The following is a 72089-nucleotide window of genomic DNA, read 5'->3' on the forward strand; positions in this document are numbered from 1 at the left end:
ATATCATATCAATATGGCTTCATATTTTTTCTTAATATCTTCATATAATGCAGATGATTGTAGGGTGACACCGTTTTCTTAAGGAGAAATAATTCATTTTTCTAAACAGTTCCAAATAATATTTTGATGCAAGTTTTTAGATGCATACTAGGTATTCATTGATAGAGCTCATTTATGATGACAATAGATCTTTAAACAAAAATTATAGTGAAGATACATATCTCACATTCCAAATTTTATAGGAGGCATCAACCTTCAAACTTGTCTTTCAAAAATCTCACATTCTAGTATGCTTTGCATGGAAACTTTTTTTTAAGCTAGGAGCCCAATAATGTGACTTGAAGAAATGATTCAATCTTAACAACTGCGAAATGTCAATGCTACTTCAAGTACTTTGATAGATTCTTCTTTCTAAGATAAAAAATTACTTTTGTGCAAACAAACTTCAATGGATTTAAACACAAAAGACATATTTCAGAATCCTCCTAAGATTTGGCACTTTTAGAGCTTTGACTAACATCGAGCTTAAATGTCCTACTTTTGAACATTTGATACATTAGCTTCAACCACAAGTTTGTTATGTCATACTTCAAACATGTATATAAATAAGATATTTCTCTTGACTTTCATTATCTTTCTTGGGGCCACAATCTGAACCGAGGTGTTTCCATTACAACATGAATTTCATACTTCATGAGTTCCTTTATTATATTTCCAAGAACAATAGTTTTAGGGAAATGGATCATACCTTTTCCATAGAATTATGATCTAATTTATATTCTAGTCATCAAATAATACTCTTGTAGTTTTATTAGTCTTTTTTTCAAAGTCTAATGCCATGATGTTAGTTCTAGAATAGTTCTTCATAGACAACTAATCATGGGAAACACTTCAACCTTTCCATAGATACTAAAGAATCAACCCTTTTGTTATGAATAGTGTTTTCCACAAAATTTTTTACTAGAGGCATAATCTTCTTGCTTTTATTTTAGGTTGAGGGACATACACTTGAAATTCCAACCTCAAAATAATTTTGATCTCAAAATCATTTATGAAAGCAATAACACATACCTTTCAATGTAAGAATCCTTTAGTATATTACCTTCACTGCCTTTTGATATTCTTTAGTCTTGATATATTTTCTCTGAAGTCTTTTTGACCTTGTAGTAGACCAAAATAAAGTTGGAGTCTAAGAATATTTTTCTCTTTGCAAAGGTCATTATAAACTTCTAATTATATTCGTTTGACAAATAACAGAATTAGATCAGTCTCTCTATCTCTAAGATCTTCAAGATTTAGGTTTTTATCTTTGATCACAAAGCATAACACGGTGGAGTATTTTCATAATTCAATGGGCATGGCACAATGATGTCAAAATGTATCTAATGTTCATTACAGACAATCTTTAAAAAAAAATTCAAGGTTCTTAAGGTCTCCTTTGGCAAAGTCTTGGTCACCTTTTTAACATAGTCTAGAACCCAGACTTTGTCTTCTTTAGCCTTCACAAGCCCTTGGTTTATTGCTTAAATATTTTTTCCATTCTTCTTGATGGAATTCATTATTTAAATTAGGAATTGATGCTTTCTAATACTTTTATCCCCCTGCAACTAGCTCCTAAGGCCCTTGATGGGCCTCCCAAATAGATTAATTTTAAGGCCCATATGACCATTCTTTGGCATGCTTTAACCTCTCCTTCTGCATTTGATAATATCTTTTTCAAGTTATAATGTGTTCTTAGGAAGTGTTGAACCTCCGAATTGTCCTCTTTTTGACAGTCCATATTCCCTTTAACTATTTTGTTATACATTTTCAATTCATCCCATCACTTTCATAAATTAAAAGTCATTTAGGTCATGCAAATTATATTGAGAAGGTAATAATCCATCATTAGATCAAAATATATGTTTTTCTTTATGAAATTGGTTAAACTATACTATAGCTACCGAAATGTTCACTTTTTGCAGCTAACCTAAATTTCCACAGCCAAATCCAAAGTTCTATAGGTTCGCATGTACTAGAGTACAATCAAAGCACATGAGCAGTGCCCAAATGTTATCAACATGGAGGTCTGCCTATTGGTTACAAATGGAAGCTCACAAGATAAGTTTATCTCATTGGTCAAACTCGTGGTTAATGTGGCTATGGCAAACCTATTTTGCATAGAGTATCAAGTGATCAGTTCTACAATCAAGTGAGTGGGGATAATTAGCAAGTGAGAAAGATCTAAAGACATGTTGACCTAATGATGTGTCAAGAAAGCTCTTCTCATGATTCTCTCCTTCAGTAGTGAATCATGAGAAGTGAAACTTCTATTTTGAACCAAAGACTTAAATGTCTATTTTAGTTCTATTTTCTAGGCTATAATTCCTCAAGTTGTTTACTTTAGAAAACATTATAAAAATGCTTCATTTCTAAGTGAAGAAGTAAGTTAAGATCAAAAATCATTATTATTATTTCTTAAAGATCCTATTGTGAAGTCTCAATTTCATAAACTACGAGTAATATAAATTTTGTTCATGGATTCCTTATAAATGTTGTTGGCACTTTTCTTTGTGTGATCTGAGTTCCCAATAACTCGCACTCATGAGGAGGGACCATTGAAGATGTGTGAGAATAGTATAGATGTATCTCCTTTCTTTGATTTAATTTATTTACGCTTTGCATTTAGATTAAACTATGTTTCATTTAGATGTTCATTTCATTTAGATGCTTTGTTTCATTTTATTATTCTATTCTTAAATTCGAATTTCACTTATTTTCCTTTTATTTTCTATAGGTCAAGCACTTCATAAGAAACCTAAATCAACCAAAAATATTTACTTTGATGATCTTCTTTTTAGCTTAGTCTCAAATTTATGTTTGAACAATTATGATCACTTTTTCTTCAGTATGTGCCCACTAGTAATCTCTTAGGCTTCTTGCATTTCGATTCTTGTCATTTATTTTATAATTGTAGCATAATCTTGTTGCTTTCACTAGTCATAGGATATGTTTATTTTCAAGTCTCATAGATCAAATTTTCCTTAATTGACAAATCAGAACATGAATTATCTTTGAGTTTACTAGAGTAAATTCATAGAATATATTTGATTTAAAGTTTCATAGAATATATTTCATTTCCAATTCAAATAGCTTAAGTTTTCCTTTGAAAGTACAATAGAGTAAATTTATCTTTCAAAGTTAAATAGAATAATATTTCGTTTCTTTGTTCAATAAAATAGATTTTTGAAGCTTTCATATTAGTAAGTTTTCTTTGAATTCACTTAAATTTTCAGGTATTGAATTTCGTAATTTATTTAATTTTGGTCTTTGAGAAAGAACATGTGTGAGTGCCTACTAAGATCTTGTCATAAGTAGATTTAAATTTCATCTTGCAAATGAAGTAGTTTTATTTTAAATTTAAAGTTTATAGCCCAGATGATTCGAACTTAAACATGAAAGCAACAACTTACAGATATAATCATAAACACAAAGATGTAGCAGAAAAACACTTCATTTCATTAATAAAACAATACTATGCTTATAAACAAAATGGAAAAAAGATAGCTCTGGCGATGGTAGTTTATCTCTGAGAAGAGATGTGGCAGCTACATGCCTATGAACTGAGTTACAATGAGGCTCAAGGGCCTTTTTATTATTGAATAATAAGAGAAAACTATAAACAACCAAAACCCTAACCCGAGGAGATGTAACCCCAAGAGTTTATGGGCCTCGTTGGGGTTAGTTGGGCAATCAAATTTCTGGGGTTGTAACTTGGTCATATTATATGTCTTTGACGTGTATTATACCTCATTGGAAATATCTCTCTGAGGACTACAGTTGCTGACGTGATTGCTATAGCAATCACTAATTTAAATTTTTCCCAAAAAGCATCGTTTAGGGCCTCAAATGGCTTCGAAAGTTCAGGACCCAAAAAACTACCAAAAATAGTAAATTGTGCTACAATTAAGGAAACAATGAAACTTACTAGGGGGTCTACGTGGAACAGGTGGGTGGCCACCAATATCCACTTGGATCATTCCTCCCCCCTTAGGAAGCAATGGTCCCCATTGCATGTAGAGCCTTCATGAGGTGAGGAAACTTCTGTTGAACTTGGTCGCTGGTGAAGGAGTTGGCCTGCTTTGACCACTCAATATCATTGTATCCTCTGTTGCTCAGTGTTCTTGATCTGTGTGTCCTTGATCTGATTAGTTATGGCCTATTCCATGCAGTCTGGGTTGAGCTCTGTTGGTGTGAGCTTTTCTGTAATGTGAGATGTATCCAACAATGGTGGAAAGTATGGCTAAAGGTGATCTACATTGAACACTGGTTGTAGACCAAGGAACGATGGGATGTTGAGCTCGAAGGCATTGTCACCAACGGCCTTGGTGATAGTGTATGGCCCATATCGAAGCGGGCGAAGCTTGCAGTGGGGTATAGCAAGGTGCTCCTTTTGCAAATGAAGCCAAACTTTGTCACCCACCTGGAACTTATGTGGCACTCGATGATGATCATGGCGTTGCTTGTACATAGCATTGGCTTTGTCCAATATATCATGGACCTCTTGGTGGATGTGTTGAATGTGCTCAATAAAGATGTTATCCCTTTCATTTTCATACTGCACGTGATCCGAATCTACCTGAGTGGCTACAAATAGTATGGCCACATCAATGAGGCATAGAGGCTGAAATCCCATCCCTACCTAAAAGGGGATGTGACCTGTTGAGATGTGGAGAGCTCTGTTGTAGCTGTGTTGGACATAGGGGATACTTTCATCCCATATGTGTGGATGCTTCAATTTGTACATGCACATAATGTGTACAATCATCATGTTGAAAACCTCTGTTTGGTCATTAGTTTGGGGATGGAAATCCGTGGACTTAGTAAGTTTTATATCCAGCATCGACTAGAGACTTGACCAAAATGAACTTAGGAATCTGCTATCCTAATCTGAGATAATGGAATGTGGGATCCCAAATGTACCCATACTCGTTCAAAGAAGAGCTTAGAAGTGGCATCTGCTATGATACTCTTCTTGCAGGCTGCCATGATGGTTATGGTAGAGAATATGTCGACGACCACGAAAACACAGTCATTGTTGTGCTTAGTAGAAGGAAGGCCCGACATATAATCCATGGAGATAGATTGCCAAGGCCAACTAGGAGTAGATAGAGGAGTATACATGCTTTGCTTCTTGATGGTTGGTTTCATAATGGTTTAGGTGATTCAGGATCTAATGTACTTCCCAACATCTTGACAAAGTTTCAGCCAATAAAAATACTTCTACAATACCGCCACTGTTTTCTCTACTCTGAAATGTCCAGAGACCCGACTATAGTGTGCCTCCAAAATCATCTTGGCATTCTCACTTGAAGGAACACATGTGTGTCCCAAGTGGCATAATAGTGCATCATGAAGTTGAAAATTTGGAACTTGCTTCCCTTCCTAGAGTGTCTAGTATATGTTGCCGAATTCTGGATCACTCTTGTAAAGATGCAGCCACCCTGATGTCTCATGCCCACAGGAGTTGAGCACAGTGATTAGTGCCATGATCAGTGGTTGACTGAGGCAATCAGTGACATTATTGGTGTTTCCCTTCTTATACTTAATGTTCAAATGGAACTGTTGTAGATAGGTGGACCATTTCTGATGGAGATCGTTCTGCAACTTCCCTTGTGTCTATATGAACTATAGAGGTCGGTGGTCTATGCGGATGACCGTTTACTTGCACATGATTGTGGGGTTCTTCCTAAACTAGATTTGTCGCAATTACATTCCATTGTATTTTCATTCATTCTTTATATGCATGGTTAAAATTAATATTAAAATCATTTAGGATGCATGTATAGAGGATTTGATTCTAGGGGTAGATTTTTAAGTAGACATAGTTTGATTCCAGCATCACCAACCACCCCCATTAGACGATGTAATTACATACCACCTTTTGATACACACATTCCATGATTTTCAGGTAGATCAATACTTATTGAAGTTCTGTTGTAGCGGTTACAACCACACTCCAAAATTTTGCTTTAGCCTTGTTTTGGAGCCTCCCTACCAACCTTTCATAGCACCTTGTCTTGCTTCTTCAAGTAAACAAGATTTAGTGTTTTTCCTGCACAAATGCAGCCTGTCAATCACAGCTTGATGCATTCCCCTCATAGGCTATTCACCCGGACTTGGTCCAGCTGTAGGCTTAGCAGCTTCCCCAAGAAATTGTGCATTTCTGGAGGGCAACTAGCCTTCCCTCTAGGAATTGCGCAATCCTTCCAGTCAGCACTCCTAGTAAAAATTGCGCAATTTTCCCCAGTAGAGCTACTCAGCCAGAATTTACACAAATCTGGGCAGCGGTAAGTTGTTCTGCCCAGAAATTGCACAAACCTCCTGGGCAGCCAGCCTCAGTTCCCATCCAGAAATTCCCATTTTTCTCAAGCAATTGAGAAACTTCGTGCATGAGCAATCCAGTTGACCAGCTCCACTCAGGACCAAGGAAACTTGACTTGCATGCATGGCTTGCTTTTTCTTGGATTAGAAAAAGGAAACATGTAAAAGGAATCCCATGATTTAGGAAGCTATTTTTAGCAGCTGGAGGTTACATACAAAGTTGTTTTAGAAACTTTTCTCCAAGTGTCGCTTTTTCCTAGATTTGTGGCATGCACCTCATGAGCCCAAACTTATTTATCCGACGCATCAGAGCTCATTCTTTCACATCGATCTTAGAGCTCTGACATCCTACAGTACATCTAGGACTCTTCGACACATCTGGATTAGTTATTCATGGGTAAGTGGCCTCAACTTGTCTTTTTCAATATTTTTGTTGCTTTTTGTGTATTCTCTTGTTTGAGTGTTGTTTTCTTTATTTCTTTCAACGCTTTCTGTCATTTACATGTATACAAGCTTTTTCTGGCTCTGTTTCAGTTTTCGTTGCTATCTCACTGTTGCCGCATGCATGAAACTATTTTTCACGAACATTCGTCAAATCAGTGAATCGCTTCACCCACATGCATGTTGATTTTGTTACTGAGTCTTTCATTCATGTTTTCATGCAATTTCAATCACTTCTGCTTTCACTTAGTGTCACCATGCATTCACTGTCTTATTTTCTTTTAGTTTCTCGCCGGCGAGTCGAGCCAACCTCGGCCCAGACTCTGCCTTCACTAAGAAATCATTGCACAATATGGGGAAGGAAGGCTCTTCCTTCCTCTCCAAAAATGCGCTTTTCTACCCAACACTGTCCTCCAAGACTGTTTTTCACATTTCTGAGGTACAGTGATTGTTGGCCCAGAAAATTGCGGAATGCAGTCCCTGAGCCTGTAGTCACTTCCAGCTAAAATTGTGCATTGTTCAATCCTAGCAGCTAGCAGCCAGTCTGGATTGCACATTGTGAAAATCCAGAAGCCAATCTCACCTCCCAAACAACCTAGACCACCTTTTGCGCAGTTCTAGAAACCAGTCACCCAGCCTCCCAAAAGAAATTGTGAAATCTTGCCCATTAGTTTCTCAGGTATGTGTTGTGTCATTCCCTGAATTTTCTTTGGTTTTCACTAACAGATTTCTTTCCATGAATGTTGCTTGTCTCTAGATATTTCAGGTGTTCATCCATCTCAATGGCCTCCAAGAGAATAGGATCATAGGACATTGATGGAAATGTAGCTGGAGCAGCAGTTGAGCAAGTGTGCTCTAGTTTCTCGATCTATGAAGATACAAACCTGTATCTAGACAAGGACATCAAACTTAAGTGGCAAGAGGTCAATGAAACATTTGCAGGCACTTTTGGGGAATACCTCGAAGACCTTCAGGTGTACATGAACATTCACAGGTCCAGCTTGTACCGAATTGCATGCAAATATCCCGCATTCCCATGCACGTACATGATACACTAGATCGTCTCTCACATTGATCCCGAGACGATGACCTTGAGCAGTGTTAGTGGGATGAAGCTTGCGACCTTCTGGGAACAAGATTATGACGAGATGTATCAGATATTAGAGCCCGTGACTGTCATGAAGACTCCATTCAACTTACCCAACAGTAGTGTTAACTCCAAAGACATTCTAAAGAATTGGGTAAAGGAGCCAACTCGATTCAGGTTGACACCCAACCAAATCTACAAGACAAAGATATTGAGGAAGGCGTACCAATACTTGGTCATATTTTCTTGTCAAATGTATGGCCAAGCAACCACAAAAACATTCCCATAGATTTGGGTGGTTGCACTGGACCAATTGTCTAGAGAAGGAAAACCATGTAACTAGTCCGGCATACTATCTCATCAGCTGAAGGAACAAGTAATGAAGGCTCAACAGTCACCCAAAGGTATGCATGCAGAGATTTACATGTCTACCTACATCTTAGATGTAGTCTGTGCCTGACAGGAGTTCCCGAGTTTGGATTTGGCATGGTCACCAACGGAGACTGCTGTGAACACGTATTTCAAGTTGTTGTCCAAATGCAGCTTCAAAGGAGTAACCACACAGATGTCCGATCATTTTGTAACTCGAGTGTAAAAGATGATATTCGAACAAGATCCACCGTGCATGTTAAAGGACGCAATGGAGGCATTGATAGGCATTGTAGATTGGTATGCCTCACCATCCGACACTTTCATCCGAATGTTCAGTGTGGAGAAACCTCTGCATGTTCTTTCAAAGTTTGCCTTGGGCATACTTGTCATGTAGGAAGTAGCATATCACATATCGGCAGGATTCACAACTAGATTGCATCGGAAGAAGAAGACACCTTGGCCGGCTCTTTCGTTGTGAATTGGGTTATATGAGATCCTGAGTATCAAGCAAGCAGATGTTGAGGTAGAACTAATGAAGAAGTACCCATTCGACCTCCGAAGTTATGTTCTATATGACCCACATTTCGTTGTGAAAGATCATTGCACGAGAGTTTAGTTCAAATAGATCCACAACAAATTTCATTGGGTCGAAGAGGACGCATGGAGATATTGCTACAGTTTCTCTAAACCCAATGAACTAGTCGGATTTGTTGTGGAATGGTTAGCGAAGAAACATGAAGTGGCATCACGAAGAGCACCAGTAGCAGTAGTGGTAGTAGAGGCAAGCATACCAGTGCATGACAAAGGTAAGATGAAGATTGTCAATCGCATGGAGGAGGAGAAAAGTTGCAAGTTTCGAGCAACTCCACTTGTAGAGAAAGAAGCTATGGCTATAGAGGCAGTAGTGCGACAAGCGAATTGCGCATAGGCAGAAGGATAAGAAGATAATGGAAGAAGCAGAGAAGGAGTTGCATGAGATGAGGGAGCAACTCCAAAAGGAACAAGAGATGCACAAATAGGAGAGAGAAGCGCAACAACAGTAGATACAGCAGGGGCGCAACATGTGCAAACAGATGAAGTAGCACCCATAGAATTAGTTGATTCATCAGAACAGCTGGTATCAGGCCAACAGGGTGAACCATCACAGGGGCCAGACTTCACTCATGAGATAGAACAAGCACTTCAATAGTTGGATACAGACATGGAGCAGCAGGAGTTGGAATAGGACACCGACCTCATGCCTCACCACAAAGAGGTTGACTCACCTGCTTCAATGCATCCAGATGATGAGCAAGTCTCGAATGACCAAGGAGGCACTGAGATCCTTGGTGATCAACTGGAAGAAGAGATGCGTAACATCCCATTTGATGAATCCCAACATAGAGTTATGCAGTCTCGTAGAGTGTCAACTCTGGAGGATCATACGTCTCCTACACAAGTTGAGGAATGAGTGATCATGAATGATGTGCACAAACATCCAGCTGCCTTGGCTGATGCAACTAGAGTGTATGCCAAAGCCACTAGCTCAAGTGTTCGCTTGCTAATAGCTAAGAATGAGCGAATGGAAAAGGAACTACAAAAGGCCAAGCAAGGAGGAGACTTGGTGACAATGTCCGCCTCAGTTGAACTGAAGAAGGGAATACTAGATAAAGTATTGTAACTTGACACAGTTATGCGAGCATTGTACTCCAAGGTTGGTACCGTGCACAAGGCAGTCATTCATCACAATTGATGGCAGAAGCGATGTGCTAGAAGAGCATGTATCTTAATGAACTTACATGCTGTTTTTGATGACATGCAAACATGGACGATCAAGTACAAGGAGCCACACTTCACTTGCCTAAGATGATGAAGGCCAATGCGATTGAGCAAAGGTATGTATCCAAATTCAGATCTGGAATTATGAAGAGCTCCTGCAATTTATCACTAGTAAATAGGCTTCCCATGCACGAGTATTCAAGAGTATGGATGTTGTGGTGTGCATACATGCAATCCCATCACTCAGAACTCTCACCTAAGCGAAGACAAAGAAATAGGTCCAGTTGGAGCTTGACTCATACTTTGATGAGTTGATGCACACCGCCAGCAGCCCAAATTTCCCCATCAGTGTAGACATCATGAACAAGTATGTTGCTGGTTCGGCCACCTTGAAGACAATGATGTGCATGATTTCAAATGAGTTGGATAGAGGAGCCCGAGCAGTGTACTCGGATGCTATGGAGGCAAGAGTCATGTTTCAGACGGATGTCACCGTGGAACACACAGACACCATCAAGGACTACAAATATTGGCATCAGTATGTTAATGTCAATCATCATGAAGATGTTGAGGAGTTGGACTTCCATGGTTGTCTAAGTCAGAGTGATTTCTAGTTTGGCTTTCTCAAGCCAATTGTGTTCACATGGGTACATGTGCATTGTAATGTTAAGTCATGTCAAGTGTAAGTCAAGTGTCAATAGTGGATGTAATAGTCATAGAGTAGGTGAAGAGTCGTGAGGGTAGTTGAACAATCACAAAGGGGAATGTCAAGGGCCAACCCACCCTTTGCTATAAATAGTCCCTCATAACTCATTATATAGGCTTTTGCTTAGCCAAGCTTCCGATAAGATTATCGTGGACAGAGCTTGGACACTATTGTAACATGCCTTGGATTCTCCACTGCCCAGAGCTAGTTCATCTCTTTGGAGGAGCAGGCAGATGTGGCTATAACGTTCCACTGTTGGGGCTAGTGGGTTTACATGGAGGTATTGTATGATTGGAACTTACACTTCTTTATATAATAAGAGCCAACACATTTTCATGCATATGTTGTTATTGTAGTTGGACTGTTATGGTTGTTGTAGCAATGTATGTTGTTTAACTTATGTAGCTATGTATGAACTGTTTTGTATGAAATTTTATGAATCTTGTTGCAGATGTGTTATTGGTTTAACCATCAGTTTGGATTTCCGGCTGACTTGCTTTCCATCTTGTCATTCATTTTTTCTCGTGTGTTCCCTTCCCATCCAAGTACTGTTACAGGTTACCAAGGGGCACACTTATCTCAACCCACATGTGTTAGAACCTCTCATGCACATTCCTTGACTCACTGGAGCGGTCACACCCTTTATACCAACAGAGTTATCTTACTTGCCTATGTGCGAAATCACGGTCAAGGCATTACCATACGACCCAATATTGGGACTCCTAGACCAAACGGTCTGGGGTCTAATTCGGACTTCTTACTAGGGAGATCCCCTTAACATGTTGGTAGGTCCAACACCATCAACATTTCTAGTGCTAGAAGGAGGGCCAGATGACAAGTTGTGTCCTATCATCTAGTTTTGAACCTCTACATACCTTTCATGGATTCTTGCACTCTTCTCCCTCCGCGATGTTTTTCGAATCGTGAATATGTCTCCATCACGGGGGAGATTTTCGATCTCTTGTCCACTTACATGTATGATGGTGAAGGTGAAGTGGCTTGGCCTGAGTACTTACATGACTTTCTTTCCATGCTTCATGAGGAAGATGGGTGTTCTGATGAATAGGTCAACTTGCTACTTCCACACACACTTCGCAAATATCCATGTCAATGGTTGCTCAACCTACTGGCTAACAATGTGCACTCACTTGAGAACTTCTGTGATCTCATTCAAAACACTTTCTATCATTTTGATCCAAACTATCTTGACCAAAAACTGTTACAACAATGGAAGGCTTCGCATGAATCAGTTATTGATTTTTGGCAGTGCTTCCGTGACTTGTAGTTTCAAGCTCCGAGGAGCCAGATGAAATTTTCCTATCTTTGGGACCGGTTCGAGTATTTTCTTAAGAATTTTGCCCGTCCCAAGAAGAAGCTTGCAATCAAGCCTTGCTCGACATTCTTCATTGAGAGAGCTGCGCAATCTCATGTAGATGTGGTCACTGTCTCGACTGACTGTCCACCTTCCCCTCATTCAATAGCTCCACCACTGTTGAGTGATGTCGAGGATCATGCTCACATACTTGTTTAGCTTTCACATCCTCCCAACATCACTTCACTCAACTTTTGCACATATTTGGTTGTGATTCCTTCGAGTTCTCATATGCATTCTATTCTATGACCTCCATCTTTGCACTCGGGCGTTCCTCCAGATGATATTGTCTTGTGTTCATCCATTCCAGACTCTTCACTTGTTGTGAACGAGGAAAAACCTATCGACGGAGTTGGTGTTGCACAGCCAACATGCGATGTAATTCATGAAGAGTATGAGTGGGAGCTTGAGCATCAACACTCGACGAAGGAGGACTCCCTTCCATCCAAGCCCCCTTTGTTCTTTCCTAACATCTTTGATGAACCTTCCATCCATGATTTTGCATGTGTGTCTTAATCCATGGATGCACCCATTCTTGATCACTTGCAGGACTCACCAGATGTTGGCCCATCATTCGAAAATGGAGAGTATAAGTTATTCATTTAAAATCCACTTAATCTTTCATATGACTTTTCCAGAAACACGGAGGATGAGTATGTTCACTTTTCATCTACCCCTCTATTTGATTCATCTGATCATGAGGATGCCCATGAAATCATTAGTTTTTTTTATCATGTCGGTTGTGATCCATTTGTTTCCATATTTGATCACAATCATGACTCTATCACAATTGATCTTTCGAAGCCACTGGTTTATGATGATCTATTTGATGATGAATTTGAAACACTCAAGACTGTCAAGGCACTTCAACCCGAGCTAATGGTTATCTCAGGCCCTCGCTCTCTTAGGGCTAGTCTCACTTTTGATCATGAAAATGTTCAATTACCCAAGGCTCCTCATCACTCATCTGTATGCATTGAAGATGCATCTCACACACAGATCACACTTCCTTCGCTCGAACTGCACGATCCCATCGCTCATGCATTGAAGGAATCTTACATTGCAATCACACATTCGCGACATAAGTTATCACTGTCAAGAGTGTGCTTATGCTTCAAATTTTCTCGTAGTGTAACACAACACTATGATAAGTCCACAGACTACTTGTCATGCACTTGTACTCACTTATGTCCCGTGGGCACTTTGAAACACGAAGTGTGGTTTCCTTCATTGTTATATCTTTCTTGCTTCCTGGTTCGCACAACTGGGTTGCTCGCAGACCAAGCCTTCACCAACGTGGGTCAACCAATGCACAGGTGGCTGCATTGGAAATACCACTTCACATGATCAGGCCCATGCATTGTTCGTGTAGGAGTAGGAGTAGTGATTTCTTTCAGTCAGTTTTCTTGCATGCTTATTTGCTTTTTCACTTTGTTTGATTGTTTCTCTGTTTGCTTTTTCTCTTGCTTTACTTTCACTTTCGCTTCTACTCTTGATTTTCTTTGTTGTTTGTTAGTTTGCTTGTTTTGTTCCTATAGTTCGCTTATTTCGTTCGTAGGTTAGTTTTGCATGAAACCATGTATGACTCTTGAAACGGGCTGGGTGAAGTATAAGAGGGCTCGTACAACTATCACTACTTGGTTATCTATCATCTTGCCTTTGTATGAAGATCTTGTTACTTTTAGTCCATGATACGGCGAAGGAAAATACGTACTGTTCGAAGTGAACCCTGGTGAAAAAACAACGCTTGCACGCTAACTAATGTCACCTTCTCTAGTCGGTTTTTTTTGGGTTAACCCTTGTCAGCTCAGTCAAGTAGAGTAAGGTGAGGGGGAAAACCTTAAAAGGCACATCAGAGATACAATAAACTACTTCTCTACTGGAACAACCTCTTCTGCTCTCAACAAGTTGGGATCCCTGTTTCGCCTCTGAAATGAACAAGTGATATGCACAGTGAAAAATGAAAAAAAAAATTAAAAAAAAATTAAAAGTAAAAATAAAATAAAATGAAAAATGAATAAGGCAAAAGAAGAGAGAGGCTTCCTGCATAGGGAGGTGATGCAAGTAACTCCGTTGGGGTACTAACTAGGCTCGTTGCAGCAAAGCCATTCTTGTGTTCCTATGTGACTCCGCTGGGGTATTGTCCAGGCCTGCTGGCAGTGGAGCAACAACAGAGATGAAACTAAGACTTTGATGACTATACTAGTTGTGCACCAATATGTCCCTCAACCCGAATCAAAATAACTTTGTTGCCTTGGCTTGGAATGTGTGTCAATCGACCAAGAGTTTGGCAGATGCTACATCTTACAATCAAGCTAGTATGAAACCAAAATGAGCTGAGAACTGAACAACACTTCCAGAGGTGTTAGAATTTCTTTTCACGAACAAGGTCCATTCAGAGAGCTTGAGTTCGACCAGTGTGTCACCAAGTTTTGTAGCGACTACAACCACCCTCCAAAATTTTGCTTTAGCCTTGTTCTGGAGCCTCCCTACCAACCTTTCACAACACCTTGTCTTGGTTCCTCAAGTACACAAGATTCAGTGTTTTTCTTATGCAAATACAGCCTGTTGATCACAACTTGATGGATTCCCCTCACAGAATGTTCACCTGGACTTGGTCCAGCTGTAGGCTGAGTAGCTTCCCTAAGAAATTGTGCATTTATGGAGGGAAACCAGCCTTCCCTCCAAGAATTGTACAATCCTGTCTAGAAGCCTGTTGGGCTCCAGAATTGTGCAATCCTGCCAGTTAGCACTCCTATTGAAAATTGCACAATTTTCCCCAATAGGGTTGCTCAACCCAGAATTTGCACAAATCTGGACAGCAGTCAGCTGCTCTACCCAAAAATTGCGCAAATCTCCTGGGTATCCAACCTCAGCTCCCAGCCATAAATGTGCATTTTTCTCAAGCAGTTAAGCAGCTTCATGCATGAGCAGTCTGATTAACTTGTTCCACCCGGGAGCAGGGAAACATGTCTTGCATGCATGGCTTGCTTTTTCTCAGAATAGAAAAAGGAAACATGTAAAATGCATCCCATGATTCAGGGAGCTATTTTTAGTAGCAAGAGGTACATGCAAAGATGTTTTAGAAACTTTCCTCCATGTGTCGCTTTTTCCTAGATTTGTGGCATGCGCATCATGAGACCAAAATTATTTAATCGACGCATTAGAGCTCATTCTTTCACATCAATCTTGGAGCTCTGACATCCCATAGCACATCCAGGACTCTTCGATACATACGTCTCATCTATTCATGGGTAAGTGACCTCAACTTATCTTTTTCAGCATTTCTGTCTCTTTTTATGTATTCGCTTGTGTGAATGTTGTTTTCTTGATTTCTTTGAATGCTTCTTGTCATTTACATGTATAATAGCTTGTCCTAGCTATGTTTTAGTTTTCGTTTCTATCTCACTGATGTTGCATGCATGAAAATATTTTGCACGAACGTTCGTGGAATCGGCGAATCGCTTCACCCACATGTGCATTGATCAGTTTTCTGAGTCTTTCATTCATGTTTGCATGCACTATCAATCACTTCTACTTTCACTTAGTGTCACCATGCATTCACTGTCTTATTTGCTTTCAGTTTCCCATCGGTGAGTCGGGCCAACCTCAGCCCAGACTCTGCCTTCATTAAGACAACATTGTGAAATCTAGGGAAGGAAGGCTCTACCTTCCTCTCCAAAAATGCGCATTTCTTCCCAGAACTACCCTCCAAGACTATTTTGTGCATTTCTAAGGGAAAATGATGACTGGTCCAGAAAATTGCACAATGCAGTCCCTGAGCCTGTAGTCACTCAGAGTTGGAATTGCGCATTGTGCAATCCTAGCAGCCAGTAGCCAATTTGGATTGCGCATTGCACAAATCAAGTAGCCAGTCTTGCCTCTTAGACAACCTAGACTTCCTTTTGTACAGTTATGGCAACCAGTCACCTAGCCTCCCAGAAGAAATTGTGAAATCTTGCCCATCAGTTTCCCAGGTATGTGTTGTGTCATTCCCCAAATTTGCTTTGGTTTTCGCTAAAAAATTTATTTCCATGCATGTTGCTTGTCTCCAGATATTTTAGGTGTTCATCCATCTCAATGGCTTATAACAGAACAGGATCACAGGACACTGATTGAAATACAGTTGGAGCAGCAGTTGAGAAAGTGTCCTCTAGTCGGCCAATCTATGAAGATACAAAGTTGTATCTATAAAAGGACATCAAACTGAAGTGGTAGGAGGTCAATGAAACATTTGGAGGCACTTTTAGGGAAGATCTTGAAGACCTTCAGGTGTACGTGAACATTCACAAGTCTGTCTTGTAATGGATTTTATGAAAATATCTCGCATTCCCATGCGCAGACATGATACACTAGATTGTCTCTCACACTAATCTCGAGATGATGACTTTGAGGAGTGTCAGTGGGATGAAGATTTCAACCTTCTGGGAACGAGATTATGATGAGATGTATCAGATGTTAGAGCCCATGACTGTCATGAAGACTCCATTCAGCTTACCCAACAACAATGCTAACTCCAGAGACATTTTGAAGAATTGGGTAAAGGAGCTAGCTCAATTTAGGTTGACACTCAACCAGATCTACAAGACAATGATATTGAGGAAGGCATACCAATACTTGGTCATATTTTCTTGTCGAATGTATGGCCAAGCAAGCACGAAAACCTTCCCACAGAGTTGGGTGGTTGCACTGGACCAATTGGATAGAGAAGGAAAACCATGTAACTGGTCTGGCATACTAGCTCACCAGCTGAAGGAACAAGTAACAAAAGTTTGACAGTTACCCAGAGGTATGAATGTAGAGATTTACATGTCTGCCTACATCGTAGATGTGGTCTGTTCCCAACAGGAGTTCCTGGGTTTGGAGTGGGCATGGTCACCGGTGGAGACTATTGTGAACATGTATTTCAAGTTATTGTCTGAATGTAGCTTCAAAGGAGTAATCACACGGTTTTCTGATCATTTTGTCACCCCAGTGTAAAAGATGATATTTGAACAAGATCCACCCTGCATGTCAAAGGAAGAAATGGAGGCATTGATAGGCATTGCAGATTGGTATGCCTCACCATCCAACACTTTCATCTGAATGTTCAGTGTGGAGAAACCTCTGCATGTTCTTCTGAAGTTTGCCTTGGATGTACTTGTCATGCAGGAAGTAGCATATCACATCTCAGCAGGATTGACAACTAGACTGCATAAGAAGAAGAAGGCACCTTGGCCCACTCTTCCATTGCAGATTGGGTTATATGAGATCTAGAGTATCAAGCAAGCGGATGTCGAAGTAGAACTGATGAAGAAGTACTCATTTGACCTCTGAAGTTACAATACGTATGACCCACATTGCATTGCATGAGAGTTTAGTTCAACTGGATCCACAGGGCATGTAATTGGGCCGAGGAGGACCCATGGAGATATTGCTATAGTTTCTCCATACCCAATGAACCAGTCGACTTCGCTGTGGAATGGTTAGTGAAGCAACATGAAGCAGCATCACGAAGAGCACTAGTAGCAGTAGTGGCAGCAGAGGAAAGCATACCAGTGCGCGACAAAGGTAAGAGGAAGATTGTTGATCACATGGAGGAGGAGCAAAGCTGTAATTTTTTAGCAGAACCACTTGTATAGAAAGTAGCTATGTCTATAAAGGAAAAGAGGCAGCAACGCAACAGGCGAATCACGTGAAGGCAGAGGGATAATAAGAGAATGGAAGAAGTAGAGGAGTTTCATGAGGTGAGGGAGAAACTCCGAAAGGAACAAGAGTTGCTCAAACACAAGAGAGAAGCGCAGTGGCAACAAATATAGCAGGGGGTGCAACATATGCAAATAGATGAAGCAGCACCCATACAAGTAGTTGATTGATCGGAATAGTTGGCATCAAGCAAACAGGGTGAACCATCACAAGGGCTAGACTTCTCTCATGAGATAGAGTAAGCACTTCAACAGTTGGATGTAGACATGGAGCGGAAGGAGTTGGAACAGGACACTGACATCATGCCTCACCACAAAAAGGTCAACTCACCCACTTCAATGCATCTAGATGATGAGCATGTCTCGAATGACTAAGGAGCCACTAAGATCCTTGGTGGTCAGCCAGAAAAAGAGATGCATAACATCTCGTTTGATGAATCCCAACATAGATTTGTGCAGTCTCGCAGAGTGTCAACTCCGGAGGATCATACATCTCCTTCACAACTTGAGGAATGAGTGATCGTGACTAATGTGCACAAACATCCAGCTACCTTAGCCGATGCAACCAGAGTGTATGCCGAAGCCACTAGCTGAAGTGTTCACTTCCTAATAGCCTAGAATGAGCAAATGGCAAAGGAACTAGAAATGGCCAAGCAAGGAGGAGAATTGGTGACAATGCCCACCTGAGTTGAACTGAAGAAGGCAATACTAGATGAAGTATTGTCCCTTGACATAGTTATGCGAGCATTGTACTCCAAGTTTCATACTATGCACAAGGCAGTCGTCCATCTCAATGGATGGCAGTAGCGATGTGCTAGAAGAACACATATCTTAATGAACTTGCATATTGTTGTTGATGACATGCAAACACGGATGATGAAGTACAAGGGAGCCCCACTTCACTTGCCTAAGATGATGAGGGCCAATGTGGTTGAGCTGAAGGCATGTATCCAGAGTCAGATCTAGAATTATGAAGAGCTCCTGCAGTTCATCACTGGCATACAAGCTTCCCATGCATGCTCATTTAAGAGTATAGATGTTGTGGTGCGCACACATGCAATCCCATCACTCGGGACTCTCACCCAAGCGAAGACAAAGAAATAGGTCTGACTAGAGCTTGACTCATACTTCGATGAGTTGATGCGCATCGCCACCAGCCCAGACTTGCCTATCAGTGTAGACATCATGCACAAGTATGTTGCTGGTTTGACCACATTGAAGACAATGATGTGCATGCTTTCAGATGAGTTGGATAGAGGAGCCCAAGTAGTGTACACAGATGTTATGGATGCAAGATTCAGGTTTCAGACAGATGTCACCGTGGAACACACGGACACCATCAAGGACTACAGATCTTGGCATCAGTATGTTACTGTCGATCAACATGAAGATGTTGAGGAGTTGGACTTCCATGGTTGTCTAAGTCAGAGTGATGTCTAGTTTGGCTTTCTCAAGCCAGTTATGTTCACATGGGTACATGTGCATTGTAATGTTAAGTCATGTAAAGTGTAAGTCAAGTGTCAATAGTGGATGTAACAGTCATAGAGTAGGTGAAGAGTCATGAGGGTAGTTGAATGGTCATAAAGGGAAATGTCAAGGGCCACCCCACCCTTTGCTATAAATAGTCCCTCATAACTCATTGTATAGGTTTTTGGTCATCCAAGCTTCCGATAAGACTATCTTGGAGAGATCTTGGACAATATTGTAACGCACCTTGGCTTCTCCACTGCATAGAGCTAGTTCATCTCTTTGGAGGAGCAGGCGGATGTGGCTGTAACGTTCCACTATTGGGGCTAGTCGGTTTACATGGATGTATTACATGATTGGAGCTTACATTCTTTATATAATAAGAGCCAACACGTTTTCATGCATATGTTGTTATTGTAGTTGGACTGTTCTGGTTGTTGTAGCAATGTATGTTGTTTAACTTACGTAGTTTTGTATGAATTATTTTGTATGAAATTGTATGAATATTGTTGTAGATGTGTTGGTGGTTTAATGATCACTTTGGATTGCCAGTTGACTTGCTTTCTAGCTTGTAATGCATTTTCGCTCGTGTGTTCCCTTCCCATTTGAGTACTATTACAGGTTTCCAAGAGGCGCACTCATCTCAACCCACATGTGTTAGAAAATCTCATGCGCATTCCTTGACTCACAACAGAAGTCACACACTTTCTACCAACAGAGTTATCTTACTTGCCTCTATGCGAAATCGCGGTCAAGGCATTACCATACAACCCACTACCAGGACTTCTACACCAAATGGTCTGAGATGTAATTGGGACTTCTTACCAGGGAGATCCCCTTGACATGTTGGTGGGTCCAGCACCATCAACAAGTTCATAGGTCATAAATTCAACTTAGGGAATAAACAACTTCATCTACGAAAGTTGTAGTAGAAAAAGGCTACATCCCTAACTGAAGGAGTCATATTTCTTTCTTCAACAAGTGAACAGCTAGTTGGCTAAGAGTTAGAGGTATGATCCATATTTATGAAGGAATGAAATGAAATAAATATTTAATAATCTAGATTTATGAAGGAAAGAAATGAAACATATATATAAATAGAAACACAGAGATACAATGAAAACATAACCTTAATTCATTAATAACAAGGTAGTTAAAATTGTTTACATGTAGAATGGAAATAAACTAGCTCAGATGATGGTAACTTATCTCTCATAAGAGATGTGGCGGCTACATGCCTTATGAAAATTACAATGAGGCTCAAAGGGCTAATTATTATTGAGAAACAAAGGAAAACCCTAATCATCAAAAAACCTAACCCTAGGAGATGAAGCACCAAAAGTTTGTGGGCCCTGTTGGGGTAACTTTGGTACATCAACTTCCCGGGGTCGTAACTTTGGCATACGATCTTTGTTTGACATGTAAGATACCACGTTATAAATATCTATCTGAGTACTACAACTTTCTATTATAAATCCTTGCCACAAAATTTGGGTTTTCCTATTTTCCCAAAAAATATCGTTTAGGGCCTCAAAATGGCTTTGGAAGTTCAGGACTTGAAAAGATACCAAAAATAGTAAATTGTGCTACAATTAAGGAAACTGAAAGGACAAATGGTGAGGGTCAAAGTAGAATAGGTGGGTGGAAACCAATATCCACCTGGATCAATCCTCCCCCCTTAGGAAGCAATGGTTCTCATTGCATTGATTGCCTCAATGAGATGGGGAAACTTCTACTGAAATTGGTCCCTAGTGAGCCACTTTCCTTGTTGCAAGAGTTGGCCAGCTTTCATAAGCTGATATAGTTGTATATTTTACTTGTGAGTCTTCTTTATCTACGTGTCCATGATCCGATTAGTTGTGGCATGTTCCATGCAGTATGGTTTAGCTCTATTGGTGTTATTTGTTCTACAATGTCTGATGTGTCCAGTAATGATGGAAAGTATGGTCGAAGGAAGTCCACATTGAACCTTGGGTGCATACTAAGGAATGGGGAAATGTTGATCTTAAAATAATTGTCTCCCATAGCCTTGGTGATGGTGTAAGGCCCATATCAGAGTGGTCTGAGCTTCTGATGGGCTCTGGTAAGGTGTCATTTCTGCAAATTCAACTAAACTTTGTCACCCACCTGAAACTTATGTTGCACCTGATGTTGATCATGTGTTTACTTGTTCTTGGCATTGGAATTATCCAATATATCATGCACTTGCTGGAAGATGTGGCTGATGCATTCAATAAATCGAGTTTCTTTATCAGCCTCAAACTATACATGTGACAATTATGTATGTGTAGTCGCATGAGGCATGGCAACATCAATCAGACACAATGGCTATAAACCTGGACCCACTCAAAAATGATTGTAGCCAATTGAGCTATGGAGAGCTCTGCTATAATTTTTTTGCACATAAGGAAGGTTCTCATAATTGGTTTGTGGATGCTTGGATTTTTACATACATAGTATGTACACTATCATCCTGTTGATGACCTTTGTCTGGACATCAGTCTGGGGATAGAATGCAATCGACTTGGTGAGCTTCGTGTCCAATAATGTCATAGGCTCAACTAGAATGTGCTCAGGAACCTACCATCTTTGTCACACAGAAAGAGTCGTTAGTGCGGACACAACCGACCTCCCTAGAAGTCTAAGACTTTCTAGTGACAAACAAGACAAATAATAGCAATCCTTCACTAAATATGCCTTTACAATATGAGAAATCAAGTGTTTAGATCCTACCTGTAACCCAACGCTATTGTAGTAGTCCAGCTTCGTCGATCCGGATGAGCTCCTCCTTCCCTTCGAAACCTGCATTGACTAACAATCAAACGATTAAATAGCACCTGAATATCACATAAAATAAAACATATTTAACATATAGACCAAGAAGTATATGAAACAACTCATAAATAACAAATTGTTGAGAAGAATGGACTTATTTGCATTAAAAGGTAACAAAAGGAACCATTACAACCTGAGCCTTGGTGTTGTGCAGGTCCTTCCCAGGGTCCACAAGAGTTCTCCTTTACTCTGATCAGCTCACCCACTTCCAAATGAAACAAGCAAAGATGGTAATCTCTCCTCATAAGCTTCTACAAGGAAGTCCTAATTCCAGCAGCATCTACCCTTAGGAATGTTCAGCTTTCAACCTTTCCCTCCTTTTGGCCCAATGCCTGTATTTATAGTGCTTTAGAGGAAGTTATTCAGGTCCACCATCAATGGGATAAGCCCCTCTTTGGATGGGATAGCTCCCCTCTTGATGGGATAAGTTCCACTTTGGTAGGGATACATGAACCATCTGGAGGCGCTTCATACACGTGAAACAAGCTTCTAGAATGCTCTAGAAATGACCACAAGTAACTTTTTTGGAGTGAAACTTACGCCTTTTGACCTTTACAGGAGTACGCACCCACCCCTTTGCATACAGAGCGTACAAGTACGCAGGTGTTGTGAACTTGGGTTGCGTACACGCAGGTAAGGCTAAGAGAAACTGTGTACCAGAGATAATTGACTTTAAATGACTTTTCTCTCTTTCTTGAAGTTTGACATGAAGAGCAGAGGCATGAGACTTGCCAAGGAGGATAGTATAACAGTGGATGGAGCCATACTAACTGCAAATAGTCATGGTGACATTTTTTAGTGTAACAGATTGCCCCCTAAAGTGCGAAGCCTATAGTAGATTAGGGTTTTTATATGATCTAGGAAGGGTGAAGTACTTTATCATTTCAAGGAGTATCTTGCGGAGAGCCCGGTCAGAACCTGCAAATATTCAACACAAAATACATATATAAGATGATATCATCACTGAGGTAGGCATTCCCATACTCAGATTGACAACTTTAACTAACAATCTAACTACTGCTCTGATATAAGAATGATTTTGCAGTACATCACAATCATAGACTTTTGTAGAAACAGTATGGACGCAGCCATCTGTTTATGATTAGTCTACTATATAATGAATACAAAACTCCTCGCAGCCTGGATGGTGGAAACTAGATCCAGGGTCTTCATCTCTACTCCGTGAATTGGTACGATTCTATCCATGCGAATAAATGAGTTGATGTCGAATATGGTAGAAACCACTTGATTACCAGTCGATGATGTAAACTGTTAACAAGTGTGAGAGAGACCACCAGTGATGTCAATGGTTCTCAAAGTACCCAGTACAATCCATGAAATGTGAATGAATGGGTTGATGTCGAACACGTCACGGAATCCTTTGATCTAAAGTCAATGACGTAAACTGTCGTCAAAGGCGAGAAACCTGCCATTTATGCATGCAGACTTCAAGGTACTGATGATTCCTAGGTCATCTTTCTAGATAATGTGCTGATGTCGATAGAAAGCGACCCGTTGCAGGCAAGCCCACAACACGAAATCATAGATCAAGTTGAAGAAATGTAGCTGTAAGGACTGACTCAGGGATGGTCAAGATGGATGACGGGTATTTTGCAGATGAATGGTTTATTTGCAGAGACCTCTTGAACACATAACGACACAACAGATGGCTTGGTGACATTTGACCCAAAGTTAATACCCGGCTGAAGACTTTCAATGTGGTTTGATCAACTGTGAGGCAAAGGATTTCCCAACCCAGGTGAATGCAAAGTGTCGTGTTCAAGAGTGGTAATAAGGCTTCTTCTGAGACAAAGGATAACAAATAGGCTCATTTTTCTCTCTTTTCCCCCACCATTTCTGGCAAGTACCTCTTTATTTTTTACAAGCTTGAGGAGGATAACATATGCTTGATTATAAGCTCATCCTTCGGATGAGTCCAACATAGTTTTGATTCGAACCCTAAGAAGGAGTGGTCCATTTCTGTTTGTAATCGAACAGGTCCTTTACTGTGAAATTTAGGTCCTTTACTGTGAAATTTTAACGAGTCCAGTATAGGAGAAACTCGACGTTTTTCAATTTTAGAGAGTCTGAAAAACTTAAGAAGACTCCAAGGTTGAACTTTTTCGTAAATTTGTGTCTCCCAAGCCTGAAAAAGTATAAAATAATACTTGAGAGAACCGCTTGATCTTGTGACCAAGGAGTACTTTCATGATTAGTGTCTTTGACTTGAAAAGTAAAAAGCGATCAAGGACACGTCGTTTTATTTCCAGTATCGAATTTGAAACGACAAAAATCCGGCAATCTTTTCCTGTTTTTACGGTCAGAAAAGGGCTATAAGAGGACCGTCTTTTAATTCCATTTTAACGAGTGTAAAAGAAACGCTCGGCAATCTTTTCATATTTTGAGAGTCTGAAAAGGGCTTAAAAGAGAACTCTAAGGTTTCACTTTTTCGTAAGTTTTAACGAGTTCGAAAAAATGATAAAAATGTACTCATGGTCTTCATTTGTTTTACGAGAATGAAAGATAGCAAAATAATCTCGGTATTTTCATGAGTTTAACGAGTCTTGAAAATAACCAAAATTGACTCGAGATAGGTTTCATTTTTACAAAAGCTTGAAACAGAGAAAAACTATGCTTCCAAAGTAGTTTCATTTTTACACAAGCTTGAAACAGAGATAAAACTGTGCTTGATGCCCCCTAAGCATAACTGCTAGAGCGCATGCCCCCCAGCTTCATTTCATTCAACCAGTTGGATGAAATGAAGGTTGAGTTACGAGATCATTTGAAAGACCCGACCTAAACTGTAAGAAAATTATGCAAAAAACTGAAATAACTAACCTAAATATACAACTTAACATCTATGAGGTCTAAACTCTCGACTCAATTAGAGGAGGATTTGTTTCATTTTTTAACGAGCTTGACATAGGAAAAGAACTATGCTCGGATTTAGTTTCATGGTTACGCAAGCTTGAAATGAAAAACTATGCTTGTTATAAGTTCGCATGCCCCCAGCATAATGACGCAAATCAAGGTACATGCCCCCCAAGCTTCATTGCATTCAATGAGGTGGATGGAATGAAGCTTTACTTTCAGGATCTTGGAAAGACTTGTGGGAGTTGTTTCATTTTTTAGTGAGGTTGACACAGGAAAAGAACTATCCTCAAAACCCTTGTTTCATTTTTTAAACGAGCTTGACACAAGATAAGGAACTATGCTCATAACTACTCTCTACAATCTACCGAACAAAAAACTTTACTCTAAAAACCTTGATTCATTTTTTAAACGAGCTTGACACAAGATAAGGAACTATGCTCATAACTACTCTCTACAATCTACCGAACAAAAAACTTTACTCTAAAAACCTTGATTCATTTTTTATCGAGCTTGACACAAGATAAGGAACTATGCTCTAAAAACCTTGATTCATTTTTTAATGAGCTTGACACAAGACAAGGAACTATGCTCATAACTACTCTCTACCATCTACCTACTTAACCTACCCTTGTTTCATTTTTTAATGAGCTTGACACAAGACAAGGAACTATGCTCAAAAAGTTTGCATGCCCCCAGTATAATGATGCAAATCGAGGTACATGCCCCCCAGGCTTCATTGCATTCAACCAGATGGATGGAATGAAGGTTTACTTTCAATATTTAACTTGAAAAGGGAGTTGTTTCATTTTTAAGGAGGTTGACACAAGAAAAGAACTATCCTCATACCTGATTCATTTTTTAACGAGGTTGACTCAGTAATAGGAACTATCCTCATACCTGATTCATTTTTTTTTTTTTTAACGAGGTTGACTCAGTAACAGGAAGTATCCTCAAAATCCTACTTTCTACAATCTACCTACTTAACCTAAAATCTACCTCATTCATTTTTTAATAAGGTTGACTCAGTAAAATAACTATCCTCATAATAGCCTATTTCTTTTTTTAACGAGGTTGATACAGGAAAAAACTATCCTCGTATGACTGATTCATTTTTTAACGAGGTCGACACAGTAAAAGGAACTTTCCTCGAAGCATCCAGTTTCATTTTTTAACGAGGTTGAGATGGGAACAAACTATCCTCTCACACACTGATTCATTTTTTAACGAGGTTGAATCAGTAAAAAGAACTATCCTCTGACCAACTGATTCATTTTTTAACGAGGTTGACACAGTAAAAGGAACTTTCCTCGAACAACTGATCATGGCTTCCAACTGGAAGAAAGACATGTCAATGGACACACCTTGATCATGGCTTCCAAAAGGTCTTCATCAGAAGGAAGAATACTTCTCTGGAAGGAACACATGTCAAGGGACTCAAAAGGGATAAGAACATCGTGTTCAAGTAATCCCATAGAGTTTTCCATGTCAATTACCGAATCTAAATCAACAGTGAGAGGCTCACTTACATCGGTAACTGAAAACATGGGACCAGTTGCCACATAATTAACCCGTGACAGGGTAGATACCACTTTAGAATCAGGAACATTTAGGGGTGTCATATTATTGGTAGTTGAAACAAGACTAGGGAACGAAAGCTGGTCTACAGTCACAATACTGCCATTGTGATGGAAAGACATCACGCGAAAGAGTGTCGATACGACAGCTTTCATTGCATAAGCATAGTCTCGCCCAAGGAGTAAATTGAAATCCAAGGGACCTTGAACTACCATAAGATCAATACAGACAGTTTTACCTTCCAAGGTAATAGAAAACTTAGGAAGGATCCCTAAAGGTTGACTAATGGTTCTGTTAAAAGCTTTCAGATTCTGCGTAATAGGCACAAGCTGAGGGGAACCCAAAGCTTTCCAAACAGTTGAGGATAAAATACTAACAGAAGCACCTTCATCTACCTGAGTACGATGTATGTCCCTACCACCAGCCTTGACAATGATTTGGAAAGGGATGGAGGAAGGAAGACGAGGTTCTGTCAGTCTATTCCAATCAAAGGAAAAGACCTCAGTACTTGGAGGGGGTTCTGTAGAAACAGGCGAAATGCCCCCCGGCATAGAAGAATCTGATGTAACAAGAAGAACCTGAGCGGTATGAAGTTCACTCTTTAAAGGGAAAGTGGGATCGACTCTTTGTGAAATTGAATCGACCACTTGATCAACTAATGGATCATCAACCTGAGTGACATGAGTTTCACTCTCCAATGGGAGAGTGTGATCGACTGTACTTGAATTTAGATGAATCACTCCGTCAGTTGATGGTAGGTTGGGAGAAAGTTTATGGTAACCAGTTGGAAATTCTTGTTGTGGAACAGTAAGTTTTTCCAACAATGTTGAGGCTTCATCCATGTGAGGGAAAATGTGAGTTTGATGACTCCCTTTGCATAACTTACAAGGAAACCTAACTTTACCCTTTTTCCCAGGAACCTGACTATCACTGGTTGATGGATCAATGGAAAGTTGATGAGATTTTTCTGACCATACTTCCAAGACCTTTGGAATACCAGGACAATTGACAAGGAAGTGGTCGCCCTTACAAAGCCTGCAAGGGTATTTGGGTTTACGATGCGTGTCGGAGTTTTCCTCAACACAACTAACACTTACAACCACGGTTGGTTGGTTGACTTCTTTCTTATCTTGCTTCTTCTTCTTCTTCTTCTTAGACACCTGGTTACTAGCATCAAGGCTTTTACCAAGCGAAGAGGAAGAAATGGAGGAAGAAAAATTAGGCGAAGAAGGTAAAGGGTCAACAGAAGGTTGGTGATGTTGAGATGGTGAACTCTGTTGAGGTGAAGCATTCGGTTGAGATGGAACAATTGGAGTATTTTGGGCCAACGAAGTTGAAAATAACCATATCGGTAAACCTATTGTAAATCCAGGTAATGACAAAGTAGCCATATAAGGAGGACCAACATTTCCAAAGTAAGGAAAAGTACTAGGATTCTCGTTAGGAGGGGTTCCTAGGTTGGTAAATTCCGGAACGTTTTCCATTATATTCAACTTCAATGAATTTTATTAACAATTTAAAACTAAAAATAACAATTCAAAATTCACACCTAACAATTAAAATTCACAATTCACACCTATGGTCTCTAAAAGTAAAAACAAACAAATTAACACGCGCTATCAAATCTAGGAGTCAAACCATACACAAACAGTAACCTTCCAGACCGAAAACACTAGTTGGGGATGAAATCCAACATCGCAAAATTCAGTACAGAAGTGGCGGGTGGAACAGTTACCCCGACAACCTGCTTAATGAATAGAATGGACCAAGTTCCTCCACTTTAACCGTCTCGAGTGAAGTGAACCCCCCAGAAAATCCAAGTGAGTCTAGCCGACGTCTGCTCTAGGTACAGTGGGATCTTCCCTCCACCATCACCTTGGGTAGAACCCTAAAGATAATAGTCACTAAGGTTACCAACAACAACAAATATACCTGGGGGAACAGTTTACGACCCGATAGCACGCAAGGGCAGAGTAACAAGCTCAATCCCCTTGCCGGCTCCTTGACAATAATCCAAGGTTTACCGACAAGTGACCCCAGGCTCCTCGACAATAATCCGAGGTTTACCATTTGTAATACGTGCGTATCTGGCGTCTTTCCCAATGAAGGAGGATTGATCCCCTCACTGGTTCGGACACGGTCTCGTGCTTCTCCTTTAAGAGGAGCTTTCCCAGAGTATAAATGTAACAGTTGGATTTATCCTACCACAAGATGAGCTACTTGTTTGGTTTTGCTGTCTTGGAGAGTTAATTACTCTCCTACTCCAAGACACTAGCCTAAGCTATGTTGGTGTATCAGAGCCCTAGAAATGTAAAAATTACTAGATGAATTTTAATTAAGCACTGTGTTATTAAGGCTGTTATTACTCAAATGGGTGAATGGATATGAAACCAATGGTGTTATGACCCGACTCAACTGAATGCAATCGAATATGATAATGTAATCTTTTCAATTCGATGAATCCTAACTAAAGTAAGGAGAGAGTTTCCATTCACTTCCAACAATGCAAAAAATTGATCACTAAGAGAAAATATAACAAATTCTCTAATGCACTAATTTTATCAAGAAAAACTAATGCAAATCAATTCAAAACCATTTTTTTATTTTTATTTCTGTGTAAATTCAAATCAAAGAAAGCTGATCTAAATCTACGATTGATTTTTCAGAATGTAAACTATGCAATGGTAATCTAAGCACAATTCACTTGAAAAGTATGCAAATGTAATCTATGCACATTTTTCATTCATATTCTGAAAATGAGAATCCTAATTATGCAAATGTGATCCATGCAAGAGAATTCTCAAACACAAGACGATTCTAATGTAATCTAAGAACCAATCAAGTGCAAGTCGAGAAAATTGGGTGAGAGTTCCAAAGATCAAAAAATAAAAACACTCAAAGGCGATTAACACTCATACACAATTTAGCCCCCCCCCCCCCCCCGGCAAATGAGGGGGAAATTTTTTTTGCAAAAACAAAAGCAAAAAGATGCAAAATTGTGAAAAGACAGAGAGAAACCTCCAAGTAATGACCAAAGGAAAACAAATCAAGATTTTCTCAAGAAGAGACTCAAAACACCCAATTGATGAAAGCTTAAAGCAGGACTGCTAATGAAACAAGCTTAGGTGAAGATTTATGGCAGAAAACCAGTGGATCTGGGCAGAAAAACAAATTAAAAACAAAATCTAAAAGGCAAAAAAGAAGAAAATTGAAATTTTCTTAATTTTGACAGGGGTACGCAGGCGACCTGTTTGCACAGGTGCGGGTACGCTCTGTGCACAAAGACGCAGTGCGTACAAGTACGCACTGTGCCTAACTCAGAGGCTGCGTACTGCTGGCAAAGCTAAGAAAAATAAAAATCTAATTTGACTCTAAGCTAACCCACCCAAATACACAGTTAGACAGCCAAAAATCAGAAAACAAGCGATTTTTCTCAGACCAAAATATCAAATCAAAAAGAACTCAAACACATTCATGGAATCCCCAACAGAGTCGCCATTTTGTCACACAGAAAGAGTCGTTAGTGTGGACACAACCGACCTCCCTAGAAGTCTAAGACTTTCTAGTGACAAACAAGACAAATAAGAGCAATCCTTCACTAAATATGCCTTTACAATATGAGAAATCAAGTGTTTAGATCCTACCTGTAACCCAACGCTATTGTAGTAGTCCAGCTTCGTCGATCCGGATGAGCTCCTCCTTCCCTTCGAAACCTGCATTGACTAACAATCAAACGATTAAATAGCACCTGAATATCACATAAAATAAAACATATTTAACATATAGACCAAGGAGTATATGAAACAACTCATAAATAACAAATTGTTGAGAAGAATGGACTTATTTGCATTAAAAGGTAACAAAAGGAACCATTACAACCTAAGCCTTGGTGTTGTGCAGGTCCTTCCCAGGGTCCACAAGAGTTCTCCTTTACTCTAATCAGCTCACCCACTTCCAAATGAAACAAGCAAAGATGGTAATCTCTCCTCACAAGCTTCTACAAGGAAGTCCTAATTCCAGCAGCATCTACCCTTAGGAATGTTCAGCTTTCAACCTTTCCATCCTTTTGGCCCAATGCCTGTATTTATAGTGCTCTAGAGGAAGTTATTCAGGTCCACCATCAATGGGATAAGCCCCTCTTTGGATGGGATAGCTCCCCTCTTGATGGGATAAGTTCCTCTTTGGTAGGGATACATGAACCATCTGGAGGCGCTTCATACACGTCAAACAAGCTTCTAGAATGCTCTAGAAATGACCACAAGTAACTTTTTTGGAGTGAAACTTGCGCCTTTTGACCTTTACAGGAGTACGCACCCGCCCCTTTACATACAGAGCATACAAGTACGCAGGTGTTGTGAACTTTGGTTGCGTACACGCAGGTAAGGCTAAGAGAAACTGCGTACCAGAGATAATTGACTTTAAATGACTTTTCTCTCTTTCTTGAAGTTGGACATGAAGAGCAGAGGCATGAAACTTGCTAAGGAGGATAGTATGACAGTGGATGGAGCCATACTAACTGTAAATAGTCATGGTGACATTTTTTAGTGTAACAATCTTGATCTAATATAACGGTTTGCAATATTCCAAAATGTACCCATACTTGTTCAAAGAAGAGTTTGGAAATTTTCTTTGTTGTGATACTCTTCTTACAAGTAGCCAATATAACCATTTTAGAAAAAATTTCCATGAACACAAATACATAGTCAATACCATCCTTGGTATAAGGGAGGCCCAACAGATAGTCCATGGAGATGGATTCCTAAGGTTGGCTAGGAGTAGGCAGAGGATTGTTGGCTTGGAGATGGCACAGGCAGTGTAGGATCTAACATATTTTCTAAAGTCTTGTTGGAATTTTTTCTAATAAAAATAATTTTGTAGTATGGCCATAGTTTTCTCCACACCAAAGTGTCCTACAACTCGACTGTAGTGTGCCTCCTAAATCAACTTGGCACGCTCATTTGAAGGAACAAAAAGGTGGCCTAGGTAGCATAATAATTCATCCTGGAGGTGGAAATATAGAACTTTCTTGCCATCCACTAGCATTTTGTATATGGGGGCAAACTATGGATCATTTTTGTACAATTTTGGCCATCGGAGGTCTTGTGGCCATAAGAGTTCAGAAAAGTAGTCAGTGCTGCAATCGGGGGCCGACTGAGGTAATTTGCAACATGATTGGTGTTCTCCTTCTTGTATTTAATGTTCAAGTGGAAGTTTTTCATATATGTAGACCACTTTTGATACCGATCATTCTGCGACTTCCCTTATGTCTAGATAAACTAAAGAGGTTGGTGATCTGTGTGGATGATTGTCTCCTTCCCCAGAATGTAATGTTTCCATTGTCAGCCTTCCTACATAATGGAATACATCTCTTTATCATAGGTGGGGTATTTCCAAATTGTATTGGAAAGTGTCTCACTGTGATAGGACACTAGATGCCCCTATTGGGTGAGAATTGCACCAATAGTATAGTCAAAGGTGTATGTCTCACTTTCAAATGGTTGTTGCATGTCTCGAAATGTGAGTACAAGTGAAGAGAAGAGGTAATGCTTAACCTTAATGAATGCCTTATGTTGGGACTCGAACCAAAAAAAAAAAAAAATTGGCTCTGCCCTTGGTAGCTTGACTTAGAGTCCAAGTGATATGATTGAATCCCAACACAAACCTACGATAAAAATTGGAAAAGGCCCAAAAAGTTGCAAATCTATGTTAGAGTGGTCGGGGCTAGATAATCTTGAATGACTTGGATCTTAACTAGATCCACATGCATGCCTTGTTCATTAATGATGTAGCCCAAATATTAGACCTAGCTCATGCCAAATGTGCATTTCTCCAAGTTAGCACATAGTTTTTGCTATTTCAGGGTTTGAAGGACCTACTAAATGTGTTGTAGGTGCTCTTCCAAACTCTTTCTGAAGATGAGGATGTCATCCAAATATAAAACCACAAAAAATTCGGCGAAGGGCCACAAAGATGTAATCCATCAACCTCATAAAAGTTGTAGGGGAATTTGTCAACCTGAAAGGCATGACCAACCACTTGAAAAGGCCCTCCTTGGATTTGAAGGTAGTCTTCCATAATCTTTTGGGTTCTATTGGCACATGGTGATATCCATAATTCAAATCAATCTTGTTGAAAGACTTAGACCCCTTGAGATGGTCAAGAAGATCATCAATCTATAGTATTGGATACCTATTCCTAACAATGACTGTTTTAGTGCTCGATAATCAATGCAAAGCCTCCAGGTTCCATCTTTATTCTGTATAAGTACAATCAGGCTCCCACAATGTGAGGAACTTGATCAGATGTGCCCTTTTTACATAAACTCCTAGATCTACCGCTTGATTTCTTCATTTTCCAGAATGGAGCAACAATATATCGGTCCATTGGGTAGAGGTGCTTTGGGAGTCAGATCGATCGAATCCCTAACAAGACAGTGCAAAGGTACCTCTATGGGAGAGAATAATATGTCCATGTATTCTTCCATGACCATATCCACATGCTTCTGCTACGGGGGGGAACCCTTCTTGGGGGCCATGGATGTGGCCACTATATTCCCCTTGCTTTGTGAGTGAATTAGAAATCAAACAAATTTCTTGGTCTAGGAAATGATCTTATTGCATGTCTTAGTAGAGACCAAAGAAATGGTGATAGGTGGGGCTACCTCTGGTATCCTGTATAACTTATTGCCCAAAGTAATAATAATAGTGCAAGGCCTAGACTCATACACAACATGATGCTTCCACAATTATGGTTGGCCTAATAAAACATCACAAACTTCAAGAGGAGAAACATCACACAGTACCTCATCCATGAAGGGCTTGATGCTATTGTTGAAAATGCAGCAAGTAAATTTAGTTTTGACTTTGCCTCGGTCATACTAGTTTAAAATTCAAATTTCTATTTCAGCAGAGCACTTGAAGGTAGTTAACTAAGGTGACGTGACTCTTGTCACTCAGTTAACTTAGTAAATTCAAGTTGGAGACACTTAGTTCAATTCTACATGATTGATTGCTAATTTGTAGTAATATATTTCAGTTAATTTGAGTTTTTGTCAATTTAACTACTTCTAACTATCAGAAGGACTAGTGGAGGTCAAGTTGTGAAAGTGGAACTTCAACCAAACTCAGTGATCAACTAGTTAACTAATCAATCAACCCAAAATAATAGTTGCATGTAGATAATTCGACTTACCCAGTTGAGATGGAGATTCCAAGGCAGTGTACTATCAATTGTAGCATATTCCCATGTGTACATGTGGTTCATGAAGTTAGAGTTTGACCTAAAGCTATTGTGCAATTCCTTGGTGTGAAATTCCTAAAACATAGGGGAAATTTCCCAAGGGAACATCGCAAGGAAATAGGATCCTGGGAAGGCTCTAAATTGGCCAAGTGTTTTGCCAAGTTCAGTCATTCGAGAAGAGTGATAGACTATACACTTACAAGTTGTGCTCAATATTGAGCAAGCAATGTATTTCTTCTTTATTCTCTGATTAATGTAATATAGATAGTAAGGGGTTTTGATTAGTCACTTTCCCCTAGATAAAACTTTGTGCATGTGTGATGTTTCCTTTTGCATGTTTATGATTCTTGCTTTTGATGGTGAATTAACTTCCGTAAATCAGTAGAGTAGCTTCAAGTCTTGTGATTTAGAAAATTTCATGAGCATAATTGAACCTACACATTCATTTCTACATGGTATCAGAGCTAGAATCACTGTAGAGCAGAGATTTCGAAGTTGTCATTACAAGAGATTCGAATTTGAAGATTAGTGTTGCAGGTTTTCTTCAGGACTTAGAAGATGGCTTTCAATGGACTGAAACTCGTGTATGCCTTGGAAGGCACTTGAAACTTTGTTGAATGGAAGGACTGCATGGAGTCAATATTGGATGATAATGGGCTGCTAGAATACATCAAGATAGATGTAGCAAAACCCCAAGCCTCTGATGCCCTGAACCTTGCTCAATGGAATAAGTATGTGGCCAAAGTGAGAAGAATCATATTAGAGGGAGCTTGGGATAATATTGTCTCGATTCTCCATGGAAAAGAGACTTCATTTGTGATGTGGGAAGCATTGACATAATTTTTCGAGAACAATAATGACCATAGGAAGTTGGTACTCAAGGACAAGCTTTGAAGTATCAAGATGCAAAATAATGACACAAATTGGCAATACCTAAGCAGGTTTACACAGTGTCATGATGAGCTTGGCGGGTTTAGTGTTAATGTCCCTGAAGAAGAATTGGTAGCTATAGCCCTTTTGGGCCTTCCCAAGAGTTGGCACAGTTATCAAGATTTGGTAAATGGTAGAGAGAAACTACTGAGTTGGGAAGAAATCCCAATCCAAAGCAGATTTGATTCAAGGGGGCAAGAAGAAACACTTGTCCAGAATCAAGTGCTTTCGTTGTCATGAATTTGAGCACTATGAAACAATGTGTCCACACAAGAAGGAAAACAAGAAAACTACAGGAAGAGCAGCGGGTGAAGCCTTGGCTTCACATTTCAAACTTGATTTTACCCTCATTGCATGCATGGAAAGCATAGTGATGGGTAGTGTGTGGTATCTCGACAGTGGTGCCTCATTCCACATGATAGAGAACAAAGAATTTTTCAGTGACTTGGAGGAGAAGGATCCCCAGATGCACATCGAGATGGGAGATGATGGAAGGTATAGCACGAACGATATTGGTACAGTTACTTTTTAGAGGGAGTCTAGCTCCCCTCTTAGGCTCAAGGATGTGATATTTGTACTAGGCCTGAAGAAGAATCTAACTTCCATAGTTGTGTTGGAAGATTGTGGCTATGATGTGATATTTAGCAAAGGGAAGGATTTATTGAGATAAATTTTCACAGGAAAAGTGAATCAAATCAGGCTTTGAGTGAAAAACCTCTACAAATTGGATGTGGAAGATTGTGTAGCATTTAGCACAAAAATAGAGAAGGTGCAGAGTCGATATGTTGACGAATTATGGCATAAAAGACTTGGACATTTGCATCATGGTGCTTTGAAAATCATGCAACAAATTTCTACAACACTCCCCAAAGGAGCACTAGAAAAGCGAGATACATGCAAAGGGTGTACGTTACGGAAGTACACAAAATCCACGTTCAATGATTGGGATAGTAGGGCTCTTGTAGTCCTTGAAAGGATCCACTCTGATGTCTATGGACCTTTCTGCACAACCTACACTGCCAATCACAGGTATTATGTTATATTTGTAAATGATTTCTTATGAAACTGTTGGATTTATTTCAAATAGAAGAAAAACTAGACATCCTCCAAATTTGTTGAATTTAAAGCACTTGTTGAGAATGAAATTGGCAAGAAGGTGAAGGCTCTCAAGAGCGATAATTGAGGTGAGTATGTGTCGAATGAGTTTAAATTTTTTTTTGCAAAGGAAGGCATTCGACAGGAGTTGAAAACACCCCATAACCCACAATAGAATGGGGTGGTTGACAAGAAGAGCAAAAGTATTGTGGGAGCAGCACGGGTGATGTTGCATGACTAAATCCTACCTTTGAACTTGTGGGATTAAGCATGCAAAAAAATTGTCTATTTGTAGAACAATAGTCCACATAGGATTCTTGGCATGAGTACACTAGAGGAATATTTTTTTAAGGAAGAAGCCAGATGTGTCACACTTTAGGATCTTTAGATCATTAGTTTACTGTCATGTTCTAAGGAAGTGAGGAAAAATCTAGAGTCAACAACTGAGTTGGGCATATTTGTGGGGTACATAGAAACACCTCACAACTATTATGTGGAATATCCATCCCTCAAGATGATAGTTGTCAGACAGGATGTGAATTTTGATGAGGAGAAGGCAATGAGGTGTTCTCTTGAGCAGGAGCTTCATTTTCAGCTTGATTGGGAGATTTTGGCTCCGAAGGAAGAACCTCATGAAATTGTGGAGTAACCACAAGCAGAGGAGAAGAGAGTGAAGACATCCACTCAAGAAGAGACATCCAGAGAAGGAAGGAAGTGAACTAGGGAAGTTGACAGATTATTACAGGATGCTAGAAAGAATGTGGGAGCAACCACATCACAACGAAGGTGGAGGAGCTCATTGGATCAATACACTGGCTACATGGATCTGATGACTGAGCTTGTAGATATAGAGACATCCTCATTCGAAGAAGTTGTACAACAACAAATTTGGGTTGATGCTATGGTCTAGGAATATGATTCCATTTTTAGAAATAGTGTTTGGGAAGTGGTCCCAAGACCAGCAGACAAATCAATGGTTGGTTCGAGATGGATTTACAAAGTAAATCATGTAGTAAATGGAATCATAGAGAAACACAAGGCCAGATTTCCAGCCAAGGGGTTCTCTCAGGTTGAGGGAATTGACTATCAGGAGACCTTTACTCCATTAGCAAGGTACTCATCCATTAGATCAATTATAGCATTGTCGGCGCAGATGGGGTGGAATAGCCATCAGATGGATGTGAAGAAAACATTCCTCAATAGAGTTATTGAGAAGTTAGAGGGGTTTGAGACCTTTTATATAGATTCGCATGTGTGCAGACTCAAGCAAGCACCACGCGCTTGGTACACCAGGGTCGATAGCTATCTCACTAGTTTAGGCTTAACCAAAGGTGATGCAGATGCAAACCTTTATTACATTGGGGTAGAAGGTAAATTATTTATTATTGTGTTATATTTTTGATGACTTGATCCTTACTGGTGATGAGTAGTTGATCAGATCTTGTAAGGAGGACCTTGCAAGAGAGTTTGAGATAAAGGACATGGGCCTCATGCACTACTTTCTTGGATTGGAAGTATGGAAAGGTGATTAGGAATTGTTTTTCTCTCAGGGAAAGTATGCTAACGAGATACTTCAGAGGTTCTGCATGGACAGGGGCAAACCCATGGGGATGCCTCTAGCAGGGAACTAGAGGAAAGAGGATGCTACTGTAGGTGAAGTAGTGGAGGATACCATTTATAGGAAGATTTTGGGTTCACTTATGTATTTGGTGAACACATGATCAAAAATGTGTTATGCAGTTAACCATCTTAGTCAAGTAATGGTTAATCCATACAAACTGTATTGGAAGGTAGCAAAGCATGTGTTGAGATACCTTAGAGGCACTACTCAGTTTGGTCTTTAGTAAAGACATACATACGGAGTGAAGATGCAAGGCTTCATAGATGCATATTGGGTGGGGAATCCATCAAATAGGAAGAGCACATCAGGAGGTATTTTCATTATTGGGTCAGTAGTAGTTTCTTGGTACAGCAGGAAGCATAGTCTAGTGCAACTTAGCTTAATAGAAGTAGAGTACATGGCTACAATTCAAGTAGCTTGTGACGAAATATGGATGAGAAAGATTGTTGTTAGCTTATTTGGTCAGATGATATATCCTATGATGATTTACTGTGATAATCAGAGTTGTAACAAACTATTTGAGAATCTTGTATTTCATGATTGATCCAAGCATATTGATATTCGGTATCACCATCTACGATATTGTGTGTAGAGGAAGATTATGTTGTTGCAATACATTTTGATAGAGGAACAAGATGCAGATATTTTGATGAAGGCTTTTTCAAGAGGAAAATTCGAGTTCCATAGGTGCAGGATAGGGGTGGTTTATAATCCCTTTCTTGTTGAGAGGGAGTGTTGAAAATGCAGCAAGAAAATCTAGTTTTTACTTTGCCTTGGTCAAACTAGATTAAAATTCCAATTTCTATTTTAGCATAATACTTGGAGGTATTTAACTGAGGTGACATGGCTCTTTTCACTTAGTTAACTCAGTAAATTCGATTTGGAGACACTTGAGTTTAGTTCTACATGATTGATTGCTAATTTGTAGCAATCTATTTCAGTTAATTTGAGTTATTGTCAGTTTAACTAGTTCTAACTATCAAAAGAACTAGTGGAGGTAAAGTTGTGGAAGTGGAACTTCAACCACACTCAATGATCAACAAGTTAACTGATCAATCAAACCAAAATAATTGTTGCATGCAAAGAATTTGAGTTACCTAGTTGAGATGGAGATTCAAAGGCATTGTACTATCAGTTGTAGCATATTCCCATGTGTGCAGGTGGTGCGTACAGTTAGACATTGACCTAAGGCTATTGTGCAATTCCTTGGTGTGAAATTCCTAAAAAACAGGGGAAATTTCCCAAGGGAACAGTGCAAGGTAATAAGAGATTCAGAAGGTTTGAAATTGACTAAATGTTGGGCCAGGTCCAGTTAGTTGGGAAGAGGGATAGACTATACACTTGCAGGTTATGCTCAATCTTGAGCAAGTATTGTATTTATTATCTATTCTTTGATTAATGCAATATAGATAGTAAGGGGTTTTGAGAAGTTTCTTTTCCCTAGATAAATATCTATTCATGTGTGATGTTTCCTTTTGCATGTCTATGATTCTTTCTTTTGATGGTGAATTGACTTTCATAGTTCAATATAGTAGATTTGAGTCTTGTGATTTAGCAAAATTCATGAGCAATATTGAATCTACACATTAATTTCTACAACTATAGAGAAGGCAACATTTTTTCCTTTCGCGGAAATCTTGTCCTTGGTGAAGTCACCCGATATTGTACTACTATAGGTGTGGTGTCGTTGGTAGGCCTAACCACTTCACGACCTCTACTGGAATGAGTTTCTTTTGGCTCCCACTGTAGACCATGAATTGTAGTAGAGAACCCTTCACCCACCTCTATGAGTGGAAAACATGCCCCCCCTCCTCTGTACCTTTGAGCACTATATTCTGGACCTTGGGGGTGGAAATGGTGGCACTAGGTTTTGCACCAATAATGAGCTTCCCCTCGTTGTCCCCCTTGTCTAGTTCTAGCTCAGAATTAGAACATGCATCCAACTCTAAAGATTTCAACTCAGCCACCAATGACTACTTTGCACAAACCTAATTTGTGTTGTGAGTGGGGTTCTTCGTCTTCATGGTTCCATTCCATGCTTATGGATTTGATGGGTTGTCATGGGTCTCTCCACCTTGGTTTTTTCTTTATTTTATGATTTGGCAGCACTGTTTCCCTACTTCTAATTTGTAGATCCATAGTTGCACTTATTTTATTTAAATTTTTTCTCTAACTTAGTACCATATCGTTATGTTACACCAAGCAAGGAGATGCCAATGAATTCCATTTCTTCCTGAATTTATTTGTACAAACAGTCATGGTACTTGAGCATTAGATTTCACACAGAGTCTTTGATACCCAACTTTGTGTGTAGAGTATGAGAAATATTTGTGAACTCATGCACATCTTGGTCCCTTTGATGTCATAGTTTGGTCCATTGTATGTACCTGTCCTCATAGCTCCCCACGAAGTAATATTTTTCCTTGACAGCATCTCGAAAAGAGTTCCAAGAAGGTGGACACTATAAAAAAAGAGGGTTCCTTGGTCCTTTTCTCATAGTAAGTTTCCCACCAATCCTTGACATGGGGGGCATCCTTAAGCAGTGCAAAAGTAATCTTCTCCCTATCAGAGAAACTATGGACCAAAAAATAACCTTCCAACAGATTCAACCATTTATCTACAACATCTGCATCTATTTGACCTTCAAATATAGGGATATTGAAGTTCACTTGTACCTTGAAGGGGGTGGCACCTCCGAAGTGACTACTGAATGAAGATGCATCATTGGTGGGCATCTACCGAAGGATATGGGAAAAGTTGTCCATCATATCGTTCCTTTGCCACTCGAGGGCTTCTTCGAGAAATAGTTTGACAGGATCTCCTACTCCCTTGAATTTATTTTCTTCTACCATGGGAGGTCGATGATGTCAGTGGAGACGGTCTTGGAAAGGCTCAACCAATTTAATTCCCAACTCCTTATACCCGGACCTCATTGGGGACATGCACAGAAAATAGAGAAAGAGTAGGCCACTCTGATACCACTGATCTAGATTTATGAAAGAATGAAATGAAATATAGATATAAACAAAAACATAGAGATACATCGAAAAGAAAATTTCAATTCATTAATAACAAAGTACTTAAAATTGTTTACATGCGGAATGGAAATAAACTAGCTCAGGAAATGGTACCTTATCTCTTAGAAGATATGTGGTGGATACATACCTTTTGAATTGTTTTACAATGAGGCTTGAAGGCCTATTTATTATTGAGAAAAAAATAAAAACCCTAAACATCTAGAAACCTAACCCTAGGAGATGAAGCACCAAAAGTATCTAGGCCTCGTTGGGGTAAATTGGTACATCAACTTCCTGGGGTCGTAACTTTGGCATATGATCTTCATTTCACATGTATGATACCTTGTTAGAAATATATATCCAAGGAATAAAAAATTTCATTGCAAACCCTTGTTGCAAGCTATAATTTTCCTGCTTTCCAAAACCAATGTTGTTTAGGGCCTCAAGACGGCTCCGAATTTCAAGACCCATAAAACTGCCAAAAATAGTAAATTTTTCTACAATTAAGGAAATTGAAAGGAACAATGGTGGGGGTCCAAGTGGAATAGGTAGGTGTGGTGTTTGTAGATTAATGATAGCTTAAAACTCCATAAGAAAGGACCACTTTCCTTTATCTTTCATCGATCACCAATATCCACCTATATCATTTAAACAAAAACACAGAGATACAACAAAACAGATCTTCAATTAATAAACAATAATTGTTGAAAACTTTTACATACAGGAAAGAATCAAACTAGTTCGGGTGATGGTAGATTATCTCAAAGAAGAGATGTGATGGTTTCATGCCTTTTTAAATATGTTACCATGAGGCTCTCAAGCCTTTTTATCATCAAGAAAGTTGGAACGTCAACTTGTCGGGGTCATAACTTTGGCATACGATATTCTTTTGGTGTATATGATAGCCCATTAGAAAGGTCTATTTGAGGACAACAACTTTTTATTACAAATATCTATTGCAAGCCACAGGTTTTCCCATTTCCCCAAAAAAATTCATTTATAGCCTTAAAATGACTCCAGAAGTTCAAGGCCTGAAAAACTACCAAAAATAGAAAATTGTTGAAATAGGAAATGATGTCGGAAATTAGGAAACTGAAAGAAAATAATGTTGGGGTCCAAGATGAATAAGTAGGTGGTCACCAATGATTTTGTATATCTAGTCACAAGAGGCATGAAAACATCAATCAAGCACAATGGTTGAAATCCAAGTCCCACTTGAAAGGGGTTATGACTAGTTGACCTATGGAGAGCTCTCTTATAACTATGTTGCATATAGGGAAGAATCTCATCCCATGTTTGTAGATGCTTGGAGTTTTACATGTGTATTATGTGCACTATTATCATATTGAAGGCTTTTATTTGGCCATCAGTCTAGGGGTGGAATGTCGTCGACTTGGTGAGCTTCGTGTCCAACAAAAACCAAAGGCTCGACTAGAATGCACTTAGGAACCTGTTATCCCAATCTAATATAATGGTTTGCAGGATCCCAAAATTCACCCACACTCGTTCGAACAAGAGTTTTGTTGTGTCTTCTTCTATGATATTCTTCTTCCAAGTAGCCAATATAGCCATCTTAGGAAATATATCGATAACCACAAATACATAATCATTACCATGCTTGGTAGAAGGAAGTCTAGACATATAATCCATTGAGATGGATTCCCAAGGCTAAATAGGAGTAGGAGGATGAGTGTATGGGCATTGCTTATTAATGGTTGGATTGGAGATGGCATAGGCAATGCAGGATCTGGTATATTTTTCCAACATCCTGTTGGAGTGTTGGCTAATAAAAATACTTATAAAGTACTTCCACTATTTTGTCCAGACCAAACTATCTTGTGACCCGATTGTATTTTTCCTCAAAAATCATCTTGGAATGCTCGCTTGAAGCAACACAAAGGTGCCCTAGGTAGCACAATAATGCATCCTAGAGGTAGAAGTCTAGTACTTGCTTACCATCCATCAGAATTTGGTTGTGGCAATGAATTCTAGATCATTTTTGTACAATTGTGGTCATCCAAAAGTCCCATGCCCACAAGAGTTGAGAACAGTATTCATTGCAACAACCGGGGGCTAGCAGAGGCAATCTACAACAATATTGGTATTTTCCTTGTTGTATTTAATGTTCAAATTAAACTGTTGTAGATATGTGGACCATTTATGATGGTGACCATTTTACAACTTCCCTTTTGTTTGTATAAATTGAAGATGTCGATGATCTATGTTGATGATCATCTCCTTCCCCGGAATCTAATGTTTCTACTACCAGCAAACCTTCATGATGGAATACATATCCTTATCATAGGTGGGGTATTTCCAAATCATATATGAGAGTGTCTCACTATGATAGGCCATCATATGCCCTTGTTGGGTGGGAATGCACCAATAGCATAGTTAGAGGCATCTGTCTCAATTTCAAATGGTTGTTACAGTTCTAGAATTTTGAGTATTGGTGCACAAAAAAGATAGTTTTTTAGCTCAATGAATTCCTTCTATTAGGACTCAAGCCAAAAAAACTTTTCTTTCACTCCGCCCTTGGTAACTTGACTCAAAGGCCAAGTGATATGAGAAAATCCCAACACGAACATTCGATAGAAATTGATAAGGACCAAAAGGTTGCAAATCTATGTTAGAGTTGTTGGGGCTGGCCAATCCCAAACTTCTTGGATCTTAGCTGGATCCACATGTACACCTTGCACATCAATGATGTAGCCTATCTATTAGACCTAGTTCACTTAAAGGGAGCACTTCTTCAAGTTGGCACATAGTTTTTTTTGTCACAGGGTTTGAAGGACCTGTCAAATATGTTGTAAGTGCTCTTCCTAACTCTTTTTGAAGCCGAGGATTCCATCTAGATATACAACCATGAACAATTTTGTGAAAGGCTGCAAGATATCATCCATCAACCTCATAAAATTTGCAGGGGAATTTGTCAACATGAAGGGCATGACTAACCACTCAAAGATGCCCTCCTTGGATTTGAACTAGGTCTTCCATACATATATGGGTTCTACTGGAGGTTGGTGATATTTATACTTCACATCAATCTTACTGAATTACTTCTCCCCCTTGAGTTGGTCAAGAAGGTCATCAATCTATGGGATTAGATACCTCTTCCTGACAGTGATTTTATTTAGTGTATGATAATCAATGTAGAGTCTCCAGGTCCCATCCTTCTTCTGTACGAGTACAATTGGGCTCCCACAAAGTGAATAAATTGGTTAGATGTGCCCTTTTTGTAGCAACTCCTAGATTTTCTACTTGCTTTCCTTGTTTTCCATAAGAGAGTGGTGGTATATTTTCCCATTGGGTAGAGGTGCTCTAGGAGTCAGATACTAATTGAATGCTTGACCTAATAGTGCAAAGGTACCCTTGTGGGTGAGAGAAGATGTCCCTGTACTTACATAACCTTATCAACCTACTTCTGTCACATAGAGGAACCCTTGCTAGGGACCATGGATGTGGACACAATCTTCCACTTACTTTGAGAGCGAAATAGAAAGAAAACAAATTTCCTGGTCAAGAGATGATCTTATTGCATTTCTTAGCAGAGATAAAAAAATGGCATTAGGTAGGCCTTCCTTTAGTATCCATTTTAGTTTTCTTCCCAAAGTAATATACATGACATGAGGCTTTCACAAGTATGGTGTTAGAAATTAAATAATAGAGAAATGGAATACATAAAATATTTCGGAAACCCAAATACAAAAAAGCATAAAACAAGAGAGACACAGATATACGTTGGTCACCCAATTTGGGCTACATACACGAAGAAACAGCTAGTTCGTCCTTTATATTATCTAGCAAAATGAAGAGATACAACCTACAAAAAATCCATTGTAATTTCCTCTTCTCTCTCACACATTCTCCTCTCTATTTATCTCACCAAATCATAATACATAACCACAATAAAATTCCATCATATAAACTGAGGGTTTCCTTCTAGGGAATAAAACCCTAAATTAACATAACTTCTACCATTAGATCTTTTTCTTGATACTATGAAATTAAAATAGTTTACAAGGAAATTTGTCATCTTTTTTTGCTTCAAGGGCGCTGCCCCCAAACCCCTGCTAGGGGGGGAAACGTTGCCGCTCCATTACGAACTGGAGTCCAAGTTAGAAAAGAAGATACCTCCGAATAAGGAATATAATCAGGCTCCATGCACAATAATCTCCCATTTGGAGACTGATTATAGAAATTCCACCAATGCTTCACTTGTTGGACAATGCTCCCACTTGGACTTGGTTGTTTCTTATCTTCATCATCATTCTTGAAGGCTAATTGAAACTACGTAGAAGCTCAATTTCTCCCTGGTTACAACCTTTGTCAACATATCTACAAGATTTTGGCTAGCGTGTATCTTTTCCAACTTCGACTATCAATCATCCAGAACTGACCATATGAAATGACACATGAGTTGTATATGTTTAGTCTTAGAATGAAAGGTTGAATTATGTGCATGATTAATGGAACTCTAACTATCATTATATAATATGATCATCTCCTTCTTCTGTCCTAATTCATCCATAAAAATTTGTAACGAAATCATTTCTCTACTAGCCTTTATAGCAGCAACATACTTTGCTTCCGTTGTTGAAAGTGCAACAATGTTTTGTAATTTTGCAACCCAACTAATAGTTGTTCCACCTACAATAAACACATACTTCTTGGTGCTCCTCTTATTATCTCTATAACCTTCCATATTTGCATCAAAATATCTCTGTAAAATGGTGTTTGAGCCTCGAAAACATAATGCTTGATTTGTGGCACCTCTCAAATACCTAAGAACCCACTTCATTGCCATCCAATGCTCTTTTCCTAGATTGTTCATATACCTTCTCACAACTCCCATTGCATGTACAATATTTGGTTGTGTGCACACCATTGTATACATTAAGATTCCAACTGTTAATGCATATGGAACTTTAGACATATAATCCATCTCTTCCTGAGTGTTGGGACACATCTCCTTACTTAGTTTGAAATGACTAGTAAAAGGTGTACTAACTAGTTTTGCATTCTGCATATTAAATCTTTCCAACATGTTTTCTATGTACTCACTCTTAGTCAATTTTAATTTACTATTTTTCCTGTCTCTAGTTATTCTCATACCAAGGATTTGTGTTGCAGCACCCAAATCCTTCATTGCAAATGAATTTTCCAATTTTCCTTTGAGCACATGTATTTCCTGCATGTTAGACCATGCAACAAGCATGTCATCTACATACAATAGCAATATAATATAGCTTCCATCATTTTTCCTTTTAAGATAAACAAAATGGTCATGGTGACATCTAGTATAACCTTGTTCAGACATAAACCTATCAAATTTTAGATACCACTACCTTGGAGCTTGTTTTAAGCCATATAAGCTCGTCTTCAACCTGCATACTAATTTCTCCTTTCCTTTGACCTCATACCCTTGTGGTTTCTTTGTATAAATATCTTCCTCCAAATCCCCATGGAGAAAGGTTCTCTTTACATCTAATTGTTCAAGATGCAAATCTTTTGTTTCCACTAAACTTAAATGGTTCTGATTGAAGTCATTTTAACAACAGGAGAAAATATTTCATCAAAGTCTATACCTTTCTTTTGTGGAAACCCCTTCACCACAAGTCTAGCCTTATACCTTTTTTTCCTCTGTCTTCTTCCTTTAGCCTATAAACCCATTTATTTTGCAATGATTTTTTACCTGTAGGCAATCTGACTAAGTCGCAAGTTTGGTTATGTACCAAGGAGTCCATCTCTTCTTTCATGGCTTTCTCCCTCTTCTTCCTAGTTTCTAACTATATTGCTTCTTCATAACATTCTAGTTCACCATAATCAGTTAACAACACATAAGGAGAGTATCGTTCAGGGGATTTACTTATCCTGGTAGATATTCTAACACCACTTTTAGGTGTTTGAGGTGTATGTTGCTGTTGTGGTTGCTGATCATTATGATTTTCAGGCACATTTACTTTTTCTGTGATCTCATCAAGCACTATGTATTCCTTCTTTTCCTTTTCTTATTTCTTTCCATGCATTTGATCCTTATACAAGACCTTTTCACTGAATATCACATCTCTACTCATAATAATTTTTTGATTTTCATAATCATATAAGCGATAACCAAAATCATTAACATACTATCTAATAAAGGTACATTTCTTTGATTTTTCCTCAAGCTTGGTTCTATTTTCTTTATTAATGTGAACAAAGGCTTCACATCCGAAAGTCTTTAGAAATGATTAGTTTACCTTTTTACCTGTTGATGCCTCCTCTAGAATTCCACCATCCAAGTAAATTGAAGGCCCTATGTTTATTAGATAAGCAACAATATCTATAGTAGCTACCCAAAATTGTAAGGTTAATCTCACATGCAATCTCATGCACCTTGCATGTTCCATGATTTTTTTGTTCATCCTTTTTGACACATTGTTTTCTTGTGGTGTTCTTGGAATTGTATTCTTTCTACAAATTCCATGGTCTAAACAATAATTATCAAACTCCTTGTTGCAGTATTCACCTCCATTATCTTATTTGAGACACTTCAACTTCTTTCTTGTCTCATTCTCAACCAAATCTTTCCATTTCTTAAAGGTATCAAAAACATTAGATTTATTTTGAATACAATAAACCCAAGTTTTCCTAGTTGCCTCATCAATAAAAGTAACAAAATAGAGAGAGCCATCGAGAGATAATACCTTAGTATGTCCCCATACATCTGTATGCACAAGATCTAATTTTGCACTCTTATTTTCTTTCCTAACTCTTAGAGATTTGACTCTCCTCTATTTTCTATAAACACAATTCTCACGGAAATCCAAATCAACATGCTTCAAATCTGGAAACAAATTTCTTGAGTGAAGAATTTGCATCCCCTTCTCACTCATGTGTCCAAGCCTATGATTTCACAATGTGATATATGCTCCTATGGAGGTTAAAGAATTAGTAGAATTAGAAATACCATTGCATAAATACAATGTACCAACCTTTTTTCCTTTTTCTATTTCTAGGGCTCCTTTAGTGACCTTCCAGGTTTTGTCTGTAAATGTAGTTACACAGCCTTCGCCTCCCAACTTCCTTGTTGAAATTATACTTTTCTTCAGATCTGGAACATGCCTTATCTCCTTTAACAACCATTGGTTTCCATTCTGTTGTTTTATAAAACCCTTACTCATTCCAATGATTTATAGTGTTTATCATCACCCAAATGAACCTGTCCAAAATATCCTTGAACATAGTCATGAAATTGTTTTTTATCGGGTGTGGTATGGAATGAAGCCCCTGAATCTACTACCCAGGAATTAATAATATTTTTTAATGAAAGAATAAGTGCATCTTACAACACATCACCTGTTACATTTTCTTCATGATTATTGTCATCATGTGCATCTCCCTCTTTTCCCTTTCGATACTTATAGTCATTCTTTAGGTGTCCTTTCTTCCCACATTTCTAGCACATTATCCCCGATCTAGATTTATATCTAGCTTTGCTTGACTTACTGCAATTTCCTGGGCTCCTTCCTCTGTCCATTTTTCTTCCCCTAGTCTCTGCGATCGAAGTAATATTTGATGTCTCACTAGAGATTTTCTGTCACATTTCCTCGCTAAGGATGGCACCAACACCATCATCAAATTTTAAAGTACTGGATCCAGAGACAGTTACTAATATCCATGACTATGCCATTCCAACTTTCTGGAAATGGGCAATCATCAAAATCTACCCCTATAGAAATTAACTGACTAGTAACCATGTTAAATTCATTTAGATGATCAACAACAAATCCAACTTCTTACATCATCATATTAAATACAAGCTTCATAGGAAATACCTTATTTGAGGTCGAGGGTTTTTCATATATTTTGGCCAATGCCGTCATTAGACCCTTTGTTTTCATTACCTTTGAAATTTTGAAGGCCACCCATGCTGTCAAGAATATCCCATTCTTCATTCATCATAGTTGTCGACTTCTTTTCTTTTCTGCTCAATGGTAGGTAAAGATATTTCTGATACAATAATCCTCCATTTGCATCTTCCATAGCTGGTAATTTTGGTCATTGAATTTCTCAACCCTAAACCTACCATCTTCCATCATTTCTCCCACTTGAACCAAGAACCCTTCTTTCCTATGAGTTTATCATCTAAATAGGCCTTCGGCTATGATACTAGTTTTTAGAAATTAAATAACAGAGAAATGGAACATACAAATATTGTGGAAACACAAATACAAAAAATCATAAAACAAGAGCGACACAGATATATGTGGTTCACCCAATTTGGGCTACGTCCATAGAGAAACAGTCAGTCTTTCCTTTATAGTATCCAGTAAAATGAAGAGATAGAACCTACAGTAACTCCGTTGTAATTTCCTCTTTTCTCTCACATAGTCTCCTCTCTCTTTCTTTCACCCAATAATAATACACAACCGCAATACAATTCCCTCATATAAAAAGAAGGTTTCCTTCTAGGGAAAAAACCCTAAATCAACATAACTTCTTCCATCATATCTTCTAGCTAATGAACGGCCCAAATTGACTACAAAATTACAATATTTTACAAGGAAATTTTTCTTCTAATTTTTGCTTTGGGGGCACTACCCTTGGTAGTCGCGTTGCCGCCTTGTTAGGAATTAGAGTCCAACATGGCTAAGTTGAGACCTATGAATTAAAAATATAATCAGGCTCCATACCCAATACATGGTTGGCCTAATAAAACATCACAAACTCTAAGAGGAGCAACATCACAAAGTACATCATCCATGAAGGACTTGATGTTGCAGGGAAGGCGACACTCTTGGCTGACGTGGATATATTTTCCTTGGTGGATCTATTCGATGGTGTATGGTTGTGAATGTGGTGTGATTATTAGGCCCAATTTCTTAATGAACTATGTTAAGATGAGGTTCTTTTGGCTCTGACGGTCGACAATGAATTGTAGTGAAGAACCCTTCACCCACATCTATGAGTGGAAGAGATGCCCCCCCTCCTCTAGATATTATCGCTCAATATTCTAGACCTTGGTGGTGGAAATGGCTGCACTAGGTTCTGCATTAATAATCTACTTCCCCTTGTCATTCACCTTGTCGAGTTCCAACACAAAATCAGAACATGCATCTAACTCTGAAGCTTTTACCTCAGCCACTAGTGACAGCTTGGTGCAACACTCGTTCGTGTTGTGGGTGGGGAACTTGTGGAACTCATACCACTTTCCTATGTCCTTCTATGTCTTTTTGGTGTCATTATTTTCTTTTGGTTTTGTTAGGTCGTCTTACGTCACTCTCCCTTGGATCTATCCCTTATTTTGTGCTTTGGAGGTGTATTTTCCTTGATTTGAATTCAAAGGTCCAAAGTCTTGCTTCTTCTGTTTAAATTTATGCTCAATCTTGACAGCATATTGGTATGTTTCACCAAGCGAGGAGATGTCTAGGAAGTTTGTTTATGCCTAGATTTATTGTTTAAACAAAAATGGTACTTGAGTATCAGAAGCCGCTTAGAATCCTTGATACCCAACTTCATGTGTAGGGTATGGAAAATATTTGTGAACTCTAGAACATATTGGTCCCTTTCCTACTGTTAGGTTCCTATACCAATAGGAGTCATAATTTTGAATGACTGAGATTAAACCTTGTAATATTGTACATACCTTTGCTTTTGCAAATGTTTTCCATATTCAAAAAAATTAAAAGATGTAAAGAGGGTATGTCCTAAAAGAATAATCAAAGGAAAAAAGGAACAAAAAGGTCAAAAATAGATGAAAAAATATGAACCCCAAGAAAAGGAAAAAGACCATGAAAGTGAGCAAGCTGAAATGCCACTCCTATTTACTTTTATGTATAATAAAATATTGTGTGAAGCTTGTGATCCTTGCCACAATCCATGATAGTCAAAAGGTTTAAACTTGGCTATTTCATGTTTTCAATTTCATGTCTATAGGTAGAGAATAAAATATGGCCAAACAGTTTAACCTTGGCAGATAATTAGATAGGTAGAGTAAATAAAAGGAGCTCAATTGTTTAATCTGAGCCCTTGAATGTAATAATGTTAGATTTAGTTAGTTTACTATTGTAAAGAAAAAGAAAAATATTTGATAAGGGTTTGCTAGCTCAAATGCACCCTAATAAAGTGAAGTAAAAATGGTAGGAAAAGTAGATGGGTAAGTAGGAGAAAGGTTGTAGAAGTATGATGATTGATTAGACAAAAGCATATTTATCATTCTCATCATAAAAGTTCCAGATATGAATGAAAAATCAAGCATGCAAATGGATTTCAAAGTCAATTAATTAACTTCCTCCATTCATTTCACCTTTTACTTAACTAATTTCCCATAAATAAAGTCCAAAGTGCTTAAAAACCTTTAAGTCAAAGAGGCTCAGAGCATTTCTCTGACTTTTGGAGGGACCGGACCCTCGGCTCAATGATTTATGGATATTAAGTACTAAATTCCCCCCAACAAAAATTCATCTCCCTTCATTCCCCCTCATTTCCCTAATAAAACCCCTTTTCATAAGGTTAGAACACTCTTCACCCAGGGAAAGTAATCACCCCCATGTAAAACCCCCTTTTTCCCAACAAACCCACAAAAACACTTTAGCCTAAGTTATAATGCATATGTGCAGAAAGCAAACAAATCACAGAAAATACATTATGCTTAGCGCAATTCATTTCTGCCGTTTTCATATTAACTTCTAACTTTTATATATTAATTCCCATTAAAACCCATTTCCCCGTATATATGTAACTCCTACATATTAATTAACCCTACACCTTAGTTTAAATATAAACTATAGTATATAGTCAACCCACTAACCAATCGATCTGCGATTATGTTAGGCTAAACCCCACATAAATCCTCCTTTAATCACCCCGATTGCTTAATCCCGCCTTAATCCATCATTAACCCCGATACCATCGTACTTAAGCGCCCATCGAGCCCCCCCACTATCCTCTGTGCAGCTTCCCCGCTTGATCACCATACGATCATCTCCCTCCTCATTCGATGACCCTCATCCATATCAGGCCAACCCAACGTCCATCCCTTACCCACCCAAAAAAGTAGTTTTTCCACCAGCTCCCGATGTTGCGTGTCAGCCGATGAGTGGAATCAAGTGGCCCATCCTAAAAACCACTCGATGTCCATAAGCAGTGCGATAGAAACCGTTTACCGCCCGCCTGCTACACGAAAAAATGACCACTATTGACCCCATACCTGCCAAAATTGACTTTTCACGCATAAAGCCAAAAAGCCCCAAGTAATTGGTTTTCACTGGAATTTTAACTGTAAACCTCTGTCCGCATGCACGCCACCTGCGAACATTGAAGCCGCCAACCCACATCCAATTGCACTCCAAAGACGCCACAGACTGCCCAGACAACCTTATAGCCTATACAGAACTCCTTCAACCATCTACAGTTTCCAGCCACCCTGTTCAGAGCCATTTGACCTCATTTCTAGGTATTTAAACCAATATTCACCCACTACCCTGTCAATTTCAAAGAAACCAATGATTGAGTATTCTTAGTTAAGTTTAAAATTAATTAAGGAATCTCAAGCAACCTAAGCCTACCCTGTGCTGAACCACCGCTGCCCTCAAAACACTGCAAGTTACCTCCCCCATTCTTAAATCCACAAGAACTAAGAATGGCTGCCCCAGTCGCCATGGATGTGAGACCCATCTCTACACCCCACTTAGACCTGGACCACCTCCCCCTGGCTAATAGGGATTTCCAGATAAAGGACACCTCAGTCCTAGAATCCCCGCTTAAAGTATACTGTCATAGTAGGGATAGATACTTGAACCACGCTACTAAAATTGGTCTGTGGGAGTCTAATTTTCCTAAGTACCAGTTCTCCAGAGTCCACATTTTCCCAGAAATTGTACATTATTGCCATGCCAACTATGTCCCCAATCAAAGAGCAACCATGTCCCCTAACCAGGCCATACATTTCAATATCACTACTGAATCTATAAATGAGATGCTACAACTCCAGGCTGGCCAAAACTTGACCCCCCTCTCAATTGGAGACCTGTTGGACTTATATCCCAAATTCAGCCTTGCAATATTGGCCCAATTAATCCAAACCTTCATCATAGAAGAAAAGTATACCCCCAAAGACCCCCCCTCCATATGTAGCAGCTTTATTTTCTCCTTGGGGCAAAAGTATTATGTATATGATATCTAGTGTCCTGGTTATACCACCAGTGAATATATTGATGAGATTATTTTAGCCTTCATGTCCATATACACTCCAGGGTAGCCTCCTACTGTCATATATGACTATGCTCAGTTCATAGCTGACAGGATGCATGAACAGTTCCTCAGAATGAGTAATGAGAGAGTCTTCAAATACTCCTCTGTCTTGTATCATCTTTTCCTATATTACCAGTCAGACAGATTCCCACTTACCTTGCAAAAGTTGGACACCAAGGGCCAACCAAGATCAGTCATCTTCTGGACCCCATTGATTTATCAATATCCCTCCCCCTATTCATACAATGAACTCATAGATTCCTTTGTCCACCCTGTGATGACCATGCTCAGTGGAACCCCTCCACCAAGAATAAGTTCTGAGATTAGGAGAGTCCTTCATCTAAACATCAATCATCAGGTGGGAGATTGGTATTTGTACCAAAACCACACTGAGATCGGTATTTATGGCTGTGAGTTGGCCCCATACAAACTACCTAAATACCTCCCAATGAGATTATTTTCCCTAGAGTACTACATGTAGATAATAAATTCAGATGAAGTAAACTTTGTTAAAGCCAATAAGAAAGCCCAACTCAAGATCAAAGATCAATTGGGTCCTTTTATTTGTAATAGCAGAGAAGCTGGAAAGGAGGGAGACCTGATCCTTTAGATACTAAAATTAAAATAAAGCTTCATATGGAGATATGATCCCTTGGATTTCATCTGCAAAAGAAGGTGGAAAAACAAGATGGCTCCCTATATCCATCACCACATCCCTAAGATAGAAAAGCATGCCAACCAATTGCAATGGGTGGAAAACACTTTAGAGGACAGGGATAATATTGAAGTTGTTGCTGAAAACACATTAATAGATCTGGAAAAACAACTTGATGAGGGTTCTTTCCTACACATGCTAGAACAGTCAGATAGGCCAGAATAGCCAACGAGGATAGAACCATCAGAAGAACCAACAACTACTTCAAGTGCCCATCCAGTCATGAAAACTCCTTAGAATGAGGGGAAGATCCCAAAAAGGAACAGAGAAGGGGCTTCCACTTCAGGAATGCCTACTTCTGATGTACATGAACAGTAAAAAAAAGGCAAAAGCCCAATCCAGCCTCTGAGCAAGAGTTCACTGATGACTCAACTAAGGTCACCAACACAGAGGTTGAAAGAAGTAGGCCCACCACTCCATCTGGGAGTATGCAGGAACCCTCCACATCATAGACTTGGATATTGATGAGACAACAAAGTGTTGAGGTATCTTCCTTTAGAATGCCTGCAGATAAGGACCAAGATATTAAGGAAAGATACAAAGAAATCAAAGCCAGAAATGAGAGGCTTAAGGCTCAAACATATGCCAAATATCTGAAAATGACCCCCACCAATAAAACAAGGCTAATGTTAGCCTTGGATATCAAAGAGGGGAAAATTCAAATGACTTTCATCAAACCAACCACTTAGCAGCCAAGAGCAGCATCAGATTTCAAAAAGGGGGATTTTGAAGTACTGGCAAGGGATGTTCATCCCATTGACCAAATTGAACTGCACAAGCAAATAGGGGAGATGATATACTCCACTTTAACAGGGAAGACCATTGCTGCCCACCAACTACAGAACTCCCTAAACAATATATCAGCCCAATTTCAGTTGGAGAAGGCCTCCTCACAGGCCGAGGATAATCGAATCAAGTCCTTAGAGGGCTTAGTGATTGAATTGGGACACGATCCCAAGGATGTAAAAGATACAAAGTAGTTGATTAAGAAGAAGAATGATGACATTGCTGCCCTCAAGAAGTAGCTAAAGATACCCCAGCCGCATCACCCACAAAAAAAGGAAGTCCTAGAAGCACAACAAGGACATGAAGAGCTCATGGACTTGGTCCTGAAGCTAAACGATCAACTCAAGGAGACAGAGAAGGAGTTGGACACTTTAATTCAGTCGAAGAAAAGTGACTTGGCCACAACTTCTAGAACTGTCATCCCCACAATATCTACAATAGTTCCTTCCACACTGGTATCATCATTGGCACCCACAGCTCCACCTGCCATAACATTGCTAGTAACAGTAGAACCTACAGCAGCAATAGGTACACAGGGAGAGAAAGCAGCAGAATTAGTAAAAGCCATGGAAGATATGTCTATCTAGGCTACAGAGATGAAACTAAAGGCAAAGGTAGCAAGTCTAGAAACTGATTGTAAACTTGCCCAACTCCAACAAAAAGAAGAAACACAAAAGGCACTAAGAATGGGTGAGAGAGTCAAAATCTTGGAGAAGGATTTAACACTACAGAAACCATTGGGACAAACCAAAGAAATGCTCTGGGCCAATATCATTGACTCTGTCAATGATATTTGGCCATGAATTCAAGTTATATTTGAGTAGACAGAATTAGTGAAGATAGCTACTAAAGCCAATCGAAGAACTGGGGGATAAACTAGAGAATGCCAATCGACTCATCCACTTCCTAAACAGCAAGAATAGATATGAGCTCCATGAAGAACTGGGGGATAAACTAGAGGATGCCAAGCAACTCATCCACTTCCTAAACAAAAAGAATAGATATGAGCTCCATGAAGAACTAGGGGATAAACTAGAGGATGCCAGTCGACTCATCCACTTCCTAAACTGCAAGAATAGATATGAGCTCCATGAGCTTAACATAGAATATAGGACTGGGGCCATTCTGGAGATTAGGAAGGTTCTTTCCAAAAGAAACCTTATGCTTAACTTAGAAGATAAGTGCCATAACATGCAGGTAGCCATTGATAGATTCATGGCCAAGTTTTAGATTTCGAGGGAGAAGGGTCTTCCCAGCCGTATGGTCATCAATGAAAAGCTCATGCCCTAGCTGGAGTATGGAGATAGACTAAGAAAATTGGCTAAGGAATAGCAAGTTCTTCAGGCATTAAAGCCCTGCCAATAGGAAAAGTCTTATATGACACATTGGAAAAATTGTTTTCCTTGAGCATGAGGTGAAACATTTGTTCCTCACTAAGCCAAATTTTGCAAAGTACACAGAGGCAGATGAAATTTGTAGAAGGATGATTGTTGGGTTGTGTTATATTCTTTCCATGACTAACCCACGTAGTTAACCGGGGGTTAGAGGGGGCAAGGTCACAGGGGGTTTGAGGGGTACCCGTAACCCCACTCTATGGGGTCCGGGGCAATGCCCGAAAAATTTTGGTTTTGGACCCTATGTTAGGTTGGGCGGGCCCACCTATGGTTTTGTGCATGATTTTCGCACATGTTTTTTGGATGCGATGGTTTTCGGTCCATGGTATTGGATGCTTCAGCATGTATAAATATGTATTATAACATTGAAAGGAACATAATGAAAAATCAAGCTGGTAGTCCCAGTTTTGGGATGCAAGGGAAAATCTTTGTGTATATGTGTTTTATGTGTTATTCTCTCGCATTGTTTGTTTTCTGTGTTTTAGAATTCGTATGCAAGTAATTTCTGTACAGGGTTAAAACCTACATTTGGTATCAGAGCTGTTTTGGCTTCATGGGGATGCCTTTGTTGCTGAGGTGTTTCGCTCGGGCCTGTGGTAGACCCTCTTCAGTGGGGGATCTGCAAGATCGATTCTAGTGGTAAAAGAAGCTGGAGAGTAGTGGAAAGATAGAGATCGAGAAATTTAATGGTGAGAGTTTTGAGTTGTGGAAACTAAAGATGGAGGATCTGTTGGTGGATAAAGATCAGTGGATCACAGTTGATCCAGGTACTAAACCAACGGGAGTGTCCGATGAAGAATGGAAGAAGTTGGATCGGAAAGTAAAGAGAAAAATACGATTTTGTGTCTCGGATTCAGTATTGCTAAATGTATCAGGGGAAGCTATGGCCAAGGCTTTGTGGGACAAGTTAGGGACTTTGTACCAATCTAAGTCTCTGGTGAATAAATTGTTCCTGTGGAAAAAGCTGTATAACCTGAGGATGAAAGATGGAGACTCAATGATAGAGCATCTAAATGCATTTATTACTGTGGTAAGTCAGTTAGCATCTGTTGATATTAAAATTTCAAATGAAGATAAGTGCATCAGTTTGTTGTGTTCTCTACCAAATTCGTGGGATAGTTTGGTTATTGCAATAGGTAGCAATGCAAATGCCTTGCAGTTTGATGAAATAGTCTCAGCCTTGCTCACAGACGAGATGAGACGGAAAAATATGGAGAGCCAGAATGGTGATGCCTTTTTTGTATGAGGACGGTCCCAGAACATAAACAAAAATTAGTCATCGAGTGGGAGATCTAAATCTAGAGGGAGATCTAAATCTCTAGGAAAACCTGTAAAGGTGGTGTGCTGGAAATGCGAAAAGGAGGGGCACTACAAAAGGGACTATAAATCTAAAGCTCCTGATAAAGGAAATGGATCCGATGATGCTCCTTCTGCAGAAGTGAAAACCACCTCAGATGAAGGTGGGGATGTGTACTTGGCTTCTTCAAGTACACTTGTAGATCACGAGGCATGGTTGATTAACTCAAGTGCATCCTTTCACTTCACTCCCCATAGAGAGTGGTTCTACGAGTATGAGAAATACGATGGTGGTGATGTCTTCTTGGGGGATGAGAGGGAGGCTAGAATCATTTTTCGTGGAAAAGTAAAGTTGAAGCTGCAAGGTGGAAGTGTTAGAACACTTCCAGGTGTTCTGCATATTCCCACATTAGCCAAAAATCTGATTTTTTTTAGCAAGCTGGATGATGCAAGTGTAAAAATAGCGTTTGAGAAGGATACCTGCAAGATGCTTTGAGGAGCACTAGTACTGATGCAAGGAGTTCAGATTGGAACTCTGTACAAGCTGCAAGGTATCACTATTATTGATGGGTGCAATAGTTCTGCGGTTCCTAAAAGTGGAGCAGAAAATCTAGTGGTCTATGGAGAGAAGACCATGTTGTGGCATCAAAGGCTTGGACATATTGGAGAGAAGGGCCTTCAAATACTTCATGTCAAGCTATGGTAGAAGGTATGAGTAATAGCTCTCTAGATTTTGATTTCTGTGAAAATTGTGTATACGGGAAGCAGAATCGGGTGAGTTTCCCCTCTATTGGTAAGAGGGCGAAACATATATTAGAACTTGTGCATAGTGATGTGTTTGGACCTATGAAGGTTCCATCACTGTGTAAGTCTGTGTACTATGTATCATTTATAGATGACTTCTCAAGGAATACATGGATATATTTTCTTAAGAAGAAATATGAAGTCTTCGACAGGTTTAAAGAATTTAAGGCTCTGGTGGAAAACCAGACAGAGAAGAAGATAAAGGTACTAAGGACAAATAACGGTGGAGAGTTTTGCAATAAGGAATTTGAAGAATTCTATAAGAAGTGTGGTATAGCATGGCAGAAGACTACTCCATATACACCTCAGCAAAATGGAGTTGCAGAAAGAATGAACAAGACGTTGATGGAAAGGGCAAGAAGCATGCTCAGTGGTGCCGGGTTAGGACAGGAATTCTGGGCAGAGGCGGTGGATACTGCATATTACCTGGTCAATAGGTCACCTTCATCAACATTGGAGGATAAGACTCCACAAGAGGTATGGACTGGTAAGAAACCCTCTCTTTCACATGTATTTGGATGCAATGCATATGTACATGTTCCAAAGGAGAAATGAACCAAGTTGGATAGTAAATTTGAAAAGTGCATCTTTATTGGGTATAGGGATGGTTTAAAGGGTTATAAGCTTTGGAACCCAGTAACAAGGAAGGTTTTTTACAGCCAAGATGTGGTGTTTAGAGAGGTTAAAGATGTTATTAAACATGAAATCCAACCAAAGGAACCTGAGAAGATAGAGTTTGAGCTAAAGGAGGAAGAATCAGACTCTATAGCAGAGGAGGAATCAGAAGATGAAGAGCCACAAAATCTGGCTGTGAGAAGATCAATTCGAGAAAGAAGGCAGCCAGAAAGGTATAGTCCATCTGCTTTCTATTCAAATTTTGCTTTGTCTGTTACTGATGATGATCCCAGAATTGTGAAAGAAGCAGTGGATTCAAAGGATGGAAAACTCTAGAAAGAGGCCATGGTTGATGAAATGGCATCTTTGCACAAAAATGAGGCTTGGGATCTGGTGGAGTTGCCGGCTGGAAGGAAACCCATTGGCAGCAAATGGGTGTTCAAGAAGAAGAAAAGTGGAGAAATACAAAGCTCGATTGGTAGCAAAAGGTTATTCCTAGGTGCTAGGAATTGATTTTGGTGATATTTTTTCTCCTGTTGCCAAGGTAAGTTCTATTAGATTACTTTTATCTGTTGCTGCTTCTTTTGATTTTGAGGTAGAACAGATGGATGTGAAGACAACATTTCTTCACGGGGATCTGGAAGAGGAAATCTACATGAAGCAACCTGAAGGCTTTGCAGTGAAGGGTAAGAAAGAACTGGTATGTAAGTTAAAGAAGTCTCTGTATGGGTTAAAACATTCACCAAGGATGTGGTATTAGAAATTTGATACATTTATATGGGGACTTGGCTTCACCAGAAGCAAAGTAGATCACTGTGTGTATTTCAAATTAATTGGTGATGGTGTTATTTATCTAGTCTTGTATGTGGATGATATATTATTGGTTGGAAACGACATAGAAATTATCCAAGATTTGAAGACCCAATTATCCTCCAAATTCGACATGAAAGATCTCGGTGCTGCAAGCTATATTTTGGGCATGGAAATTAAAAGAGATCATACAAAGAGGAAGCTCTGGTTAAACCAGAGGAAGTATGTCGAGACAATATTACAAAGGTTTAATATGCAGGATAGTAAACCAGTGAAGGTTCCTATTCCTGTAGGTGTGAAGTTATTTGCTGAACAGTGTCCCAAGACACAAGAAGAGGAAGAGGACATGTCCCATGTTCCTGTAGCCGGTAGCCTGATGTATGCAATGGTATGTACTAGACCAAACATTGCACATGCAATGGGAGTATTGATAAGGTTTATGTCAAAACCAGGGAAGGAGAACTGGATAGCAGTGAAATGGGTTTTCAGGTATTTGCGTGGCACTAGTGATTATGGTTTGTGCTACCAAGGAAGACCAGGATTGGACAAAGTGTTGGATATCCATGGATTTGTTGATGTAGACTAGGCTGGAGATCTGGATCAGAGAAGATCTACAAGTGAGTATGTGTTTAACCTATTTGGAGGTGCAGTCAATTGGATGAGTAAGAAACAATCTGTAGTGGCACTATCAACTACAGAGGCAGAATACATGGCAGCCACTCATGCAAGCAAGGAAGTATTTTGGTTGCAGAGATTGTGTTCAAGTATTGGGTTAGTATAGGGAGCTATAAGGATAAACTGTGACAGCCAGTGTGCAATTTTCTTGGCAAAGAACCCCGCATATCATTCAAAGACAAAGCCCATTGATGTTCAGTATCACTTTGTGAGGGATATGATAGAAGACAAAAAGGTGTTGCTAGTAAAGGTGGACACTTTAAAGAATACTGTAGATGCATTGACAAAATTTGTGAGCTCTGAGAAGTTCTCTTGGTGTAGAGAAACAATGGGCATTGCAGGGTTGGATAAATGACTAAGCTCTCTTGTGGCCCCCTGTGGAAAGAAAACAACAAGTGGGAAAATGTTGGGTTGTGTTATGTTTTTTCCACGACTAACCCATGTAGTTAACTGAGGGTTAGAGGGGGGATGTCACAGGGGGTTTGAGGGGTACCTATAACCCCACTCTATGGGGTCCGCGGTAGTGCCTCAGAAAATTTTGGTTTTGGACCCTATGTTAGGTTGGGCGGACCCACCTATGGTTTTGTGCATGATTTTCGCACATGTTTTTTGGACGCGATGGTTTTCAGTCCATGGTATTGGACGTGATGGTTTTCGGTCCATGATATTGGATGCTTCGACATGTATAAATATGTATTATAACATTGAAAGGAACATAATGAAAAATCAAGCTGGTAATCCTGGTTTTGGGATGCAGGGGCAAATATTTGTGTATATGTGTTTTATCTGTTATTCTCTCGCATTGTTTATTTTCTGTGTTTTAGAATTTGTATGTAGGTAATTTCTGTACGGGGTTAAAACCTACAATGATGAATGTAAAACTACCTGATGCGGAATGGTGGGAAAACATGACAGATTTACTGTAAATAAGTTACATTTGAAAGTTACTTCACAATAAATAAAGGCAACCAATTAAAACAGGTAAAAGCAGAGCAACAGGGTCAAAGAGTATCAGTTGAAAGATGAAAGTGAAGAAGATTCCAATGTAGAAATGCTACAAATATCAGCCAGCTTAAAGGGCTCCAACTCAACTGAAACAACCAACAACACCACAATAAAAGGGACAGCATGAAGCAGTTCAACATCTGTCTCTATCTTCATGCGAGAAGCTATTTTTATTCCCTAGATTAAGTCTCAAGCTATTTTGAGATATTTTGTAGATATTTTTGTATATATACTTCATATTTCGAAGTATTAGGGGTGGTTTCTTATACTTTCAATACAATTTTGTTCAAAGGTTGTAAAAGCTTTTGTATCACTGATTGGGCCAACATGCTGGATTGATGAATAAAGATCAAATATTTGAAGGGATTCATGTGTAAAGCGAAGTACAAATGAGTAATTTTCTTGTGTTGTTTGATCTCCCTTAAAGTTGTTTCATAATCTTAAATGTTTTAGAAGTCTGGATTTTTAACTTGAATATTATTTCGGAATTTGCTTAACTGCACTATATCTTATTGTTATACATTCTTAATGTTTTCTCTTAAACTATCTTAGCTAGGGAATTCTTAACTTCTCCTTAGCTTCTGTAGTTCCTCCTCTGGTCTATAGTAAAGGATTCTTAATTGTCCTTTACTCATGATTCACTGTTGTTCCCCCATCTTAGCCTCGGTCTGAGGATTCTTGATTGCCCTCTCACCCCCGTTAAGACTCATTTCACCATTTAGTCCAAGGATTTGTACTTCACTCTTCTACCTTGCCCCTTGAACATTCCCTTTAGTGATTTAACTCCAACTTTGCTACCCCTTATTTGACTCCATCTCCCAATGGCCTAAAGGCATCAACCTATCAGCCTGTTTTAAGGATTCCACCACCAAATCTTCATACAAATAAAAAGCCCCCCATAACTCTAGAACTAGCCTAATATCTAAGCAAACATAGCTAAATTATACAGAGATAACCCTCTCTAAGCCATAGGTTGGCTAGAGCCAATGCTTAAAAGTTGGTTTGTGGTTACCTCGAAGCCTTCCCTTCTTCCAAAACCTCTAAGAAAAAGTTTTGAGTGATAACATAGTGGCGACCATACTGGGGAGTGCAAACCTCAGTCTCCTAAAACTTTAAGGAAATCTTATCATCATCTTGAGCCCCTTAAAGTCAGTTTCTATATAAGTTTTAAAATTTACACTAAAAAACATTTTAAAAGTTATAATTCTGGCTACTAGGAAAACTCATTATACCAGGGCCAACCCATATCCAAACCCTGTAGTTATTGTGGATGATCCAGATAGAATTATAAGAAAATCCAAAAAATAAGAGAGTTCAGTTGATAAAACACCACTATTTAAATCTAATTCTTGTCCTGATGAGTGGTTGTTTTTACAAGATTTACCTTTTGATGTGAAATTTGATCTCTCATTGTTTAGAACAAAATCTGAAAGCGTGCTTATGGAAACTACTCTAGATCCTAATTTTATTGCAGACCTTGAAGTTCAAAGAGCTAATAGATCAATTGATGAATATATTCTGAATACCCCACTATCATCCATTAATACTGCTCTAACTACTGAACTTTCTGCTCAATCCTCCAACGTTATTAATATCCCTTCCATCACTACCACACTATCCATTATTTCTACTTCAGTTCATTCCACTGGCCCATTCATTCCACATCTCCCTATACAATCTAGAATCATGTTTCCACCTATAGACACTCCCACTTCACCCATTAGCCCTTCAAGTTCACTTATAAATACTTCCATCTCCCCTATACACACAATTGTCCCTTTTATCCCAATTTCCATTACAGAAACGCCTTCATCCACTGTTAATGTTTCAGTTTCATTTGTATATATTCCAACTTCAGCTATTAATATTCCAAATTCCACTATTAATACCCAGTTTCAATTGGCAATCTTTCATTTTCAACTGTAAGTACTACTAGTTCATCCATCTCCACCTCAACCCAAACTAATCTTCCCTTATCTCCAAGCCAAGCCAAGACTTTAGCCATGGCCAATAGATATGCCCCTTTGGTGTTTCCTAGTCAGCCACATGACCTACCTCAGGACTATCAAAGCAAAATTTAATTATTTGATGCTACAGGCTTATACACTGCTCAACAACATGTTAACAGAATGAATGATTATTTTGAGTTACATGAGATAGATGATGCAGATGTAAGGATGAGGCTTTTTTCCCAAACATTAGCTGGTGAAGTTAGAGCCTAGTTTAGAAACTTAGCTGCTAGTGGTATTGCAAATATGACAAACTTTCATAGGATGTTCATCAAGAGATGGGAGAGGAAGAAGAACCCATTGCAGATACTTTATGACTATGAGAAAATTAGGAGAGGTCCTAAAGAATTAGTTCAAGACTACTGCACCAGGTTTAATAGCACTTACAATGCCGTTCCTGCCAACCTTAAGCCTCCTCCTGATCTCGCAATGATGAATTTTCCTGATGGTTTTGATCTAGATATGGCCTACCAACTTAGGGAAAGAGAGCCTGCAACCCTAGAGCAAAGCCAAACCAATGCAGTAAAAGTAAAGGCTAATCTTTTAGCCAAAAAAGCTCGAGCAAAGATAGAAATGAGAGTAGGATTTGATGATGAAGCTTCAACGTCTGATGGTAAAGTAGATTTTTTGGGCAAAACTGTAGAAATAATCATGGATAGACTTGACAACCTAGATAGAAAAACATGGGATAATCACCAAGTACCCCCAGTTAGGAATTCTAATTTCATAAAAAATGGACTTGGACCTGATCAAAACATTAGACCCCATTTTCAAGAAAACTATACAGAATCATTTGATCCTGATGATCCATAACAAGATACCCAAATCAATCTAATGGGATTAGATGATCAAAACCATGTATTCCTCTCCCAGGATGAGGAAGAATTGCATATGCTCCAACAAATTCAAACCCAGTCTGGAGAGCCATTTGACTATAAACAGGGATATGACTCTGCCATATTTGAAGTGCACAAACAATATAATTTGAGAAGTAAAAAGAATGCTGGTCCTCCTGACCAAACTAAGAAAGCAATGGCAAATCAACCCAAAATAACAAATAAAGTTCCTATTTCGGAAGTACTTAAAATCCTCCCTAGACCAAACCAAAATCCCCCTAGTCCCATCATTGAAGAAATAACTGCCAACCAACCCTTGGTTGAGTAGCCATCCACATCAGTTCCACTTAAAGAACCAGAGAAAAACACCCATAATGCCATATCTGAAAGTCCCCATAAGGAAATCCCAAATAAACAAAAGGAAGATAATTCCACTCAAAACCCTGTTCCAAAGGTCTAAAACCCTTCCTCATCGTTCAATTTGTGAGCAGAGATATCCAAGCTGAAAATTTCAGTCCCTTTGACTAAACTAGTTAAAAATGAAACTTACAAATCACAGGTAAATCAGACCCTGAACATTACTGAAAACATAGACTCAGTTAACTTGTTTGATGATAATCCAATTGATATTTGGACCAGATGTTAATGGAAAACCACAAGAAGGAGGAATTCCGCCTTTTTACATCAGCCTTAATATTCATGATAAAATACTACACAATGTCATGTTAGATTATGGGGCTTCTCACAACCTAATGCCAAAGTCAGTGATGGAAATATTGAAACTAGAAATTACTAGACCTTACAAAGACTTGTTCTTCTTTGATTCAAGCCAAGTAGAATGTCTAGGGTTAATAAAATATTTGTGTATTACTTTAGTCCAATATCTTGCCAAGAGCATCATCATGGACATTGTAGTGGCTGATATCCCACCAAAATGTGGCATGTTGTTGTCCAGATCTTGGGGAGCCAAGCTTCAAGGATCCCTCCAACTGGATATGTCATATGCCACAATTTCTATGTTTGGACAACCCAAGAAACTGCACATAGAAACTTTTATGAAATACATGATAAGCAGCCAAGATCGACCTCAAAACTATCCCATTTACTCCATGCATTCATATGTAATCTCTTTTATTATGTTCAACATTGATCAAACAACAAATGAAACTCCTAACAATGTTGTTGTAGAACCAAAAGAAATTGCAGTTTCCACTGCTAATGAATCTAAAGAAACTTTAGAATTATGTAATAAAGAAAGTAATCAGGTTGCTAGAAATAAAAATAAATGGGATATTGATAATGAGAACTATGTACATGAAATCTTATGTCATTTAGAATTTGATGGATCTGTAAACAAGTTAGGAGCATGAGTAGGAGTATGGATTTATAATTTAGAAAACAATCACTCAGAGGGCCACACCTATAGGTTGAATTTCAGATGTATCAATAATATGGTCGAATATGAGGCTTTGGTTCTAGGTCTCAAGGTAGTTAGGAATTTAGGTGTTTAAAGAGTTTCAGTCATAGGAGACTCAGAGCTAGTTGTAAATCAGATTAAGGGTGTATATATGACTAAAGCCACTAGATTAGGTTATTATAGAGGAACCATTGTAGAAATACTCAATACTTTTCTAGAAACATAGCTTGCAGTAGTTCCTAGGAAGCACAACATGCAAGCCCATAGTTTATCAATGTTTTCCAGTACCTGCAGGTTATCCTTCCAACCTAACCATTGGTACACTGCTGAGGTCAGGCACAGACCTTCAATCCTAGATAATGTGTAGAACTAGCAAGTATTCTCAAATGATAGACAGATAAACAACTTCTTAACTTTAGAAGAAGAATTTGCACATAGTAACATATACACTGATATATCCATAGATCTTAACTCTAGAGATGAAGTAATAATAAATGAGCTAGAAGGTAATGAAGTAGATAATTTTAATCCCACTAAATTCACAACTTCAGATATAAACAACCTAGAACAGGGTGAGATTGATGAAACAATTAATGACGAGAACGAAGTAATTAATCTCAAGGATAATTTCTTACCAAAAGGTTTAACCCCTTTGGAAGACTTATTCAATTCAAAAGATGTTCCTAGGAAACCTAAAATGGAACCATTAAAATCTGATATTGAAGAGTGTAACATAGGCACTGCAGACAATCCCAGGCTAATCAAACTGTAAAAATCACTCCCTTTAACAGAAAAGGTGAAATATATTGAGTTATTGAAATAATTTTAGGATGTATTTGTTTGGAGCTATGAGGACCTTAAATCCTATGACACCAGCATCATCCAACACATAATTCCTCTCAAAGAAAATCAAAAACCTTTCAAACAAAAGCTTAGGAGAATTAATCCTATCTTGTTACCTTCAATAGGAAAAGAAATTAAGAGAATGTATGATGCCAAGATAATTGCACCAATAAGGTTTTCTGAATGGATCTCAAACTTGGTCCCAACCAGGAAGAAAACTAGTGAGATCAGACTTTGTGTAGATTTTAGAAACCTGAATAAAGTGTCACTTAAAGACAACTACCCTCTTCCCAAAATGGAACACATCTTACAAAGGGTAGTTGGGTCAACCAGAATCTCATTACTGGATGGGTTTTCTGATTATAATCAAATTTTGGTTCACCGTGACGACCAACCCAAGACTGCTTTCACCACTCCTTGGGGCACCTTTATGTATGTCAAAATGCCTTTCAGGCTAACGAATGCAGAAGCCACTTTCCAAAGCGCTATGGATATAGCCTTTTCCAAAGAAATCCATGATTTCTTTGTGATATATCTTGATGATATTACCATTTTCTCAAAATCCGACAATCAACATCTAGATCATCTAATACAGATCTCTATAAAATGCAGAAAGTATGGCATCTCTTTGAACTCCAAGAAATATTTATTTGGATTGGAAGAAGGGAAATTGTTAGGACATATCATTTCTAAAGATAGCATAAGAATAGATCCTGCAAGAATTGAAGCCATCTTGCTGATACAACACCCTAAGAATATCAAAGAACTACAAGCCTTTTTAGGAAAGATTAACTTCCTTAGAAGATTCATTTCTAACCTAGCAGAGTTAGTTAGAGCACTAAATAATATCTTGAAAAAGGATTCGACCCTAAGTTGGACTGTCGAAGCTGAGAAATTATTTGAAGATATGAAACTAGCCTTGACAAAAACCCTAGTATTAGTTAGTCCCAAATTTGATATGGATTTCATTTTGTTTTCCTTTGCTTCTTAGCATCCAATAGCTGCAGTTTTACTGCAGAAAAATGACCAAGGATATGAACAACCCATTCCTTTATTTAGCAAAGCCTTAAGAGATGCTCCCTTAAAATAAAACATAATGGAGAAACAAGCATTGCCTTTAGTCAAAGCTATTAAAGATTTTAGGGTATATATTTTATATTCTCATATAGTAGCCTATGTTCCAAATTCTATATTCAAAGACATCCTGACTCAGGAAGGTCCTGATGGGAAAAGGGGAAAAGGGATTGCTACTATCTTAGAGTATGATATAGAGATCAAACCTACAAAGTTAATCAAGGGCCAAGGCTTAGCTAAACCTATGGTTGAGTCGAACTATCGGGCCTTAGACATAAACTTTATTGTTGCACTAGATGAAGGAGAGGAGATGGCAACTCCACCGATCAGTCAAGCCTTTGTTGAATCACCATGGTATGCTGATATCACCTACATTTTACAAAAATTACAATCTCCTCCTAGATTATCTAGAACCAAAGGTAGGTTTTTAAAAATGAAATCTTTGAAATTTTGTATACTTGATAATGCTTTGTTTTGGAAAGATGATGAAGGAATTCTCCTTAACTGTTTGTTAAAAGATGAGGCCGACAAAGTTCTACAAGACTTTCATGCAGGTGACTGTGGTGGACACCTCTATTGGAGAACCACTATAGATAAAATCTTAAGTGCATGTTTCTACTGGCCAAATTTATTCTTTGATGTCAAGAACTTTGTCACCTCTTGTCATAAGTGTCAAATTTTTGAAGGAAAAAGAAAATTTCTCCCATTACCCCTTAAACCAATCACTGCTGAAGTACCTTTTCAACAATGGGGTTTAAACTTCATTGGTGAAATTCACCCGCCCTCCTATACCCAACATAAGTGGATCCTCAAAGCCACAGACTATTTCACAAAATGGATAGAGGCCATACCTTCAAGGCAAGCCACAGATACTGTTATTATTAACTTCCTTGAAGCCAATATTTTGTCTAGATTTGGATGTCCAACCAAGCTCATTAATGATAATGTAACAGCTTTCAAATCCAAACGAATGATACAATTCTACAATAAGTATCACATTACCCTGGGTCATTCTACAGCCTACTACCCTCAAGGAAATGGACTAGCTGAATCTTCACATAAGAGCCTGGTGAAAATTATTAAGAAGTTACTGGAAGATAATAAGAAAACATGGAACAAGAAGTTAGTCAAAGCCTTATGGGCTAACATACTGACCAATAAGAAGTTAATTGGTACATCCCCCTATCAGCTAGTGTATGGCATGGAAGCTATTTTTCCATCCTCTTTGGGGGTACCAGTGATGAAGATGCTCCAAGAACTGCAATCTGAACCAAATGATATCCAGAGGAGAATAAACCAGACTATTCATCTCCAGCAAACCAGAGAAGAGGTCTACATCAGATCTCAAGTTGTGCAGGAAAGGAACAAAAATATTTTTGATAGAAGGACCAAGGCAGATGATTTCTACTTAGGCGATAAAGTACTCAAGTGGGACTCGAGAAGGGAAGATAAGGGTAAGCATGGGAAATTTTATTTCCTATGGAAGGGCCCCTATATCATCTATGCTTACAGAGGAAATAATGCTTACTTCCTGAGAGGACTTGATGGTATTGAAGAAGCATGAGGACCAGTGAATGGTCGGATGCTCAAACACTATATTGAACCTAGTTACTAATTTCACTTATCATTTGTACATACTTTTCTTTCAAAAGTCTATAGTTTATTGGATGGTGATTTTTGAAGTTGAAGCCTGGAGAGAAGGCCTTAAGATTTAAAAGTTTTACTGTCATAAATAGTAATAATGCAGAAACATAAAAAGGAAATGTTGCAAGGTAATATCACAACAATTCAGAAGGCCATTGATCTACAAAGTTCTTGAAATTTCACCAGGAAATGCCATCCCCAAGTGGAGCCACTATTAGGTTCCTATACCAATAGGAGTCATAATTTTAAATGACTGAGATTAAACCTTGTAATATTGTACATACCTTTTCTTTTGAAAATGTTTTCCATATTCACAAAAATTAAAAAATGTAAAGATGGTATGTCCTAAAAGAATAATAAAAGGACAAAAAGAACAAAAAGGTCAAAAAAAGATGAAAAAATATGAACCCCAAGAAAAGGAAAAAGACCATGAAAGTGAGCAAGCTAAAATGCCACTCCTATTTACTTTTATGTATAATAAAAGATTGTGTGCAGCTTGTGATCCTTGCCACAATCCATGATAGTAAAAATGTTTAAACTTGGTTATTTCATGTCTATAGGTAGAGAATAAAATCTGGCCAAACAGTGTAACCTTGGCAGATAATTAGATAGGTAGAGTAAATAAAAGGAGCTCAACTGTTTAATCTGAGCCCTTGGATGTAATAAGGTTAGATTTAGTTAGTTTACTATTGTAAAGAAAAAGAAAAATATTTGATAAGGGTTTGCTAGCTCAAATGCACCCTAATAAAGTGAAGTAAAAATGGTAGGAAAAGTAGATGGGTAAGTAGGAGAAAGGCTACAGAAGTATGATGATTGATTAGACAAAAGCATATTTATCATTCTCATCATAAAAGTTCCAGATATGAATGAAAAATCAAGCATGCAAATGGATTTCAAAGTCAATTAATTAACTTCCTCCATTCATTTCACCTTTTACTTAACTAATTTCCCATAAATAAAGTCCAAAGTGCTCAAAAACCTTTAATTCAAAGAGGCTCAAAGCATTTCTCTGACTTTTGGAGGGACCGGACCCTCGACTCAATGATTTATGGATATTAAGTACTAAATTCCCCCCAACAAAAAGTCATCTCCCTACATTCCCCCTCATTTCCCTAATAAAACCCCTTTTCCTAAGGTTAAAACACTCTTCACCTAGGGAAAGTAATCACCCCCATGTAAAACCCCTTTTTCCCAACAAACCCACAAAAACACTTTAGCCTAAGTTATAATGCATATGTGCGGAAAGAAAACAAATAACAAAAAATACATTATGTTTAGCGCAATTCATTTCTGTCGTTTGCATATTAACTTCTAACTGTTATATATTAATTCCCATTAAAATCCATTTCCCCGTTTATATGTAACTCCTACATATTAATTAACCCTACACCTTAGTTTAAATATAAACTATAATATATATTCAACCCACTAACTGATCAATCTGCGATTATGTTAGGCTAAACCCCATTTAGATCCTCCGCTAATCACCTCGATGGCTTAATACCACCTTAATCCATCATTAACCCCGATACCTCTGCACTTAAGCGCCCGTCAGGGCCCCCCACTATCCTCCATGCAGCTTCCCCGCCCAATCATCATGCGATCGTCTCCCTCCTCATCTGATGACCCTCATCCATATCGGGTCAACCTAATGTCCATCCCTTACCTGCCCGAAAAAGTGGTTTTTCCACCAACCCCCGATGCTACGTGTCATCCGATGAGTGGAATCGGATGGTCCCTCCTGAAAACCACCTGACGTACATAAGAGGTGTGATAGAAACCATTTACCACCTGCCCGCTACATGACAAAATGACCATTGTTCACCCCATACCCGCCAAAATTGACTTTTCGTGCATAAAGCCAAAAAGCCCTAAATAAATTGTTTTCACTGGAATTTTAACTGTAAACCTCTATTCACATGCATGCCACCTGCGAACGTTGAATCTGTCAACCTACGTCCAATTGCACTCCAAAGATGCCGCAGACCGCCCAGACAACCTTGCAACCTATACAGAACCCCTTCAACCATCTACAGTCACCAGCCGTCCTGTTCAGAGCCATTTGACCTCATTTCTAGGTATTTAAGCCAATATTCACCCACTACCCTATCAATTTCAAAGAAACCAGTGATTGAGTATTCTTAGTTAAGTTTAAAATTAATTAAGGAATCTCAAGCAACCTAAGCCTACCCTGTGCTAAACTACCTCTGCCCTAAAAACACTGCAAATTACCTCCCCCATTCTTAAATCCACAATAGTTGAGAATGGTTGCCCCAATCGCCATGGATGTGATACCCATCTCTACACCCCACCTAGACATGGACCACCTCCCCCTGGCTGATATGGATTTCCAGATAAAGGACACCTCGGTCCTAGAATCCCCGCTCAAAGTATACTGTCATAGTAGGGATAGATACTTGAACCACATCGATGAAATTGGTCTCGTCTAATTTTCCTAAGTACCAGTTCCCCAGAGTCCACATTTTCCCAGAAATTGTACATTATTTCCATGCCAACTATGTCCCCAGTCAAAGAGCAGTCATGTCCCCTAACCAGGCCATACTTTTCACTATCATTGTTGAATATATAAATGAGATGCTACAACTCCAGGCTAGCCAAAACTTGACTCCCCTCTTAATTGGAGACCTATTTGACTTATATCCCAAACTCAGCCCTGCAAGATTGGCCCAAGTAATCCAAACCTTCATCATAGAAGAAAAGTATACCCCCAAAGACTCTCCTCCATATGTAGTAGCTTTATTTTCTCCTTGGGGCAGAAATATTGTGGATATGATATCTAGTATCTTGGGTTATACCACCAGTGAATATTGTTGAGATTATTTTAGCCTTCATGTCCATATACACTCCAGGGCAACCTCTTGCTATCATATATGACTATGCTCAGTTCATAGCTGACAAGATGCATGAATAGTTCCTCAGAATGAGTAATGAGAGAGTCTTCAAATACTCCTCCGTCTTGTATCACCTTTTCCTATATTACCAGTCAGACAAATTCCCACTTACCTTGCAAAAGTTGGACACCAAGGGCCAACCAAGATCAGTCATCTTCTGGACCCCATTGATTCATCAATATCCCTCCCCCTATTCATACAATGAATTCATAGATTCCTTTGTCCACCCTGTGATGACCATGCTCAGTGGAACCCCTCCACCAAGAATCAATCCTGAGATTAGGAGAGTCCTTCATCTAAACATCAATCATCAGGTGGGAGATTGGTACTTGTACCAAAACCACACTGAGATCAGGATTTATGGCTATGAGTTGGCCCCATACAAACTACCTAAATACCTCCCAATGAGGTTATTTGCCCTAGAGTACTACAGGAAGATAATAAATTCAGATGAGGTAAACTTTATTAAAGCCAAAAAGAAAGCCCAGCTCAAGATCAAAGACCAATTGGGTACTTTTATTTGTAATAGCAGAGAAGCTGGAAAGGAGGGAGACCTTATACTTCAGAGACTAAAATTAAAA

The sequence above is a fragment of the Pinus tabuliformis genome, chromosome 5_2, assembly GCF_031772625.1.
Source record: "Pinus tabuliformis cultivar Carrire ecotype Pingquan chromosome 5_2, CPIR1, whole genome shotgun sequence".
In the NCBI taxonomy this organism is placed as follows: domain Eukaryota; kingdom Viridiplantae; phylum Streptophyta; class Pinopsida; order Pinales; family Pinaceae; genus Pinus; species Pinus tabuliformis.